The sequence below is a fragment of the Oncorhynchus nerka genome, linkage group LG14, assembly GCF_034236695.1.
Source record: "Oncorhynchus nerka isolate Pitt River linkage group LG14, Oner_Uvic_2.0, whole genome shotgun sequence".
NCBI classification, from domain to species: Eukaryota; Metazoa; Chordata; class Actinopteri; order Salmoniformes; family Salmonidae; genus Oncorhynchus; species Oncorhynchus nerka.
The window spans coordinates 73,849,972-73,922,060 of NC_088409.1; the positions used below are offsets into that span (position 1 = coordinate 73,849,972).

Below are 72,089 nucleotides of genomic sequence, written 5' to 3' on the forward strand. Positions count from 1 at the left end.
CATTGACTCTCCACTGCCCTGGATCAGATGCACCTGTTCCCTTTACACTCTCAGGGAGGGCTGGGAGCCAGACATGAGGTTGAGGTCTTTTGAGACGGTGAAGACGGACCGTCAGCTGCAGTCACACGCTGGCCCAGCTCTGTACCTCCCTCTGCTTCTCCAGCACCATGGAGTTCATGAGCAACCAGCCCTGTCTCAATGATCACTTCTGTCATCACCTGGGAACCCTCACAAAGCCCACTAGTGTGAGGATGTAGAGATTACAATTAACATACATAATATATACAGTATATATACAGTTAAAGTGTACTTAATGTGACAAAAAAACAAAAGTCCTTCTGAGGCAGCAGAAGTGTATTAAATATACTGATGTATATTATGATTGTATAATTACATATACATATATATATATATATATAAGATAGCCCTATTTGGTAAAAGACCAAGTCCATATTATGGCAAGAACAGCTCAAATAAGCAAAGAGAAATGATAGTTTAACTGACATGAAGGTCAGTCAAGAACTTGCAGTTGCAAAATCATCAAGCGCAATGATGAAACTGGCTCTCATGAGGACCGCCACAGGAAAGGAAGACCCAGAGTTACCTCTGCTGCAGAGGATAAGTTCATTAGAGGTAACTGCATCTCAGATTGCAGCCCAAATAAATGCTTCACAGAGTTCAAGTAACAGATTAACTTTTTAGAAGGCACACCTTTTAATTGGAATACATTCCAGGTGACTACCTCATGAAGGTGCTTGAGAGAATGCCAAGAGTGTGCAAAGCTGCCATCAAGGCAAAGGGTGGCTATTTGAAGAATCTCAAATATAAATATATATTTAGATTTGTTTAACACGTTTTGGTTACTACATGATTCCAAATATGTTATTTCATAGTTTTGATGTAGAAAATTGTAAAAAATAAAGAAAAACTATGGAATGAGTAGGTGTTCTAAAACCTTTGACCGGTAGTATATATATATATGATGTATTAGGCTACAGTCTCACTCTGTGGTTGGTTGTGTGTTACAGGAAGAGAACCATAATTATATGAGAGGTCCTCAGATACAGTAGGACATAAATTCAATTACACTCAATGAGAATGTTACCAACAGTTTGAAAATAATGAAAATCAGTCACAGGTTCCCAAACCAGCAATTTCCTGACCATGCATGTTAAAATAATAGTCCTGCTGTTTGTGTGTTGGTCCACCTGGTGGGGCTGCTGACGCAGTATGCTTAGTGCTTTCTGGCCAAAGTGATCTGGCACACCATGTACAAAGTCACATGTAGTGAGGGCCATTACTCAGGCAGTTATGTTTGAAGAGATGGGTACAGAGTAGACTGTACACCACCCCCACAAACAGACAGACCATGGAGCTACTAAAACGTTTCACATCTTCTGGACTAACTATCAATGATCAAAACACTAAATACTCATCATTGCACATTCTTTAATTGTGGTTAATAATGTTAGGATGTACATTCGTCATGGAAAATTCTGTCATAACAAATATAAATAATGGAGTGAGTAAACTTGTTGTAATTGAGGATTAAACACCAAAAATAAGTGTGTTTCGGCTGATGATAATAATCATAATATTTGGCTTGTATGATTATCATTAATATAACATAAATGTATTAAAGAGACATATGATCATCAACTTGTTCAGTAGATTTTTACAAGTGCTTCTTCATTCCTATATATTCCAATATAAAATGTATTTGATTCATCTAGATTACACATCACAGTATATAATATAAAAAGCAACAATGTTATTTGAACTGTGGCAGGCTGAAGACTTTCTCTCAGAGTCGATCTCATTTTAGCACAGTCTTTGCTGTGGTCAGCATTCTCAGTGGCAGCACATCCTCCACCCATTCGTTTGGAGAGGTCATCATTCGTTCCCATAGAGCTACCTCGTCAGCATTCGAGTCCATCCAATTCACCACCGCCCCATAACTTCTGCCTGTATGAAGAGATGGGGAGAATCTAGGCTTAGCCATTGTAATCAATTGAATAAAATGAACATTTTTCTATGGAGAAATCTAGAAAATGTAATAGAAAAGTCCATTAGTACCTGTGCCAGGCCCCAGTCTTAGACCCCCCAGGAAGTTACTAGCCAACTTGTCACGGTCCCACACGGTTAGCTCCACGCAAGCGTCTTTCAGGTCTTCCTGTCTGAAGCCGTCGTACACCATGGTGTGGTTAAACACCGGCTCCACCGTCCTCCTCAGCACCCGTGTCTTCTGACGACTCTTTCTGCTCGTATCTGGGAGCACGAAGCTACGGAGGAGGTAGTCTTACAATATTATTACATATACAACCTACAACTATCCTGAGCAAAGCAAATTTGAAAGGCTGGAAATCGAGGCTAAGAAGGGAATATGTCTTTATGATAGGCCTCCACATCTTCTGTTCTCCCCAGAAACTGTAGTTCTCCTTGATCATATTTAGCCATTCATACATTTAAAATGTTGATATTATTTATGGCATGTGTCGTACGCACCACTTGACATATGGGTCGATGGTGGCCCCTCTGATGAGGGGAAGGTTCTTGCAGTCTTTCACCCAAATGTGAACCTCACCTTTGTTAGAGGGGGGGTCCTTGCCTATGCCTAGGGATCAGAATCCAGCATGATTCAGTGAATGTGTACACTAGCTTTCTATTGCATAAAAGTCATATTTTAATGTAAGGTAACTAGTTAATGAAAGCAACACATTTACTTGATAAAATATACATTTTCTATATAATAAATTGCTTATAGAGACTGGTGACAGTTAAGACATGTGAGGCGTACAGACTCTTACTGTGGGAGACCTGAGGCAGGAAGCGTATGGCCAGTTTCATCTCCCCTCTGTCATCTGAGGGCTGCAGACTGGACATGGGCTGAGGAGACCAGGGGAAGAAAGTCAGCACAGAGAGTACCCCAATTTACGATATAGAACCACCACCTCACTGGACACACTCCAAACCATACTAACACCTCCACAACCTACTGTGTATAGCGGCATACACATGTCATGTCAAACAATACTAACACGCACAGCCATTGAAATAAATAACAAAAGCAGAGATATGGAGTTCAGTTTTATATTATTGTTTTAGTACAGTGCTGAATGACACCAGTACACAGACAAAGCAGGTGTGTTGTTGTCTTACCCTGGATTTCAGAGCTAAGTAGTTCATCTGGGTGTGATTAAAGTCCCATTTGGACAGGTCCACATCCACTTCGCCCAGAAAACTGTTCCTGCCAAAGGTGTCATGGTGCCAGACGGAGAGAACGAGGGTCTGAGTTCGGAGGTACTCCATACGAAGCCGATACTGATGAAGGAACAGGAGAGAGAGATTTTGCTAAAAGCACTTTATGTCAGACCTTATGTATGTGTAGATACATTACTCTATTTAACGTAAATCATATAGAGTTTTTAGAAAATCTCTTACTCTGAGGAGCTCGTTGAAAATGGGGTTGACAGTCTTCTTCTTCACAGACGTTTTCCTCTTCCCTAGATTGGCTTTGTCAGGCACCAGGTAACTTTTAACATACCTACGACAAGAAACACAAGAATCATACACACAAGTACCATGTATTTCAGCAGTCCAATCAAATATGGAGTAGTGAATAAGAAAGCAAGGCTATATATTCCCAACATTTAGGGACCATAAGGAATCCAATCAGGGGCCTAGTGTAATAGTGGTACTATACTCACGGGTCAGAGCGGCCCCTCTTGGGGTCGTCGGCCGCCAGATCTTGGCACTGAGCCACAAAGATGTGGAACTCCCTGAGCTTCTGGACATAATTGATGGAAAACTGGATGCTCCCCTGCACCTCCACACCTCCATAGTCGCCACTGTACATTGTCATCACACTGCCACTCAGCTAACACACACACGCGCACAGAGTTAAAAACGTTTAAACAGTTCACATAAAACCATAGCCATGCAGGCAGTTCTCATTAAAGTCAGGATGTGAAAAACTATCAAATTTATGGTTAACGGGACAATTAAGAGATTTAATAAGACTGTTAATATTGTATAATCATGATAGTTGCCAATAGAAAATGGTTAGGGAGAAAATGTGCATGCTTTGAATGTGAACAGTGGTTGCGTCTTAGCAGGGCATGCGTGAAGTGAACATACAGAGGACACAGATGCCATGCCAGAGGAGCTGCTGAGTTTAGTCATAGATCTGCCCGTGTTCTGCCTGCCACCATGGTAACTGTCCTCAGAGGCGGAGTCAGTGTCTCTGCCATCGCTCTAGAACACAGACAGCAGAGCTAGAATGCCCAGTGCACATACAGACATAGTGTTCTTTGACCTAAAGCGCTCACATGGAATAAAGCTGCAGTGACTTTACCTCATTTTGCAGGAACGAGGGAACAGACTTGCTCATCTTCTTCAAATGCTCAGTGTCAGAGTAGAGGGATGAGGAGGCAGAGGGGAGGGTAGATGCTGAGGGAGGACATAAAGAGAGGTATGAGAGGTTAATTGTTCGGCTTGGTAGTAAAACCATCAGAAACTTTTACAGATGCAAAATTGAGAGCATCCTGTCGGGCTGTATCACAGCCTGGAACGGCAACTGCACCGCCCACAACCGCAGGACTCTCCAGAGGGTGGTGTGGTCTGCCCAACGCATCACCGGGGGCAAGGCCAAAAAGATCATCAAGGACAACAACCACCTGAGCCACTGCCTGTTCACCCTGCTATCATCCAGGAGCCGAGGTCAGTACAGGTGCTGGGACCGAGAGACTGAAAAACAGCTTCTATCTCAAGGCCATCATACTGTTAAATAGCCATCACTAGGCGGCTTCCACCCGGTTACATAACCCTGCAGCTTAGAGGCTGCTGCCCTATATACAGTTGAAGTTAGAAGTTTACATACACTTAAGTTGGAGTCGTTAAATCTCCTTTTTCAACCACTCTACAAATTTCCTGTTAACAAACTACAGTTTTGGTAAGTTGGTTAGGACATCTACTTTGTGCATGAACCAAGTCATTTTTACAACAATTGTTTACAGACAGATTATTTAACTTATAATTCACTGTATCACAATTCCAGTGGGTCTGAAGTTTACATACACTAAGTTGACTGTGCCTTTAAACAGCTTGGAAAATTCCAGAAAATTATGTCATGGCTTTAGAAGCTTCTGATAGGCTAATTGACATCATTTGAGTCAATTGGAGGTGTATAGGTGGATGTATTTCAAGACCTACCTTCAAACTCAGTGCCTCTTTGCTTGACATCATAGGAAAATCAAAAGAAATCAGCCAAGACCTCAGAAAAACAATTGTAGACCTCCACAAGTCTGGTTCATCCTTGGGAGCAATTTCCAAACGCCTGAAGGTACCACGTTCATCTGTACAAACACCATGGGACCATGCAGCCATCTTACCACTCAGGAAGGAGACGCGTTCTGTCTCCTAGAGATGAACGTACTTTGGTGCGAAAAGTGCAAATCAATCCCAAAACAGCAAAGAACCTTGTGAAGATTCTGGAGGAAACGGGTACAAAAGTATCTATATCCACAGTAAAACGAGTCCTGAAAGGTCGCTCAGCAAAAAAGAAGCCACTGCTCCAAAACCACCATAAAAAAGTCAGACTTTGGTTTGCAACTGCACATGGGGACAAAGATCATACTTTTTGGAGAAACGTCCTCTGGTCTGATGAAACAAAAATAGAACTATTTGGCCATAATGACCATCGTTATGTTTGGAGGAAAAAGGGGGAGGCTTGCAAGCCGAAGAACACCATCCCAACCTTGAAGCACGGGGATGGCAGCATCATGTTGTGGGGGTGCTTTGCTGCAGGAAGGACTGGTGCACTTCACATAATAGGTAGCATCACGAGGATGGAAAATTATGTGGACATATTGAAGCAACATCTCAAGACATCAGTCGGGAAGTTAAAGCTTGGTCGCAAATGGGTCTTCCAAATGGACAATGACCCCAAGCATACTTCCAAAGTTGTGGCAAAATGGCTTAAGGACAACAAAGTCACGGTATTGGAGTGGCCATCACAAAGCCCTGACCTCATCCTAAAGAAAATATGTGGGCAGAGCTGAAAAAGCGTGTGCGAGCAAGGAGGCCTACAAACCTGACTCAGTTACACCAGCTCTATCAGGAGGAATGGGCCAAAATTCACCCAACTTATTGTGGGAAGCCTGTGGAAGGCTACCCCAAAACGTTTGACCCAAGTTAAACAATTTAAAGGCAATGCTACCAAATACTAATTGAGTGTATGTAAACTTCTGACCCACTGGGAATGTGATGAAATAAATAAAAGCTGAAATATATCACTCTCTACTATTATTCTGACATTTCACATTCTTAAAATAACGTGGTGATCCTAACTGACCTAAGACTTTTTACGAGGCTTAAATTCACAGGATTTTTCACAGGATTTGTGAAAAACTGAGTTTAAATGTATTTGGCTAAGGTGTATGTAAACTTCCGACTTCAACTGTACATATACTTGAAATCACTGGCTACTTTAATAATGGAACACTAGTCACTTTAATAATGTTTACATATTTTTGCTTTACTCATCTCATGTGTATATACTGTATTATATTCTACTGTATTTTAGTCTATGCCACTCCGACATCGCTCATCCTAATATTTATATATCCTTAATTCCATTATTTTACTTTTAGGTTTGTGTGTATTGTTGTGAAGTGTTAGATATTACTGCACTGTTGGAGCTAGAAATACAAGCATTTCACTACACCCGCAATAACATCTGCTAAACATGTGTATGTGACCAATACAATTTGATTTGATTAACCTTATCATAGATCACTTACTGTAGCTATTGAATTACCCAACAATGCTAGCATTCTACAACATCTAATAAAAAGCCTGTATTCTACATTATATTTGGTATAAACTGTCTAACCCAATATCGAACCAAAGGCAAATAACATTTCTAAGAAAGGTACAAAACAAATCTTAACCATCACTGCTTCGCCTGATGTCATCAAGAGGAGCCAGCCTTCTATCTTGTCCTGTAGGGAATGGTGGAAAACAAAGACAACATTACTTTTTCACCCCAACCTGCATTAATACTGGTACCTGACCCATCCTGACAGCACCCCTATAATGCTTGTATAGTGGTTGAGAAGACAAGGGACATTTCTCACGTGGTGGCATGGATGCTGTGATGTCCTCAAGACTTTTGGCCAGATTTCGTGGGCGGGCCTGAGCTCTCTTCAATGCCTTCTGTACATGGTCCTGATCCTCATCATAATTGTCACCTAAAATATCAGAAATGAGAGAAAGAGTTGCTCATACTGTACATGCAGATGCCTTCAATAAAGACCACACATGGACGTGTTCAAAAAAACATTACATGCGGCCTCTTTACACTGATCATTTACACTGAGGGTACAAAACATTAACCTTCCTAATATTGAGTTGCACCCCCTTTTGCCCTCAGTGCAGCCTCAATTTGTCTAGGCATGGACTCTACAAGTTGTCTAAAGAGTTCCACAGTGATGCTAACCCATGTTGACTCCAAAGCTACCCACAGTTGTGTCAAGTTGGCTGGATGTCCTTTGGGTGGTGGACCATTCTTGATACACATGGGAAACTGTTGATTGCGAAAAACCCAGCAGCATTGCAACCTGGCACCTACTACCATACCCTGTTCAAAGGAACTTAAAAATATTTTATCTTGTCGATTCACCCTCTGAATGGTACAAGTATACAATCCATGTCTCAATTGTCTCGAGTTTTAACAATTGCCTTCATCTACACTAATTGAAGTGGATTTAATAAGTGACATCAATAAGGGATCATAGCTTTCATCTGGATTCACCTGGTCAGTCTATGTCATGGAAAGAGCAGGTTTTCATAATGTTTTGTACACTCAGTGTATGTAGTCTGTTGTTTACAAGCTTCTCTAGAGTTTTTAAGATGGAAGAGAAAAATATATTTGAGGTTGTCAAAAATACTTTGTTTTACTGGCTAAATTGTAAATATCATCACTCATAAAAGTAAACTCAAGAATGTTCTAGATCTATCCTGAACTGTAATGCTTAACTCAAACAAAGCTAAACTTGGCTACTTGGCTGTTGGCTCTATTAGACAACCATGTGATGTCAATAAAGTTACAAAAGAGTATCGTTCAACCCACAAATTAAACACAGGCAGCTGATTCCCTGCACACACTCTATTTACACTGACACAGATAGCCAAGGACACTGCATCCTGGATGCTGCCTCATCTACAAAAACATCTACAAGTTGATGACTTCACATGGAACCCAGATAAACAAAAACATTTAGTATATTTTCATGAAATGACACAGGTTACATAAGGGTGTTACAGTATACAGTAGATCATCAAAACTCACGGTTTGAACTGATCCTGGAGTTAGACCAAGTTTCAGATGTGCTGCTCGATGCTCTCTCAGACGCACTGAATGATGACTCACGTCCTGTGTCAGTGCTGCCCTGGCTTGACCAGAGGGCCAGGGGGCGCTGGGTTATCTTGCTATTCCTCCTGCTGTAGCGCTCCTCTGAGCCCACTAGGGTGCTGGATCTGACAAGCCCACCACTCAGGTCAAGTTCAGCCCCAGGCGGGCCTTCTGCCTCCTTCTGCTCCTTCCCTGCCAGGGCAAGAGCAGTGTGGACGCTGGTCTTCTCTGTGATCCCCAGGTAATGGCGGTAGTCTCTGGGAACAAAGGCCCGAGCGCGAGGTGTCAGAGATTCAGACTCGTCTGATGATTTTGAGGACCGCCTTGAACCAAGAAGTGCTTGCTTGTCAGCACTCTGTCGTCTACCCTGTGTCCTTTTAGCTTGAAAAGGACTAATATCTAGTGTCTTTTTAGGGTACAACAGAGAAGTTTGATCCTGTTCCTCATTCATGTCTAATGTGAACATACTGGTGGCACGCCGAAGGGAACTTGCACGTCCACTTCCACTTGAGTTTCCAAAACTGTCTTTTCTAGCTTTGTGAGACCAAGATTCCTTTCCTGCGGTGCTTTGGGGCTTCAGGGCCTTTTCCTCTTTGCTGAAGTCCTCTTCTGAGCTCCTTGATACACCAGGGGCTCTTTGCAGCTCTGACTCTACGGTGATTTGAGGTGAGAAGTTGGCTTTAGTGTCAATCATAGCTCCTGATCCCACCGCAACTGATCTAGACTTTGACTGGTGCACTTTAGTGTCAATCATAGCTCCTGAACCCGCTCCAATCGATTTAGATCTCGACTGGTGCTCTCTGTCTTTGTTCCCCCTGACTAAATATGGAGGGCGAGATGGAGAAGAAGGTGAAGATGTTTTCTTAAGCCGGCTCTCATCCAAAGGTGGTCTTGCACTGACCTTTTGTGACCGGCCGGGGGAAGATTTGCTATAGAAATCAGGGTCAACACATTGCTTTAACTCAAGCATTGAGTTCTGGGCATCCATTGGCTCCTTCTTTTTGAGGCTTTTGGGTTCGTCAGAAGAGATCGGCCCTCTGCTATTCGAAGTGGCCTCACCCCAGAAGTTACGAAGATTCTTAAACTGCGAGCGGTTTGCTCCAAGACCTGGGGACGACTTCTCCAGCCTTTGATTCATTGTGAAGACTGTGAAATTCTGTCTTTTTCTGTCAGAGGAAAGGTTGGAATCGCCTTTGTGGTCACTGTCTGATTCGTTGCAGATTGACCTCAGGTCAAACTCAGACTTGGTAAACCTTTTATTCAGCTTTCCTGGGGCCGATGATGGAATTTGAGTCAAGCTGGAGTCCCCTGCTTCTTTTGATTTACCTGTATAAAATATAGGCCTGTTCTTCTCCTGCTCCCAGAAGCACTTGAGCTGCTTTATCTTGTCTGCCTTGCTATCCTGCCGAGGGGGAACCTGCTTCAGAGTGTGTGGGCTATTTCCTTTATCTGTAATGGTGTGGTCTTGTTTTTTACTGGACACACATGACTGCACAAAATCTCCTTTCATTTCGTTACCCTCCTTTGCTTCTTCATTGACATAGCTCTGCTGAGTTTTTGGGGAAAACTGTTCACCTTTTTTTCAACCTTGTGTCTAGACTGATGGAACTTCTTAGAGTCTGGGCTGGTTACAGGCTGGAAGTGTAGTTCAGGCAGTGGATTGGGACTGAACGGCATGTCAGGTTGGGGTTTTGGTATGGCAGGTGAGAGCTTCACAGGCTGGGGGTTAACTGTGGGCTGAAGGAGCAGTTCAGGCTGAGGACTAAGTGTGGATGGGGAGAATCTCTGAGGTTCTGGACTGAGTCTGGACTGGGACACCGTGTCAGGCTGAGGATGGAGTCTAGTTAGGAAGACTATTTCTGCCTCTGAGCTTCTTCTGCCTACTGTCATTGGGGATCTTCTGAGATCTTCTTCTGTTAATGTCAAATCGTCCTCTTCACTTTGAGCCCCATGAGTGTAGCTAACATCCAAGGTTGGCAGTGTACATATCTCTATAGAGGGAGCAATAACAACACTCTGTTTGGGTGTGTATACCTCCTGTTTGTAAGGGCTAACACTCGGCTGAACACTTCTCACATCTTGACTAGCAGAGTTTTGTTGAGTATCTAGGCTTAACCGTTCACCCTCTTTTCTATCCCCGAGGTTCTTCCTGGACGACCCCTCCACACTGTATGACTCTGGGCCAGGAACAGTTCTATGAGACTTATCTGCTGGTTCTCTCTCTTTCTCCATTTGTTGCTGTCCTTTGTCAGTGATTGATCTGCTGATGAGTATCTTGGGCCCGGTGTTGCCCTTCTCCCAGAAGGACTTCAGGTGGGAGATTTTGGGTGGTTGGTTCTCATCTTGGACCTCCTCCTTCTCTTTGACTTCCTGTGTTGTGACCTGTGGTCCAGTAGCTTTGGCTGGTGGGCCACTGACCTTCTTCACATCCTCTTGCCTATATATCACATTGTCTTCTCTATCTAACATCACTTGCTTGAACTCCTTCCTATATGCTGCTCTCAGCCTCTCAGCCTCAGACATGCGTCTCTTGGGCTGGTATGATCTTTCTGTATTCAGAGGTGACTGGTCAGGAGGTTGATTCACAGAGGATTCAGACTGAGATCCATCCTCTACATCTGGTGTTAAACACACTGACACTCCTTCTCCAATACTTTGTATATGCAGGCTGGGGTCAACATGTAGAAGTTTTCTCTTCATCTCTGGAGCTTTCCCCTCCGTCTGCTGAGACCTGCTCTCAAAGGTAGGCCGATCATCTGTATCTGTTTTCGCAGGGCCAATCACATCTTCCTCCATGTCTGGTTGATCACTTTCAGTCTCCAGCCAGTCATTGCTGTCGGTGCTGCGGCTGAACCACTCTAAGACTTTAGATATGGAGTCGCCCTCTTCCCCTGTGGATTGGGGACTACGGGGGGCTAATTTAGAGGCAGGTTTGTGCCCTAATAGTTTTTTACGAACATGCTTATCAGGCTTATCCCCAGGGTTTTTGAGTTCATGATGCATCCATTGTTCTGAAAAAAGAAAGTTAATGAAAGTGTTATGATGAATGACAAAATAAGCTGAAAAACTCTAGGTTAGACATTTCAACAGTGGCCTAGTAATATCCTTCATCATTAGTGAGAATTCCATTGATTGATCACGTTCCTGTATAAACAGTACCCTTAAGCCAAGCACTTGAGTGACTTTGAATACATTTTCTCACTGGTTTTAGATTGTTGTGTGGGCTCCATGAATTCTCACTTTCTGTCTTAGGACTTACCTACAGTGCTTGGAGGCAGACTATCGTCCTCCTGTCTGATTGCAGTGCCCATATTGCAGGTTCTTATCATCTCCTTGTCCTGCATCTCAATGAGTTGAAAGGCTGCATGCTGAGCAGGCTGGTGGTGAGTAGGGGCTGTTAGTTCTGAACTCGGAGAGAGTGGTATGGACAGAGGTTCTGAAAATGGACCATCAGACCTCTCTCTGCTCTGAGGAGGACCCATACAGACGAACTCTCTCTGGATGAGACCATCGCTACTCTTCTGACCACCTGTGTAGGATTTATCTGTGTGTCTGTAATTATCAGAGTGTGTGGCTGGTCTAAGCTCCAACAGTCTGAGAGGCTTTGGCTCACTCAGGGGCCTCAATGGAACTTTGGAACTCTCAGTTTCCCTAAGAAGAGAGGGGGTCCTCACTGAGTTATCTGAGGGCTCCTCTGCTCTCTTCTCTCTCTCATGGGCCTCTTTCTCTCTCTCCAGCTCAGTATTGGTGGAGACTAGGGTTAAATCCTTCAGTGGCTTATGGGAGAGGTGACTCAAAATGTTCAGTTGCTGACTAGAGGGAGAAACTGGAGTTGCAATGTTCTGTAACTCACAGATGGAAGATGGAGTACTTTTCTCTAACTGAACATCCAATGCCCCCTGGCTGGACTGGTTGGAGCCCCAGCTAGAGACATGTTGGAGACTTCCCTGAGGGGCAGGGGCGGTAACCTTTGACCCAGCTACATGACCTTGCTGCCCAGGAACGGAGACATCACTGCCTGTAAGAGAGCTCTGAGAGCGCCGGGAGAGGAAGGTTCTCTTCTTGGGCACAGGCCTAAATCCTAGAGAGGACCCTTCGGAGGTGGCAGACCCTGCTGAGTTGTGACTGGTGGAGTCTGCTGTCATGTGAATCTTCAGGGGAGATAAGGGCTCTGTGTGCGTGAGAGGAGATGATGGAGGAGATGATGATTATTTACTGTGATAAGTTCTTGCCTTGTCACAGGCCTGGTTGACATCAGTATCAACTTACTACAGATGTAGGATCCTAATTTGACCTATATTGCCACAGCTAAAATAATCCCGCATCAAAAGGATTTGAATGTTTAGTCCATAATGTTGCTTGATTGTGAATATGCTATTAGCTAGACAAAAGGTGGCTCCATGAAAAGTGCAATACTGTTAATATAACAGTGTGTTTTTTCAGAATTTATGTAAATCACAGAGCTCATCTGAAGTCCAGGAACATTCTGAGCAACAAAAGGATGACCAAATGAAGATCCTACATTTGTAAATCCCTATTGTGAATCAGCCAAAATAGGTTCTCATAGCATCCTGAAAGATCAGGTTACTCAATTCGACTCAACCTCCTTTTCTTCTATTTACCTGTATGTTTGCATAATGCTTGATTGTGTAAAAAGGTGTATGCACTGCACTCTAACCCGTTTCAGATGCTTTCTCAGCCTCTTGATTTCCATTGGATAACTGTTTTTCTGTCTTTTCTACTTCCAGAATAAGGGATGCTCGATTAAAAGGATTGTGCCTTGGCTGGAATGAGAAGAGAAGAACATGATTAGGAAATGCAATTGGTTTATGAATCTATATTTCATAATACTGTCATACTGTGATATGGTGATTGTTCTGATTTACTTCTGATTTTCCAAGATGAAAATGCTTTGTTTGTTTATTCTGTTCATGCTTCACATATATTCTCTGCAAATGAAATCTCACATACCCTTCCCGGGGAGCGCACCACTGAATTTAGTCTCTCTTTTTCTGCATCTGATGCACTGGGGCTTTCGCTGAAAAAAAAAGACAGAATGACCACTATCAAAATAGAATATGAATTGGGGTTGTATACTATAAATGAGTTGCCCTCAGAGCACCAGGATAGACCACAGATTCCAGTACAGTGTATTTGCATTTCCTCATGAAATTCCTGAGCACCTCTGTGACTGGCTGTTCAGTGAACACGCCTCCTGCATAACTGATGCCTGTTCACATGTGATTAATTGTGACATCAAAGGGAGGCAGGGCTGTGGAAGAGCCGACTCACCTAGAGAGCTGGATGATGCCCACTGGGAGTTAGGGAGGTAAACACAGCCCATTTTACCTCATGCATAGCATGCCAAACACACCAAGCTTCACTACAAGACTTCACTTTGTAGTGACTTTAGGAAGTGGTGTAAGATATCAGAATTAAACATTTTCGGGAAACAATTTCCAAAATCTTCCAAACCCCCTCCCTACGCAAACTCTTGGCAGCCCCCCTCCCGAATTTGAACCGATTCAAATACAAGTGACTGTGCAGAGAATCATACTGCCATGTTATCTGTACAATAACAGCCAAACGTAAAATTAAAGGCCTATCAAATTGAATTACCGACTTCTTAAAAGAATCCCTTTTTATAGCATTCCCATAGTGACTGACTCCTAGCCTCGTGAGACCACATCCTGTAAGTATAACAGAGCAGACAGATTCCATGCAAACAGTGAGCACCACCTATGTTGACTCCAATTGAGTCACGAGACACACCTAAGACGCACACACACCACAGGACTCAGGAGCTGTTCAAACACCCGAGTATCTCACTCACTCTGTGCAGGCAAGCACTATGATTGATCAATCATGATGAACTGCTATACTGACTTAGCCTTAAGGCATGGTTATGAGACTAGGTAGAGTAATGGGTTACAGTAGAGAGAGGAATGGATTAGGGATGGATGAGGAAAGAGGGGTGGGAGGAGGGGTGCATTGGATCACCTGTTCTCTTGGGGCCGTGTTGGTGCCACCAGGAGCCTGGCAGGTTTTGGAGGGGGGGTGATGTCTGAGACTTTACCGCTGACTGCTCTGGGTCTGGACAGAGACCCATCTGAAAGAAAGAAAGAAAAAGACAGACAGGCAGACAGACAGGCAATAAGTGCTTACAGTACCCTCACTATAAACTCAAAAACCCATGTCTGCTGATGATCTGTACATACCAACCCAATATCATAAACTTTACTTATACCACAGCATTGTTGAATAGTTGTTCCTGATTGGTTAGAAGGACGTTCTAGAATGGACATTAAAACCAGATAATGGGACAGTTGGAAAGATATCGGGACACCTTGCAATCATGACGCAATAAGCGTTTAGTACTAAATACAGTACCTTTGTGGCCTGACTTTGAACTCAAAACAGTGTGGTTTGGTAGCACTCTTCAGTACACATTCTACTCTGATGTATGTGTGTACTGCACACATGCTTAACTTTGTGTGAGAATGACTTACTGAATGCAGCACTCAATTAGTGTTTGAACAGTGCTTTTGACCCACCTAAAGAACCTGCTTTCCTCTGCTTCATGGAGGCCAGGATGATTTCGGAGCCATGGATCTTATCCCTGTGTCTCAGAGACTTGGCCTCGTAAAACCACTCTCCTGTCAGATACTTGAGCCTGCTCTCCACTGGGGCGCTGGTTTTCTGCAGCTGCCTGACGGGAAAAACACACACAGGTGCATTACAGTATACAGGATACGGTACAGTTACCCATTAAACACATTACATAAGCAGAGGTCATAGCTAGAACACAGTTCAGTCAAGGATGTGATTCTGAATAATTACCTTTAGGTAATGCCATTCAATTAAATGGATTGAATAAATGTATCACTAGTCACTTTAAATAACGCCACCTTAATAATGTTTACATATCCTACATTACTCATCTCATATGTACAGTTGAAGTCGGAAGTTTACATACACTTAGGTTGGAGTCATTAAAACTCATTTTTCAACCACTCCACACATTTCTTGTTAATAAACTATAGTTTTGGCAAGTCGGGTAGGACATCTACTTTGTGCATGACACAAAGTAATTTTTGATTACAGATAGAATATTTCACTTATAATTCACTGTATCACAATTCCAGTGGGTCAGAAGTTTACATACACTAAGTTGACTGTGCCTTTAAACAGCTTGGAAAATTCCAGAAAATTATGTCATAGCTTTAGAAGCTTTTGATAGGCTGATGGACATCATTTGGAGGTGTATATTTGGATGTATTTCAAGGCCTACCTTCAAACTCAGTGCCTCTTTGCTTGACATCATGGGAAAATCAAAAGAAATCAGCCAAGACCTGAGAAAAACAATTGTAGACCTCCACACGTCTGGTTCATCATTGGGAGCAATTTCCAAACGCCTGAAGGTACCACGTTCATCTGTACAAACAATAGTACGCAAGTATAAACACCATCGGAACAAGCTGCCGTCATACCGCTCAGGAAGGAGACGCGTTCTGTCTCCTAGAGATGAATGTACTTTGGTGCGAAAAGTGCAAATCAATCCCAGAACAACAGGACCATGTGAAGATGCTGGAGGAAACAGGTACAAAAGTATCTATAGCCAGAGTAAAACGAGTCCTATATCGACATAACCTGAAAGGCCGCTCAGCAAGGAAGAAGCCACTGCTCCAAAACCACCATTAAAAAAGTCAGACTACGGTTTGCAACTGCACATAGGGACAAAGATCGTACTTTTTGGAGAAATGTCCTCTGGTCTGATGAAACAAAAATAGAACTGTTTGAACATAATGACCATTGTTATGTTTGGAGGAAAAAGGGGAGGCTTGCAAGCCAAAGAACACGATCCCAAACATGAAACACAGGGGGGGGGGGGGGGGGCCGCATCATGTTGTGGGGGTGCTTTGCTGCAGGAAGGACTGGTGCACTTCACAAAATAGATGGCATCATGAGGTAGGAAAATGATGAGGATATATTGAAGCAACATCTCAAGACATCAGTCAGGAAGTTAAAACTTGTTTGTAAATGGGTCTTCCAAATGGACCATGACCCCAAGCATACTTTCAAAGTTGTGGCAAAATGGCTTAAGGACAACAAAGTCAAGGTATTGGAGTGGCCATCACAAAGCCCTCACCTCAATCCTATAGAAAATGTGTGGGCAGAACTGAAAAAGTGTGTGCGAGCAAGGAGGCCTACAAACGTGACTCAGTTACACCCAATCTGTCAGGAGGAATGGGCCAAAATTCACCCAACTTATTGTGGGAAGCTTGTGGAAGGCTACCCAAAACGTTTGACCCAAGTTAAACAATTTAAAGGCAATGCTACCAAATACTAACTGAGTGTATGGAAACTTCTGACCCACCGGGTATGTGATGAAAAAAATAAAAGATGAATAACTCATTCTCTCTGCTATTATTCTGACATTTCACATTCTTAAAATAATGTGGTGATCCCAACTGACCTAAGACAGGGATTTCTTACTAGGATTAAATGTCAGGAATTGTGAAAAACTGAGTTTAAATGTATTTGGCTAAGGTGTATGTAAACTTGCGACTTCAACTCTATAAACTGTATTCTATACCATCTAATGCATCTTGCCTAGGCCGCATGGCCATCGCTCATCCATATATTTATATGTACATACTCTTATTCATCCCTTTACATTTGTGTGTATAAGGTAGCCGTCGTGAATTTGTTAGATTACTTGTTAGATATTAATGAATGGTCAGAACTAGAAGCATAAGCATTTCGATACATTCGATTAACATCTGCTAACCATTTGATTTGGTTGAGAGACACACTATAGGCTAAACGTTGACGGGGAAAGGTACATTTACCACCACATGAGTTAACAATCTAAACCTATAGACATGGGAACACAATACAGAGCTTGTGCCAAATAGTTTCACATTCTTTGGGAGGAGAAAACACTTATTTCATTCAATCAGTGTTAAATGAGGGAAGGCTCAGCAATGATTTCCCTTAGAATTCCTTGTTGGTGATTAAGTAATATGTTTTCTTTGTAACAACATTGTTGAGCTGGATATGCACTGAGAGTACATACAATAATTGCCTGTGAACAAGTGAGTTTGACCAAGACAGTGACACCATTACTAGTTTCTATTCATGGTTGTTCTGTGTAACTACTCTCATATTATGAGGGAAAAATAATTCCTTGGGCAAACAAAAGGGCCATACCACCACAGGCAACCACCTGAAGCTGCAGCATATATGTTTGAACACAACTCCTCACTAATGCCACATCATAAACTCAGCAAAAAAAGAAACACCCTCTCACTGTCAACTGCGTTTATTTTCAGCAAACTTAATTAACATGTGTAAATATTTGTATGAACATAAGATTCAACAACTGAGATATAAACTGAACAAGTTCCACAGACATGTGAGAAACAGAAATGGAATAATTTGTCCCTGAACAAAGGTGGGGTCAAAATCAAAAGTAACAGTCAGTATCTGGTGTGGCCACCAGCTGCATTAAGTACTGCAGTGCATCTCCTTCTCATGGACTCCACCAGATTTGCCAGTTCTTGCAGTGAGATGTTACCCCACTCTTCCACCAAGGCACCTGCAAGTTCCTGGACATTTCTGGGGGGAATGGCCCTAGCTCTCACCCTCCGATCCAACAGGTCCCAGACATGCTTAATTGGATTGAGATCCGGGCTCTTTGCTGGCCATGGCAGAAAACTGACATTCCCGTCTTGCAGGAAACCACGCACAGAAGGAGCAGTATGGCTGGTGGCATTGTCATGCTGGAGGGTCATGTCAGGATGAGCCTGCAGGAAGAGTACCACATGTGCCTGCAATGACAACAAGCTCAGTCCAATGATGCTGTGACACACCGCCCCAGACCATGACGGACGCTCCACCTCCAAAATCGATCCCTCTCCAGAGTACAGGCCTCGTGTAACGCTCATTCCTTTGACGATAAACGCGAATCCAACCATCACCCCTGGTGAGAAAAAAACGTGACTCGTCAGTGAAGAAACCTCCCAACGAGCTTCAATGCCATACAGCACTCCTTCCGTGGCCTCCAACTGCTCTTAAAACGCTAGTAAAACTAAATGCATGCTCTTCAACCGATTGCTGCCCGCACCTGCCTGCCCGCCTAGCATCACTACTCTGGACGGTTCGGACTTAGAATATGTGGACAACTATAAATACCTAGGTGTCTGGCTAGACTGTAAACTCTCCTTACAGACTCATATTAAGCATCTCTAATCCAAAATTAAATCTAGAATTGGCTTCCTATTTCGCAACAAAGCCTCCTTCACTCATGCTGCCAAACATACCCTCGTAAAACTGACTCTCCTACTGATCCTTGACTTCGGCGATGTCACTTACAAAATAGCCTCCAACACTCTACTCAGAAAATTGGATGCAGTCTATCACAGTCCCATCCGTTTTGTCACCAAAGCCCCATATGCTACCCACCATTGCGACCTGTATCCTCTCGTTGGCTGGTCCTTGCTACATATTCGTCGCCAAACCCACTGGCTCTAGGTCATCTATAAGTCTTTGCTAGGTAAAGCTCCACCTTATCTCAGCTCACTGGTCACCATAGCAACACCCACCCGTAGCACGCGCTCCAGCAGGTATATTTCACAGCAGGTCTATTTCACTATATTTCACATCCCCAAAGCCAACACCTTCTTTGGCCGCCTTTCCTTTCCTCTGCTGCTAGTGACTGGAACGAATTGCAAAAATCACTGAAGTTGGAGACTTATATCTCCCTCACTAAATTCAAGCATCGGCTGTCAGAGCAGCTTACCGATCACTGCAGCTGTACACAGCCCATCGGTAAATAGCCCATCCAACCAACTACTTACCTCATCCCCATTTTATTTTTTTTCTGCTCTTTTGCACACCTGTATTTAGTGTTAATTGCTAAATTGTAATTACTTCGCCACTATGGCCTATTTATTTCCTTACCTCCTTACAAATGGTTCATTGAAAAAGCATGGGAAACAGTGTTTAAACCCTTTACAATGAAGATCTGTGAAATTATTTGGATATTTACAAATTATCTTTGAAAGACAGGGTCCTGAAAAGGGGATGTTTCTTTTTTTGCTGAGTTTATATAATACACTTTATTCGATTACGGAAGTGATATCAGGTTTATAATCAAATCATATTTAATTGCATTTGTTTACTTTTTAAATATGCAAACTAGAGAAAAGGCTAAACTGGAATTTGATGATGAACCTGACTTCTTTGAAAAGCTACAGTGTCTTTGCTGTTTGCCAACTTTCTTGTGAAATATAATTCTGTTACAATAAGAGAAACAGTGCACATGATTGGGAATCTCAAAGGTTTTGCCACTAGCAGGGTTAGGAATCATCTTACCTTTTGCATTTGACATTTTAGTCATTTAGCAGACGTTATCCAGAGTGACTTATAGTAAGTGCATTCATTTTAAGATAGCGAGGTGGGACAACCACATATCACAGTCATAGTACAGTAAGTACATTTTTCCTCTATCAAGAAGCTATCAGCAAAGTCAGAGGGGGGTAAAGTGCAAGTGTTAGTTCACGAAAAGCCATTTTCAAATGTTTTATTTTTTTATTTGGGGCGGGGGGGTGTTGCGGTGAGAAGTGTGGGTGCTGTGGGATTATTTCAGATACTCTTTGAAGACGTAGGGTTTCATATGTTTTTGGAAGATGGACACGGACCCTGCTGCCCTCAGCTTCAGGGGGAAGCTGGTTCCACCATTGGAGTGCCAGGACAGAGAAAGGCTTGGACTGGGCTGAGCGGGAGCCACCCTCCCGTAGGGGTGGAAGGGCCAAGAGACCAGAGGTGGCAGAACATAGTACTCAGGTTGGGGTGTAGGGTTTGCGCATAGCCTGAAGGTGGGGAGGGGCAGTTCCTCTAGCTGCTCCGTAGGCAAGTACCATGATCTTGTAGTGGATGGAAGCTTTGACTGGAAGCCAGTGTAGTGTGGGGAGGAGCAGGGTGACATGGGAGAACTTCGGAAGGTTGAACACCAGGTGGGCTGCAGCGTTCTGGATAAATTGCAGGGATTTGATGGCACAAGCGGGGAGCCCAGTCAACCTCGAGTTGCAGTAGGCCAGACGGGAGATGACAAGTTTCTGGATTAGGACCTACACCACTTCCTTTGTGAGGAAAGGTTGTACTCTATGAATGTTGTAGAGCATGAACCTGCAGAGCGAATCACTGCTTTGATATTTGCAGTGAATGACAGGGTGTTGTCCAGGATCACGCCAAGGTTCTTTGCATTCTGGGAGGGGGACCCCGTTGGAGTTGTCAACCGTGATGGAGAGGGAGGAAAAGCAACTCCGTCTTGTCGAGGTTGAGCTTGAGGTGGTAGGCCGACATTCAAGCTGAAATATCTGCCAGGCACGCAGATGCGTGTCGCCACCTGGGTGTCAGAAGGGAGGAAGGAGAAAAATAGTTGAGTGTCATCCTCATAGCAATGATAGGAGAGACCATGTGAGGATATGACGTAGCTGAGTGACTTGGTGTATAGAGAAAAGAGGAGAGGGCCTAGAACCGAGCTCTGGTGGACACCAGTAGGGAGAGTACGTGGTGCAGACACAGATCCTCTCCAAGTCACCAGGTAGGATGCCGCCTGCCAGGTAGGATGCAATCCAAGAGTGTGCATAGCCTGAGACGCTCAGCTCTGAGAGGGTGGAAAGGAGGATCTGATGGTTCACGGTGTCAAAGGCAGCGGATAGATTTAGGGGGATAAGAACAGAGAGAGTCAGCTTCGGCGATGCGGAGAGCCTCTGTGACATATAGAAGAGCAGTCTCGGTTGAGTTACCTGTCTTGAAGACTGACTGGTTCTAGTCAAGAAGGTCGTTATGAGAGAGATAGCGAGAGAGTTGGTTTGAGATAGCACGCTCAAGTGTTTTGGAAAGAAAAGAAAGAAGAGATACCAGTTGTAGTTTTTGACATCAGAGGAGTTGAGTGTTGGTTTCTTGAGGAGGGGAACCACTTGGGACATTTTGAAGTCAGAGAGGACATAGCCAGTGGTCAACGATGAGTTGATGAGGGAAGTGAAAAGTTCTCCAGAGATGGTCTGGAAAAGGGAGGAAGGGATGGAGTCGAGCGGGCAGGTTGTTGGGTGCCGACCTCACTAGTCGCTGGATTTCATCTTCTGTGTGAGTGGGACCAGTGGACTCTATAGGTTGAGTGAATAAGGAGCGGATATCGTCAACCTTCTTTTCAAAATGATTGACAAAGTCGTCCACAAAAAGGGAGGAGGGAGGAGGGAGGGGGTGGAGGATTAAGGAGGGAGAAGGTGGAAAAGAGAATGTAAACAACCCTGGTCATGTGAAAGGGGGTAGCACAGTATTACACATGATTGGCGCTAATCCTTTTACGCTAAGGCAATGGCTGTACACAGACAAGTCAACCATACAGAGTCAGTCTACAGTCTTCTACTGTTAGAAATAGACTTGTCTGGCCAACTCCATTACAGAATGAATAGGCCTTTGTTTCTCAACTTTTGTCTCACTGTGGAACTGCTTTGACAAGAAGGCTTAAGACTGAAGCTAATTTAAGATACCCAGTTGTCCTTAGATTGCCCGTCTGAATGTGTAATGACATGACAAGAAATTCTAAGTATGTCTGAGTATACATCAACACAACGTTGTTTATATAGTGGATGTGCCTCAGGATTCCATGGTTAAATGCAGTGAGGTGTATCTCTGTGTTCTACCTCTGAGGGTATCTATTTCGGACCATCGAGCCTGCATTTTTCTCTCCCACGTGGTTCTGTAACGTTGAATTGGAGTGATAATCAAATTGCTTATCTCACATTGAAGCCTCTCTGTGGTGTAGGCTGTGTCTGTATCCGGCTGAGTTATTATTATATTACAGGCAGACAAACATCCCCTCACCAGCCTGTTTACCACTCCCACACAGGTTGGGGAGGTTGACATAGACCCACTGTCTTCATAGAATGAAAGGGAATGAATAGGCACTAAAAAATAAAACAATATTGAAAACATAACATTATTGCATTATTGCAAATATTGCACATTTACTTGCAATACACAAAGCATGTATTTGATTACATAACTATAATTTCAGCTAGAGGTTGGAGATGCTAAGTGGGGCAACACTAATGCTGTAAAAATAAGATGTGAAAACTAGGAAATACTCTAATCTCAGTCATGGTTCAGAGCTGTGAGAATATGGCTATCACAAACTCACTTGATCCTCTCCTCCTCTGCTTTCTTCAGCTCTTCGTCTCTCTTCAGCACAGTCATGATCATCGACTGTTCCTCCTCCGTCAGATGGCTCAAGTCTATCATGGTGACTCAGGTTCTCCCTCTCCCCAAGGCTGGTATGGATAGGGCCTGGAGTTGGGCCTTGTGGCCTGTTGAGGCAGTCAGTGATGGGATGTGATGGGCAGCGTCTGTCTCTAAGCTCAGAGCTCCAGAGGCATTGCTCAGGTATCTAGCATCTGCAGAGTTGATATGAATATTCAAGGTAAGGTGATAAACCTCTTCATGTCAAGATCAGGCTCTGCATGGAGAATGTTGTGAAGACTGTAAATGAACAGTCAATCATGCTGGATCAAACACTAATTCAGTCAATCATGCTGGATCAAACACTAATTCAGTCAATCATGCTGGATCAAACACTAATTCAGTCAATCATGCTGGATCAAACACTAATTCAGTCAATCATGCTGGATCAAACACTAATTCAGTCAATCATGCTGGATCAAACACTAATTCAATAAATAATGCTGGATCAAACAGCAATTCAGTAAATCATGCTGGATCAAACAGTAATTCATTTAAGTTAATGTGATTTTCCTCTGCGGTCACATGGACTAAGTGTACTCTGTATTATTTTCTCTCAACTACAAACACCTCTGATGATGTGCAGTGGGTGGAGAATTGGACTAAAGTGGTTCAATTAATGTGCTTTAGTTTTTTCTGAACACTGGAGAGATCAATGCCTTGTTAAATAAATCACATACAGTGAGTGAAATAAGGTGACTAATCATGATTTACAGTCATTGAGAAACAAAAGACTATGTTGAGTTGGCAGTCAGTTGAAATCAGAATGACCGTAATTTTGCCATACCTATGCTGGGTATAATTAATCCCTAAATAGGTAAGGATTTATTCCTGTGTAAACGATCGGACATATTGGCTGCCTTCACACACAGCCCAATTCTGATCTTTTTTCCACTAATTGGTCTTTTGACCAATCACATCAGATCTTTTCACATAAGATCTTTTTCAGAGCTGATCTGATTAGTCAAAAGAACAATTACCAAAAAGATCAGAATTGGGCTGCCTGTCTAAATGCCATGTTGAAACCCATCATTCAAATGTTTTTTTCCCTTCTCAATGAAATTCTGCTGACTTCCCTTAGTTTGAATTTAGATGGGTTGCCTGCTTTACTTAAATCAATCACATCTCTATAAATACATTTTATAGTTTGTGCTACCCAGTAGGCTACATTCAAAGACACAATTTGAGTATTGTTATCGCCAACTCAATGATAAAGTAAAATAAAATTGATGTTGACACTAGAATTCATTGTCAATTGAATATTCAGTCATGTTCCTTGATCCATAAAGCCAACTTTTGCATGTTAAATACTACACAACTCGAGTTGACCAGAGATCTCGTTGACTTCAGGTCAACTCTGATAGAAGTTATGAATACTTTGTCCTTCATTACCAACAGCAAATACAACACCAGAAACCTTGTGAAGACTTGTTAGTGAAAATGGCTTATAAATGTTGGGCAAACAGCTAAAAAGCATACAGCTAAAAAGTTGTCAGATAAAAAGTTACATGAATATGGAAGCCACATAATGAATGCTACCTCTGTCCTGTCTCAGTGATTTGGACATTGATGTTAGGTATTCACATTATAGTTCAATGTAAGACATTTCGTAATGTCATATTGTGCGTGTGAACTGTCTATAAATCAGAGGTAGGCTTTTTAAAAATAGATATATGTAGTAGCCAAGTAGCAGACAACAGTGTTAACTTATAAAAGGAAATGTTTTGTGCAATGTGATGTTTTTGCCTACTTAATCTGTCTCATAACTAAGTTAGTGTAATTGGATAATTAAATTGCATCGACTCATGTCTTCTCAGAAAGAGACGCCCTAAAGCTCTTTAAAATAAATTTACATTTGTTGTATATAGGACAACAATGAGATCAGCCTTATAAAGAAAAACATTTTATCATTATTATTTATATATATTTTTAATGTACACCTGCACATGCCCACGACATGAAAAACACCACCAAAAAGTAGCCTAAATAAAGAATAATAAAAGAATACACAGCAAAGGTCTCTGAAGTCTAAATTCATTGTATAATATTTTCTGTCTAGCCTTAGGACGTTTGAGGCAGCTTGTAATCATATCCGTTCACAAGTGTTGCCTTCTGAACTGTGAGGATTGACAGCGAATAAAAAGCCTGTGTTATGTCAAGAACAAATGTCATTGTGGCTTCACAACGCTCTCATGTTTTCCTCATAAAACGTTAAAATCTGAAAGAACAGTAGGTTGATATCTTATGTTGTAACTTTTTGCAGACAAATACAGACCAACCAAAAAATAGTAAGTAAAAAGTTTTACCTTGTTTTGGAAGCTACCTCTGTAGAGAAATTCGGAAATCCACTGGAGGGAGGTGGGTCTCACTCAGACTCAGGGGAGGTATGCGCTTCACTCAAACGGGTTAAGTGCCCATAATGACTGCTGGTCACTGTTCAATGTCAACGGCCAACTTTGATAGCAGCCTATAATGTAGCAACTTCAAGTGTATGATGAGCTAAAATCATTGAAAAGCCAGCTGTCCCAACAAAACGAGTGTTATCGTTTTTTCACACGTGTATCTAGGCTAACGTTAATGTAATCGTACTACAATCTTATTACAATGCCACAATGGGAATAAATCAAATTGTGTAAAATGTACACGAGGAACACTAACAAGGTGCTAATTTATTAGCCGTGCCATCTGGCATATTCCCTGCCAACTGTGGCATTCTTAACTTCAAGATCCAACCCACAAAGTCATGATGATTGTTGCAATAATAGCGGTGAGTATGTTTGTCAAGGAGGAGTGTAGACCTGAGGCTTGTTGGGAAGACAGTTGTTTGAACAGGTTGGCGTGTACAAATGCAAACGTGAATGTTGATAAAACAACACTGTAAATAGTCTCCAAGTGATTGCATACATGCTGTTGGAGTAAAGTAGATTTCATCCAAATACAATATACAGATATACAGTAAGCTACATTACTGTATAATAACCACAGGTTTGTAGTATAGAAATTGGACACAGGGTGGCAGTCTTGTTCAGATAAAGTATACAATACGTTTTGTGGAGAGGCTCCATGAAATCTCCTACAAAGAAAGCTGAGGACATCAAATATTAAAATACAGGAGGAGAAAGGAAAAAAAGTCATCCAAAAGCTAAAAGAATCCACATATATACTAACCATAGTGCCAAAGATGCCATCACGGTTGCAATATTCACCAACACATTTGAAAAATAAATGTTTAAGAACATCACTTTGTGGAAGCTGCTCTTTATTTGAAAAAGAAAGAAAAAAACTCAGTCAATGTCTGCTACACATTCTAATTACATAAACAAAAATATAATCTGCGCAGGACAAATGCAGAAAATATCCTGAATCAAACTTAGGTAGAGTCAGATTTTGATTGAATTGCTTTCATATTTCATACATCTTTCACTTCCCTCTCCGTTGAACAGTCAGTTTTATATACACAGAGCACCGATCAACAGTGCCCCTCTCTCACCCTGTTCCACTGGATCTTTATACAACTAATTTACATCAAAACTGTAACCCTTGTTTAGTATCTGCAACACCCAGACACACTCTCCTCTTGTCTGGCTTCCAGGGAGTCAGAGCTGAGGAGCTGTTGCGGGTAGCGTGTAAAGATGCGTGCAATATAAAAGCAATTCTTTCACATTCAGAGTAAAGGCAGCCATTTAAACGGTCAGTGAGTCGATGGCATGCCAAGCTTAAAGCAAAATGGATCCCACCCCAGTGTGATGCTTCAGAAACGTGGATGAAGTGTTTTTCAACTAGACAGAAAAGTTGTTCCATTGCAAAAAACTCTAGGCACAGAATTGACTATATAGATTACTGACTCATACTAGAACCCCCTACTCTGCTTGCACAGGGGAGATCGTGAGATTTGAGCTAGTAAGAATTGTTCTTAACACAAAACTTGGAGAACATTTAGTGCTCTATCATTGCATTTATATGTGTATTTTATATACTATCTATTTTCTTTTCTCTACCTCTCCAATGAAACAATCCAACATTCATGTTTAATGCTGAAGCACTCCCACAGGTGTTCAATGTACTATAGATTTTTTCCCCCAGTCTTAAAACCAAATAATAAATAAATAAAACACACAAGGAATGTCTACTGTAAACACAGTAAAAAAGACAAACTAAAACAGGTGTAAACGTCATTAGCATCACTACTCAGTGACAGTTAAATAACTAGGAAATGGATGACTGATGATCAGAACAAGAGAGGGAAGGATTCCTCTTTCTTCATGTCCCCCCTCCCCCCCGATTAGAACACCAAGCTGTTACATCCAACCACAGTAGTATTTCCAAATACATTAGATATCAAAGTCTCTCAGCAGCCATAGCTATCTTTACAGATTATAAAATGGTGGTGGAATTCCTATAGGTTTTTTAAATTATTTTTTTTACAGCAGCATCACTTGAGGTCTTGGACAAATGACAGAATAATGGGTGGAGAATTCTCTTCTTCCCAGCGTCATTTGAACATGGTTTCCATGGTTTTCCTCCAGTCATTGCACTGTTCGTTGTGTTCTTGACATGTCTGTATTTGGGGGGAGGGGGTGAACATTTCTGTGAAGAGTTAGACTGGCAACGAGGACAAAGCTTTGCTGCTAAGTGCTTCATCTTCTGAGAGACACTTCGTATTACATGAACTGCATCTGTGGGTGGAAATCATCATACAAGGATTGATTAGACCAGAGTTTTACCAGCTCACTCATGGTGGTGCTTAAATAGTAAACTGAATAAATGCAATGAAAAGGCATCACAATGCCTCAGAGCAAAAGCAACTGTCACAATGGCAACATATTGGCTGAAAACTACAATACTATATTTGAAGTCATTGCATGGGGGAAAACGCATATCAGCAAAGACATAACGGCTACCGTATGTATCTGTGGAAAGTGTAAAACAAAGTAAAAAATGCTGAAATGCATCTGCTGATTGTTTAAGCGAGCAAGACACAAACCAATTAATCAGGCCCATATACAGTGCCTTGCGAAAGTATTCGGCCCCCTTGAACTTTGCGACCTTTTGCCACATTTAGGCTTCAAACATAAAGATATAAAACTGTATTTTTTTGTGAAGAATCAACAACAAGTGAGACACAATCATGAAGTGGACGACATTTATTGGATATTTCAAACTTTTTTAACAAATCAAAAACTGAAAAATTGGGCGTGCAAAATTATTCAGCCCCCTTAAGTTAATACTTTGTAGCGCCACCTTTTGCTGCGATTACAGCTGTATGTCGCTTGGGGTATGTCTATCAGTTTTGCACATCGAGAGACTGAAATGTTTTCCCATTCCTCCTTGCAAAACAGCTCGAGCTCAGTGAGGTTGGATGGAGAGCATTTGTGAACAGCAGTTTTCAGTTCTTTCCACAGATTCTCGATTGGATTCAGGTCTGGACTTTGACTTGGCCATTCTAACACCTGGATATGTTTATTTTTGAACCATTCCATTGTAGATTTTGCTTTATGTTTTGGATCATTGTCTTGTTGGAAGACAAATCTCCGTCCCAGTCTCAGGTCTTTTGCAGACTCCATCAGGTTTTCTTCCAGAATGGTCCTGTATTTGGCTCCATCCATCTTCCCATCAATTTGAACCATCTTCCCTGTCCCTGCTGAAGAAAAGCAGGCCCAAACCATGATGCTGCCACCACCATGTTTGACAGTGGGGATAGTGTGTTCAGGGTGATGAGCTGTGTTGCTTGTACGCCAAACATAACATTTTGCATTGTTGCCAAAAAGTTCAATTTTGGTTTCATCTGACCAGAGCACCTTCTTCCACATGTTTGGTGTGTCTCCCAGGTGGCTTGTGGCAAACTTTAAACAACACTTTTTATGGATATCTTTAAGAAATGGCTTTCTTCTTGCCACTCTTCCATAAAGGCCAGATTTGTGCAATATACGACTGATTGTTGTCCTATGGACAGAGTCTCCCACCTCAGCTGTAGATCTCTGCAGTTCATCCAGAGTGATCATGGGCCTCTTGGCTGCATCTCTGATCAGTCTTCTCCTTGTATGAGCTGAAAGTTTAGAGGAACGGCCAGGTCTTGGTAGATTTGCAGTGGTCTGATACTCCTTCCATTTCAATATTATCGCTTGCACAGTGCTCCTTGGGATGTTTAAAGCTTGGGAAATCTTTTTGTATCCAAATCGCTTTAAACTTCTTCACAACAGTATCTCAGACCTGCCTGGTGTGTTCCTTGTTCTTCATGATGCTCTCTGCGCTTTTAACGGACCTCTGAGACTATCACAGTGCAGGTGCATTTATACGGAGACTTGATTACACACAGGTGGATTGTATTTATCATCATTAGTCATTTAGGTCAACATTGGATCATTCAGAGATCCTCACTGAACTTCTGGAGAGAGTTTGCTGCACTGAAAGTAAAGGGGCTGAATCATTTTGCACGCCCAATTTTTCAGTTTTTGATTTGTTAAAAAAGTTTGAAATATCCAATAAATGTCGTTCCACTTCATGATTGTGTCCCACTTGTTGTTGATTCTTCACAAAAAAATACAGTTTTATATCTTTATGTTTGAAGCCTGAAATGTGGCAAAAGGTCGCAAAGTTCAAGGGGGCCGAATACTTTCGCAAGGCACTGTAAAATGCAAGAGATATAGCCAGAGGAAATAAACAGCAGTGGTTGATCAGATGGAAGAAGCAGTGAAATGAAGGAAGAGTAAGCATGAGTGTAAAGCTGCGCTGTGCATGCATGTACATCCGCAAGCACAGAGCATGCTGTACCTAAGAGACGCTCTACAAGAAATCCTTGAGAGAGAGCTGTGCAAATGGGTCCTGTCCAGGGGCTCTGAGAGGACTCTGGCTGGAAGGACTAGAGGCTGCAGAGGGCTATTACAGGGAGAGGGAGAAACACATGGAGAGGAGAGGTCAGAGAGAGCAAGAGTGTGAGTGAGAGGGAGGGATCAGATCGGGTGAAAGACAGGATACACCAAGGGGGGTAAAATTAAGGACTCTTGAGGAAAGGGATGACATACAGATTTTGTCCCTCTCCTCCTGAGAGGTAAGAGTAAACTAGAACACTGTTGTTAACACAGGGGGTAGTACACACACAGCTAATGTAACTAAGCACAGCACTGAATACACCTGGACACTGAACTCAAGTGCATGGTACACACACACACACACACCTGAGTATTATACAAACACACACCTGGGCGCTAGATACAGAGCTGAAGGGGTTGGGCGGCCTCATGACGGCCTGGTTGTACATCATGTTGGGTTGGTTCATCATACCCATAGAGCCAAGCTGTTGGGGCGGCTAAAGACAATAGCATAGAGAAACATCAAGCATAAGAGACATGCTACAGTAGATTGCATAACACAGAAGCATGTATAGCACTTATTACCGTTATTCTTATTGGCTATTACCTCTCAGTGCTATCTCTGCTGTATGGATATTACCTCTCAGTGCTAACTCTGCTGTATGGCTATTACCCGTCAGTGCTATCTCTGCTGTATGGCTATTACCCGTCAGTGCTATCTCTGCTGTATGGCTATTACCCGTCAGTGCTATCTCTGCTGTATGGCTATTACCGGTCAGTGCTATCTCTGCTGTATGGCTATTACCCGTCAGTGCTATCTCTGCTGTATGGTTATTACCCGTCAGTGCTCTCTCTGCTGTATGGCTATTACCGGTCAGTGCTCTCTCTGCTGTATGGCTATTACCCGTCAGTGCTCTCTCTGCTGTATGGCTATTACCCGTCAGTGCTATCTCTGCTGTATGGCTATTACCCGTCAGTGCTCTCTCTGCTGTATGGCTATTACCCGTCAGTGCTCTCTCTGCTGTATGGCTATTACCTCTCAGTGCTCTCTCTGCTGTATGGCTATTACCTCTCAGTGCTCTCTCTGCTGTATGGCTATTACCTCTCAGTGCTCTCTCTGCTGTATGGCTATTACCTCTCAGTGCTCTCTCTGCTGTATGGCTATTACCCGTCAGTGCTATCTCTGCTGTATGACTATTACCGGTCAGTGCTCTCTCTGCTGTATGGCTATTACCCGTCAGTGCTCTCTCTGCTGTATGGCTATTACCTCTCAGTGCTCGCTCTGCTGTATGGCTATTACCCGTCAGTGCTCTCTCTGCTGTATGGATATTACCTCTCAGTGCTCTCTCTGCTGTATGGCTATTACCCGTCAGTGCTATTTCTGCTGTATGGCTATTACCCGTCAGTGCCATTTCTGCTGTATGGCTATTACCCGTCAGTGCTCTCTCTGCTGTATGGCTATTACCCGTCAGTGCTCTCTCTGCTGTATGGCTATTACCCGTCAGTGCTCTCTCTGCTGTATGACTATTACCGGTCAGTGCTCTCTCTGCTGTATGGCTATTACCCGTCAGTGCTCTCTCTGCTGTATGGCTATTACCTCTCAGTGCTCTCTCTGCTGTATGGCTATTACCCGTCAGTGCTCTCTCTGCTGTATGGCTATTACCTGTCAGTGCTCTCACAAACAGGTCACTGACCATCTCGAATCCCACCGTACCTTCTCCGCTGTGCAATCTGGTTTCCGAGCCGGTCACGGGTGCACCTCAGCCACGCTCAAGGTACTAAACGATATCATAACCGCCATCGATAAAAGACAGTACTGTGCAGCCGTCTTCATCGACCTGTATGGCAAGGCTTTCGACTCTGTCAATCACCATATTCTTATCGGCAGACTCAATAGCCTCAGGTTTCTGGGATGACTGCCTTGCCTGGTTCACCAATTACTTTGCAGACAGAGTTCAGTGTGTCAAATCGGAGGGCATGCTGTCCGGTCCTCTGGCAGTCTCTATGGGGGTGCCACAGGGTTCAATTCTCGGGCCGACTCTTTTCTCTGTATATATCAATGATGTTGCTCTTGCTGCGGGCGATTCCCTGATCCACCTCTCGCAGACTACACCATTCTATATACTTCGGCCCGTCATTGGACACTGTGCTATCTAACCTCCAAACGAGCTTCAATGCCATACAGCACTCCTTCCGTGGCCTCCAACTGCTCTCAAAGGGGAGAAACCAAATGCATGCTTTTCAACCGATCGCTGCCTGCACCCGCATGCCCGACTAGCATCACCACCCTGGATGGTTCCGACCTTGAATATGTGGACATCTATAAGTACCTAGGTGTCTGGCTAGACTGCAAACTCTCCTTCCAGACTCACATCAAACATCTCCAATCGAAAATCAAATCAAGAGTCGGCTTTCTATTCCGATAACAAAGCCTCCTTCACCCACGCCAAGCTTACCCTAGTAAAACTGACTATCCTACCGATCCTCGGTTTCTGATGTCATCTACAAAATGGCTTCCAACACTCTACTCAGCAAACTGGATGCAGTCTATCACAGTGCCATCCGTTTTGTCACCAAAGCACCTTATACCACCCACCACTGCGACTTGTATGCTCTAGTCGGCTGGCCCTCGCTACATATTCGTTGCCAGACCCACTGGCTCCAGGTCATCTACAAGTCCATGCAAGGTAAAGCTCCGCCTTATCTCAGTTCACTGGTCATGATGGCAACACCCATCCGTAGCACGCGCTCCAGCAGGTGTATCTCACTGATCATCCCTAAAGCCAACACCTCATTTGCCGCCTTTCGTTCCAGTACTCTGCTGCCTGTGACTGGAACGAACTGCAAAAATCGCTGAAGTTGGAGACTTTTATCTCCCTCACCAACTTCAAACATCAGCTATCCGACATCTATAAGCAGATAACTCTCGCTGCAGCTGTACATAGTCTATTGGTAAATAGCCCACCCATTTTCACCTACCTCATTCCCATACTGTTTTTATACTGTTTTTTTTATTTTTATTTTTTTTTTTTAATTTACTTTTCTGCTCTTTTGCACACCAATATCTCTACCTGTACATGACCATCTGATCATTTATCACTCCAGTGTTAATCTGCAAAATTGTATTATTTGCCTACCTCCTCATGCCTTTTGCACACATTGTATATAGACTGCCCATTTTTTTTCCTACTGTGTTATTGACTTGTTAATTGTTTACTCCATGTGTAACTCTGTGTTGTCTGTTCACACTGCTATGCTTTATCTTGGCCAGGTCGCAGTTGCAAATGAGAACTTGTTCTCAACTAGCCTACCTGGTTAAATAAAGGTGAAATAAATTTTTTTTTAAAAATTACCCGTCAGTGCTCTCTCTGCTGTATGGCTATTACCCGTCAGTGCTCTCTCTGCTGTATGGCTATTACTGGTCAGTGCTCTCTCTGCTGTATGGCTATTACTGGTCAGTGATCTCTCTGCTGTATGGCTATTACTGGTCAGTGCTCTCTCTGCTGTATGACTATTACTGGTCAGTGCTCTCTCTGCTGTATGGCTATTACCCGTCAGTGCTCTCTCTGCTGTATGGCTATTACCCGTCAGTGCTCTCTCTGCTGTATGACTATTACTGGTCAGTGCTCTCTCTGCTGTATGGATCTGCTCTCTCTGCTGTATGGCTATGCTCTCTCTGCTGTATGACTATTACTGGTCAGTGCTCTCTCTGTATGGCTATTTACCCGTCAGTGCTCTAATCTGCTGTATGGCTTTACCCCTCAGTGCTCTCTCTGCTGTATGGCTATTACCCCAGTGCTCTCTCTGCTGTATGGACTATTACCCGTCAGTGCTCTCTCTGCTGTATGGCTATTACCCTCAGTGCTCTGCTGTATGGCTATTACCCGTCAGTGCTTGTTCTCTGCTAGCCTACCTGGCTAAACCCGTCAGTGCTCTAACTGCTGTATGGCTATTACCCGTCAGTGCTCTCTCTGCTGTATGGCTATTACCCGGTCAGTGCTCTCTCTGCTGTATGGCTATTACCCGTCAGTGCTCTCTCTGCTGTATGGCTATTACCCGTCAGTGCTCTCTCTGCTGTATGGCTATTACCCGTCAGTGCTCTCTCTGCTGTATGACTATTACTGGTCAGTGCTCTCTCTGCTGTATGGCTATTACCCGTCAGTGCTCTCTCTGCTGTATGGCTATTACCCTCAGTGCTCTCTCTGCTGTATGGCTATTACCCGTCAGTGCTCTCTCTGCTGTATGGCTATTACCCGTCAGTGCTCTCTCTGCTGTATGGCTATTACCCGTCAGTGCTCTCTCTGCTGTATGGCTATTACCCGTCAGTGCTCTCTCTGCTGTATGGCTATTACCTCTCAGTGCTATTTCTGCTGTATGGCTATTACCCGTCAGTGCTCTCTCTGCTGTATGGCTATTACCCGTCAGTGCTCTCTCTGCTGTATGGCTATTACCCGTCAGTGCTCTCTCTGCTGTATGGCTATTACCCGTCAGTGCTCTCTCTGCTGTATGGCTATTACCCGTCAGTGCTCTCTCTGCTGTATGGCTATTACCCGTCAGTGCTCTCTCTGCTGTATGGCTATTACCCGTCAGTGCTCTCTCTGCTGTATGGCTATTACCCGTCAGTGCTCTCTCTGCTGTATGGCTATTACCCGTCAGTGCTCTCTCTGCTGTATGGCTATTACCCGTCAGTGCTCTCTCTGCTGTATGGCTATTACCCGTCAGTGCTCTCTCTGCTGTATGGCTATATCAGTGCTAGCTAATGCATGGCTACGTCCCTCAGTGCTAGCTAATGCATGGCTACGTCCCTCAGTGCTAGCTAATGCATGGCTATGACCCTTAGGGGTAATGGATCCAGACATCCAGCTGACAGATACTGACCATGCCATATCCCCCCATCATGCCTGTGGGTGTTGTTGCAGGGTAGGCCATGACTGGGGGGGTCTGTGGAGATACAAACACACGAATGATGACGCAACATCTTCTCCTACAGAGAATACAGCAGACCAATGTCAAGTCAAGAACTTCTTAACATTGTTTGTCTGTAACCAACACTAGAGTGATACATTAGCTAAACACTCATCACAGGCAGATAAGAGCACCAGTACTTAAGAGGCCAGTGTAGTGTGTATTACCATGGAGACGGGGTTCCAGGTGGTGTTTGGGGCTGCTTTGGGCTGCCAGTTGCTACCGCCAGTCAGCCTCTTCTCCCCAGGCTGGCTCCAGTGGATGTCACTGTAGATTAAGACAGCTAATATTAGCACTGGCTCCTAACTGCTGCTGGCTATACAGAACAGTTCTTCATCTAGCACTGACCACAGCACGTTGAAGAGACTGAACAGCATGAACAGCTCACTTACTTTTTCGTTGTGCCATTTCCAATCCCGAGATCTGTAAGAGGATAGTAATATAAATGTGAGATATACACATCCAGAAACAGTTAATTATTCTGCTATAGCTGTGTGACATAGTGCGGTCTAACCTAGGAGTATATCAAATCAAATATAAATAGACACCATGATTCACTCAGGCAAAGATGGGTGTTGATCTCTCTTAAATTCATAGTTTTCTGTTCTGGGAGTTTAACCTGAATGAAATATCCTAGCATAACGTTGTGACACCTACTTCCCACCAGGTTGGCCAGAGAGGAATCCAGGTCATCTCCCACCAGTTTGTCTGACAGCTGATTGATTGAGCACAGGGCCTGATTGGAGCCAACCATGGTGGGTTTCAGGATGTCTAAGGAGGACAGAGAGGTGTACATTGGTTGGATGTGAAACACCATGTGTATTAAACAGTATAATAGTCAACACCTCACCATCAGATTCCATGTTGTTAGCACCGGAAGCTTTGGCTCCAAAGACTGACTCAAAGTCCACTTGGAGTGCTCCTGGGGGAGGGGCCTGTGTTGCTGTGGAGTATCCTGTAAAGAGGTCAGAGGGGAGACGCTCAGAACACAGCAGGTGCAATGATGGAGAAGTATTATACCATTGGTGTCAGTCACAGCTGCTAAATAGTTCCAGAAAGTCACCTGACAGAAAATGGTGGTCTCCTTCTAAATGGCTAGTAGAGCTACTCTACCTCTGAATAGACCTGCTACAGTAGAGCTACAGCTTCTCTAGTACTCTACCTCTGAATAGACCTGCTACAGTAGAGCTACAGCTTCTCTAGTACTCTACCTCTGAATAGACCTGCTACAGTAGAGCTACAGCTTCTCTAGTACTCTACCTCTGAATAGACCTGCTACAGTAGAGCTACAGCTTCTCTAGTACTCTACCTCTGAATAGACCTGCTACAGTAGAGCTACAGCTTCTCTAGTACTCTACCTCTGAATTGACCTGCTACTGCAGAGGGCTCAGTGAGGTAGGGGGCCTGGTGTGGAAGGTGCTGGGCCATGGCCACTGGACCACCACAGAAGGAGTCTGACAAAGCCAAAGAATGAGCAGGAAGAAGAAGAGAGCAAAGGAAGGCATTTCAAGGCACGGAAAGAAAGGCAAGCAAAGCAAAGTGACAGTACAGACAAAAAGGAGACAGTTCTACTTGTTAGTGTCCCTAATTCTAACAAAATCAGAACAGGAACTGCAGAGTACAAGGATATAAAAAGATATCCTATTGACGCTAAAGTCATCTAAATCACCAGACTACCCTAACCATAGGGTTATTATGGGGCCACTAAACACATTACATGGGTTGAGGGGTCTATGTTTGCCTATGGGCTCAGGAAACATATGCTGGGATGGTGAGCCATCGTAGTACCTGAGATGGAGTGTTCTATCCGCACTGTGCGTTTGTAATTGGTTGAAACGGACGAGTTTGTGTCAGTAAAGGGATTATAACGATCTAGAGAATCAAAAATAATATTAGTAAGTGAAACAGATTTAAACTTATACTGCTAAGAGGATACTACAAGAGAAAATAATCAAATTGTTGGTTTGTAATATCAGAATCTAGAAGCAATAGCCTATTTGAATACATTATGAAACAATATATATCAGTAGCAGGAAAACCATAATTTGAACATAACCACTTAGTCAGAATAATCTTGGACATGGGTTTACTAGACACTAAAATGTGTGATAAAGCCTCATATTAGACTGAACTGGCATGGGAGCCTATCAAAAGAACATAACCAGTAACTCCACAGTCACAGTGTTAGCTTGTGTTTCAAACCTTAGCTTCCATTATAGGACTGTGCTACAATAAAAATATGGCAAGTAGAGGCTTTGCATTTCGAGGTACAAAACAAATACTTAACTTTAGACAGCCATGAGATAATTTACAGTGCATTCAGAAAGTATTCAGACCCCCTTTTCCACATTTTTCCACATTTTGTCATGTTATATCCTTATTCTAAAATGGATTAAATACAAATTTTCCCCATCAATCTATACACAATACCACATGACAACATGAAAACAGGTTTTTGAAATTTCAGCAAATGTATTAAAAATAAAAAACAGAAATACCTTATATACAAAAGTATTCAGACTCTTGCTATGACACTCGAAATTATGCTCAGGTGCATCCTGTTTCCATTGATCATCCTTGAGATGTTTCTGCAACTTGGAGTCCACCTGTGGTAACTTCAATTGATTGGACATTATTTGGAATGGCACATACCTGTCTATATAAGGTCACAGTGCATGTCAGAGCAAAAACCAAGCTATGAGGACAAAGGAATTGTCCATAGAGCTCCGAGACGGGATTGTGTTGAGGCACAGATCTGGGGAAGGGTTCCAAAACATTTCTGCAGCATTGAAGGTCCCCAAGAACACAGTGGCCTCCATCATTCTTAAATGGAAGAAGTTTGGAACCACCAAGACTCTTCCCAGAGCTGGCTGCCTGGCCAACTGAGCATTCAGGGGAGGGCCTTGGTCAGGGAGGTGACCAAGAACCTGATGGTCAATCTGACAGCGCTCAAGAGTTCTTCTGTGGAGATGGGAGAACCTTCCAGAAGTTCAACCATCTCTACAACACTCCACCAATCAGACTTTTATGGTAGAGTGGCCAGAGAAGCCACTCCTCAGTAAAAGGCACACGACAGCCTGCTTGGAGTTTGGCAAAAGGCTCCCAAAGGACCAAGATTGAACTCTTTGGCCTGAATGCCAAGCTTCACATCTGGAGGAAACCTGGCACCATCCCTATGGTGAAGCATGGTGGTGGCAGCATCATGCTGTGGGGATGTTTATCAGTGGCAGGGACTGGGAGACTAGTCAGGATTGAGGGAAAGATGAACGGAGTAAAGTACAGAGAGATCCTTGATAAAAACCTTTTCCAGAGCTCTCAGGACCAAGATTCAACTTCCAACAGGACGACCCTAAGCACACAGACAAGACAACACAGGAGTGGCTTCGGCACAAGTCTCTAAATGTCCTTGAGTGGCCCAGCCAGAGCCCGGACCCGATCAAACATCTCTGGAGAGACCTGAAAAAACGCTCCCCATCCAACCAGACAGAGCTTGAGAGGATCTGCAGAGAAGAATGGGAGAAACTCCCCAAATACAGGTGTGCAAAGCTTGTAGTGTCATACCCAAGAAGACTCGAGGCTGTAATTGCTGCCAAATGTGCTTCAACAAAGTACTAAGTAAAGGGTTCTGAATACTTATGTAAAATGTGAGTTTTATAAAAATGATTATACATTTGCAATCTAAAAACCTGTTTTTGCTTTCTCATTATGGGGTATTGTGTGCAGATTTGTGGGGGACGACGACAATTTAATCCATTTTAGAATAAGGATGCAATGTAACAAAATGTGGAAAAAGTCAAGGGGTCTGAATACTTTCCCAATGCACTGTACATGTAGACGGAAGTAACAGTTATGAGATACTTCCTTCAAATTCCCACAGAGACACAGGAAGGATATTTCAGGAGGAACAAAGAGCATCTTTACCACTAAACATTTCATGACCAGACGTCCTAGAGGAATAGCTAACACCGTCGGAGGACACGACAGGTAAGTGAGCGGCTGCATCGACAACGACTTTTGACAGGAAAGGGTTAAGGTTTGGCATGGAGTCATCTCCAGCTTCAGCAGAGGTGAAAGGATCTAGGCAGGCAGAGGAGAAAGAAAGATGAGATACAAACGAGAAGAACAGGAGGACATCAGAGTCAGACAACAGGAAGAGAGGGAGAGCACGCAGAACAAAACATGGTAGAAGATAGCAGACAATAGAGTGGTCCTGTGGTGGTGGCTGTTTCTCCCACCTGCCCATGTGGTGGCCACAGGAAGCCCTGTAGAACTGGCCTGCATTGAAGGGTTAAACGTCTGCTGAATGTCAAACAGGTCACTCTCCATCTTCAGAGCACTGAGGAGAGAAGACAGCAGTGATGGGATACCTGAATCCACACTGGGACATGTAGCTAAACATCAGCATTACCAGATACACACAGAAGTATTGAGATAGAGGTTTCCCCTAAACACAGATCTAAAATCAGAGCACTCTAAATCCTAACCTTAACCACTAGGGTAATATCTGACCCTGTAACAGTGGTTAGTAGCAATTTATACATAATCCACGCTGACCTCTGGTCAACCACATAAGTGGGTAAGCTTCACAGGTCGTAGGTGAACATTTACCCATTGGAGCAGCTGGGTGTGGAGAAAAGGTCGATGGCTGGGGCTGTGCTGATAGTGACCCCGGTGGTGGAGACAGGAGATGTGTCTGTGGTGGCAAAGGAAGGCCTCTTCGAGAGCTCCTTCAGCCTCTGTTCCTGGGTGGAAAGAGTCCAAGTCAAATACAGTAGGCGATGATTGTAGTTATGCATGTGGGCCATACTGGATCCACCAAACAAGGATTTGAATTGTTCAAATCATTGCCTGCATACTGCAACATATCACTGTCCTTCACATGTAGATGGGACAGGCATCATGAAACCATGTCCATTCTAATCATATTGATGTTGTGATCCATGCGTCATGGTGGCTGTACCTTCAGTGCTTTGAGACGAGCCTGTTCCTCCTCCAGAGCAGCCTGCTTCTCCCGCTCATCTACTTTAGTAAAAGACATCCCTGTACTGGCCAGCGAGGACACTGCATTGGATAGAGTACTGGCCCTGAAACAACAGTAAACACCTTTAGGCAGAATACTACAGCAACCCTGGCTGAAAACATCAATAACCATTACCATCAACAATAATTAAAGCAATCTTGGCTTAACAGCTTGTGCACAAAGCAAATCAGTTACTGTAGTGGCAGCAGCTTCTAGGCTACCTGCAGGGGGAATAGTGGACTCAGTGCCAAAGACACTCCAATGTGAGACATAGGATACGTCCCAAATGCCACTCTGTTTCCTATGCACTACTTTTGACCAATGTCCCTATGTAGGGAATAGGGTGCCATTTTGGACGTAGCCCATCCTGTACATACCTGCTGGCAGCGGTGGAGTCTTTGACTTTCTTCCCCTCTAGTGAGGCCAGGTGCTGCTCCAGAGCTTCCAGAAGGCTACTGGGAGCCTGTTGTAATGGAGAACAGCAGTTAGTAAAGGCCAAGGTTGGAAACATGCAGCTACACTGTACTATATGAACACAACCATCTAAGGCAGTGGTGGGCAACCTAGTTCATCTAATGTACTGTACATACACTAGCTATATGACTAGAGTTTTTCCTAACAACTTTTTGGAAAACGTTCAGCTGGTCATGTTACGTGGTGAGAACAACTCTGGTCCCTAACTATACTGACCCATATACCACTATACTGGATTCTAGCACTTTTTACATTTTATTTAACCTTTATTTAACTAGGCAAGTCAGTTAAGAACAAATTCTTATTTATAATGACGGCCTACCAAAAGGCCTCCTGCGGGGACGGGGCCTGGGATTAAAAATAAATACAATATAAATATAGGACAAAATACTTTACTGGGAAGTGTTTAGCTCCTCACTAAGGGACAAACACTAACCCGAGACACTACAGAAATACATTGATGGACAAGCAGAAACAAAGGACTGTGGGTAGCCCACCACCAGTCAATGGTTGTACGCGTTTCAGCTAAAAGCCCCATTGGATGAGTGATATTGAAATGTATGTGGATGACACACACCACACCACAGCACTTTCAACATCATACAGTATGTGGTGTTGAATTTGCAATGCCTAAGCACACCTGGGCAGCCATGTGGGATGGGATATGTACATTTCATATGACAAAGAGACCTTTGTGTACAATTTGCTTCGCTCCTATAAAACCCAATGTCAATCAGACACAGAGTTAGAGTAGAGGCATGCAAAGACAACACCAAAGCAAGTCACAGACACAGAAGAAGAGTGAGATGAGAATACTTACACAAACTGTGAACTAAAGGTGGAAAGATAAGGGGAAATACAGAATATAAAGGTGGTGACGGTCAGAGATAGATAACTATAATGTACTTGAAGGGTATAACACTGTTACAGGTGCCTCATAAAAAAAATTATTAGGGGACATAACACACAATTAGTGCACTTGTACTTTCAAGGAAAAGTATGATCCTTGGTCGAGGAGGGATTTTCCTTGGAAATACTGTAATATAACCAGTGTCACTGCAAAGACTGACTATAGCACAACAGGGGTGGGGGGGGCATCTATTAAATTTGCTGTACAGTGTGAAATCAGAAGTACTGTAAGATACACAGTCAGTTTGGACTCTTAACACCTTTATTTACTGTAGATAGAGCCTAATCAAGAAGAAGAAAAATGAGAAGAAAAATAAGGCAACAATTGGCAACATGCACTGGAGGACTTCATGCACTGAGCAGTGCCTTATCTCTGGAAGACATTTGTGCAGGGTGGAGTAAATATAGTGCGTTGGGGCAACAGAGCTGATTAAATAAGAGGAGTTAATACAGAAACACATACAAAGAGAATAAAGAATGAAAGAAGAAAATAGGAAGTGACAGTGAGAAATAAGGGAGAGAAAGTGAGAGCGAGAGAGAGAGAGATGAGACAGAGTAGTAATCCAACTGTAGAGACAAATGGATAGAGTAAGTTTGGTGTGTAGGCTTTTTGTTCAGAGTGTGTCTAATAAGTTTTACCAGTAAATCCCTCGTATTGCAAGGCTCATTTAGGGAGTTGAGTGTAAGGCCTTACCTGGGAAAGGTCTGGAATGTCTCCTCGATCAATCCCCACCTGCTGTCAAACGAGAATATGTGCAAACTTATAGTGCTGCCTCTAAATTAAAAAATATATATTTTCTACCACTACTTAATTTCTGCCACCACAATTTTCTCACAAAAATGTAAATATATCTGAGGATGTTCCCTTCAATTAATGTATTGAATGAATGAATAGCATCAAACTCAAAGCAGGTGAAGAAGAAATCACCTCTGCCACTTTAAGGAACTCTGAGATTCGGGTCATTCGGGTCAGGAACTTCTTGTAGATATCCAGGCCCTCTTTACACTGGGTTTTCTTCATGTCAAAGTACTTCTCTGTGGTAAAATTAAAATAAAAAAATCAGCAGGCATTAACTCTGAAAGTCTGTAGACACACTAGGGATAAACTCTGTAGAGAATCTAGTCTCCATTCGTAAAATGTAGTACTGTACATATCAAAAGATCTACAGTACAAGGATCTACAAAGCATCTCCAGACTAAACATTTTGAAAGGGTATTGACTAGAAACTAGTGAAGAAAATACAGTTGGAGTTGAGGTTTTACCCAACAGGTTGATGATGCCTTCGTTATATGCAGCAAAAAGCCTAATGGAATCTTTGAAGAGGAGCATGAACCCTGCATTGATCACTCCGTTTGTGAGCTCATTGGCATTAACCTGAAGGAGACACATCATTCAGTTTCACATAAGCCATAAGTTGCCCTTTTAACACACAATAATGACTTTGGCTTCGCTGACAAACAATTAAAGAGCAGGTCAGTGTGGAGGAATGTGTCCATCTCTGGTTTCAGCACTGTCCATTCAGTAATCAGTATGCCTAAATCTGTTAGCCCCAGGAACCTTCTCATATTACAGTACATATTACAGGACCTGAGCAGCACAGTTCTGGTGAGGTTGACCTCAGACTCACATTGAAGTCGAGGAGGGCGTCCATCTGGTTTTGTATGATAGGGATGGTCTTCAGTAGCTTCTCTGTATTCATGGTCCTCATCACCCCATCCACCCTGTTGAGATGTGTGTGTGTAGTGTTAGATAGGTGTTAGAAGCACAAAGGACAGAGAGGGAGGGAATCAGTGAAATAGCCGCAGCCAGGCAATTTCTACTGCATGTTAACAAATCGTTCCCAGAGTTATAGAAATACCCCTGTGATTACTTCATGGGATATAAAAAGCATTGAACAATTTTGAAAGAAATGACATTCTGTCATTAAAACTGACAGAAATCTTGTTCTCTTCTAAACTAAATATTTGAGCTGTCATAAATATTTTAATTATTTTTACACCTGCGGGCGACTCTGCAAGGAGAAAGTGTTTATTGTAAGAAATTATTTGAGCCTTTATAACTTCATAGACATACATTCACGTAAGGAGAGGGTCAGTCAAAAACAAACATACCACTTTCTTTTGTTGATATGTTGGGAATTTCTTACCCTCGCTTTACTTTAGTGAAGTCAAATGCAACCTGTCTGTATGACACAGCCTTCTCATTCAGATATCGACTGTACCTCCGGATAAATGTGGACATATCGTAGCCTGGGAGAGAGAGACCTGAGAAGTGATATAAATCTTACATTTGTCATGAAAACCTACATGAGAATCATGCTATAGTCGTTCATAAGTTATATTGTTTCAGCTTATAAGTATTTGTCACTAACAGTTAAGGATGAGCTTGAAAACAGCAGTTGAGAGCCAAGTACTCATACTTTACCTTGTAAACCACTTTTGTCCAAAAAATTACTGAGGTTGAATAATGTGTTCCTTGAAGCCAAGTACTGGACAAAACGCTGTATCAAAGAAAAAGAGGGGTATCAACACGTGTTCTTAATTTCCAATGATCTACAGAAATAGAATAGGACCGGCACAACAGAGTAATTTCCAGATTTTTATAAAAATATTGATTATGATATAAACCTAGAAATTCCATGGTTAGCAATTGATTGTCTTAATGTCTGAACTGAAAACTTAGCATTGCTATTATAGAAATAATATATATTACAGACAATAATGTAATGAGTGGTGAATGTAGCCATAGACAAGACTGTAGAGTGGTGATTGTAAGCTCAGCTCACCTCATTACCGTAGACCATGAGGTGGTGTGTGGCGATGAGCGACTTGAAGACCACCACCCAGCTTGTGCTGGTGGTCCTTTCAAACAGTGAGTCAGCCAGCTGGGGAATGTTCACGTTCATCTCATTGGTGCAATGGATCAGGTCTAAGGACGAGACAGACAGACATGTTAGCGATCGCTCGATGTCTACGAAAACCATGGATAATTGATTGTCAGGTAGTAACAGTAGTGGCCAGTAGAGGTTAAAACAACTTTGGCATTTCCCCTATGGGGAGTTGAATTTGGGGTTCAAGTCAGTTAATAGTCTATGAAAGACATTGTTTTTAAATCTGTGCAAACAGACACGGGCACTTTCCCTTTAACTGCAATCTCATTCAATTAGCTTTAATTCAAGGTCTTGCTAATTGCTTAACTATACTCAAGACACTTAATTACTATGCTACGGTACTACAGGCTGCCTCTCTCTTTAATTTTTTTGCCATGGCAATTCCTCAAGAGGGTCTACTGAAGTTCAATAGATGGTGACATATTCATCAGGCTTTCATCTTTAAATCGAACAATATATTTTTGGTCAAATATCTTAAGTACTAGAAGCTCCTTCCGCCACCAGTTCTCTCCACTCGTCTATAGCCTCATTTGGCCTAAAGCTCTACTCTAATAAGCCCCATGAACCAGTTCAAGTCAGCTACTAGGCTAAGTTCCTTTTAAGCTTATTTTCTCTTCACAATATAACATTTTTTAAGAAGAAAATGGATTCTAAACCATTTGTGTAAGTTTGCTATTTGATATGTCCACTATTTGGGCACACAGACACGACAATCTTATCAGCTCTTAACCAACCATGCTATTTTTTATTTATTTTTTCACATTGTTCGTAACTTATTTTGTACATAATGTTCCTGCTACCGTCTCTTATGACCGAAAAGAGCTTCTGGACATCAGAACTGCGATTACTTAGATTAGACAAAGAGTTTTTCTTCAATGAGTCGGACGGGATGGATATACTACAGACACCCGACCAGGCCCAGATCCCTGTCACTGGCTGGATAAGGAAACTGAGATTTTGTGGAAAAAGATCAGGGTGCCTTGTGAGGATCAGGCGATGAGAGGCTAATCTGCCTTTGCCTTTCGTCCTGCCAGCTAACGTTCAATCGCTAGAAAATAAATGGGACAAACTGAAAGGACGTATATCCTACCAACGGGACATTAAAAACGGTAATATCTTATGTTTCACTGAGTCGTGGCTGAACGACGACATTAAGAACATGCAGCTGGCGGGTTATACACTCCATCGGCAGGATAGAACAGCAGCCTCTGGTAAGACACGGGGCGGGGGCCTATGCATATGTGTAAACAACAGCTGGTGCACAATATCTAAGTCTCAAGGTTTTGCTCGCCTGAGGTAGAGTATCTCATGATACGCTGTAGACCACACTATCTACCTAGAGTTTCCATCTGTATTTTTCGTAGCTGTCTACATACCACCACAGACCGATGCTGGCACTAAAACCGCACTCAGTGAGCTGTATACTGCCATAAGCAAACAGGAAAACACTCATCCAGAGGCAGCGCTCCTAGTAGCCGGGGACTTTAATGCAGGGAAACTTAAATCAGTTTTACCTCATTTCTGTCAGCATGTTTGCAAACAGAGGAAAAAAATTCTAGACCACCTTTGCTCCACACACAGAGATGTGTACAAAGCTCTCCCTCGCCCTCCATTTGGGGAATCTGACCATAATGCTATCCTACTGATTCCTGCTTACAAGCTAAAATTAAAGCAGGAAGCACCAGTGACTTGGTCTATACAAAAGTGGTCTGATGAAGCAGATGCTAAACTACAGGACTGTTTTGCTAGCAGACTGGAATATGTTCCGGGATTCTTCCAATGGCATTGAGGAGTACACCACATAAGACAATGGCTTTATCAATAAGTGCATCGAGGACGTCGTCCCCACAGTGACTGTACGTTCATACTAGAGGTCGACCGATTAATCGAGATTCAATCTTGCAACCTTACAGTTAACTAGTCCAACGCTCTAACCACCTGATTACATTGCACTCCACGAGGAGACTTCCTGTTAAGCGAATGCAGTAAGAAGTCAAGTTAAGTTGTTAGCTAGCATTAAACTTATCTTATAAAAAACAATCAATCATAATCACTAGTTAACTACACATGGTTGATGATATTACTAGCGTGTCCTGCATTGCATATAATCCATGCGGTGCGTATTCGCGGAAAAAGAATGGTCTTGCTCCAATGTGTACCTAACCATAAACATCAATGCCTTTCTTAAAATCAATACACAGAAGTATATATTTTTAAACCTGCATATTTTGCTAAAAGAAATCCAGGTTAGCAGGCAATATTAACCAGGTGAAATTGTGTCACTTCTCTTGCGTTCATTCAACAGTTTGGGCCTCCTAATTTGCCAGAATTTTACATAATTATGACATTACATTGAAGGTTGTGCAATGTAACAGGAATATTTAGACTTATGGATGCCACCCGTTAGATAAAATACGTAATGGTTCCGTATTTCACTGAAAGAATAAACGTCTTGTTATCGAGATGATAGTTTCCGGATTCGACCATATTAATGACCTAAGGCTCGTATTTCTGTGTGTTATGTTATAATTAAGTCTATGATTTCATAGAGCAGTCTGACTGAGCGATGGTAGGCACCAGCAGGCTCGTAAGCATTCATTCAAACAGCACTTTCGTGCGTTTTGTCAGCAGCTCGTCGCTGTGCTTCAAGCATTGAGCTGTTTATGACTTCAAGCCTATCAACTCCCGAGATTAGGCTGGTGTAACCGATGTGAAAAGGCTAGCTAGTTAGCGTGGTGCGCGCTAATAGCGTTTCAAACGTCACTCGCCCTGAGACTTGGAGTGGTTGTTCCCCTTACTCTGCATGGGTAACGCTGCTTCGAGGGTAGCTGTTGTCGATGTGTTCCTGGTTCGAGCCCAGGTAGGGGCGAGGAAAGGGACAGAAGCTATACTGTTACACTGGCAATTCTAAAGTGCCTATAAGAACATCCAATAGTCAAAGGTATATGAAATACAAATCGTATAGAGAGAAATTGTCCTATAATTTCTACAACCTAAAACTTCTTACCTGGGATTATTGAAGACTCCTGGTAAAAGGACCCACCAGCTTTCATATGTTGTCATGTTCTGCGCAAGGAACTTAAACGTTAGCTTTTTTACATGGCACATATTGCACTTTTACTTTCTTCTCCGACACTTTGTTTTTGCATTATTTAAACCAAATTGAACATGTTTCATTTTATTTGAGGCTAAATTGATTTTATTGATGTATTATATTAAGTTAAAATAAGTGTTAATTCAGTATTGTTGTAATTGTCATTATTACAAATACATTTTAAAAAACTAAATAAAAATTGGCCGATTAATCGGTATCGGGTTTTTGGTCGTTCAATAATCGGTATCGGCGTTGAAAAATCATACTCGGTCGACCTCTAATATACAGTAGCCCCGCTATTGTTATTTACAGCTGCTCTTTATTTATTTGTTACTTTTATCTCTGACTTTTTTTTTGGGGGGGGGGGGTATTTTCTAAAAACTGCATTGTTGGTTAAGGGCTCGTAAGTAATAATTTCACTGTAAGGTCTACACTTGTGACAAATAACATAAATGATAACATAAATCTATCAACCAGCTCATTATTAGAATCAGGTGCACTAAATGAGGGTTGGAGTGAAAACCTACAGGACAGTAGTTCTCCAGGAACAGGGTTGGAGCCCTGATGTAGAGAATGGGGGATGCCAGTCAAACCTGTGCTTACCCATTCTCATTCAGAGTCAGACTGAGTGATGAACAGATCGTCAGTCTAACAACCAGGCCTGGCTTTCTGGCCTATATTCTCATGTTTTCAGGAGTCTAAGTAGGACAGTATAACCTTCCAGGGCAGCAGTTAGCATGGCTAGCTGATTATTCAGTGAAGACTGGGAGGGGCAACTTTCCCTCATACTGTTAGGTCAAGACTCCTGTACCGCAGGAGAGTACTGTAGGCCTAAACTCAACTAATAGGTGTGAAACAACAGGCTGGCTGAATCAATTCACAACTTTAGCATAGATAGTCCATAGGAATAAAAAGTGATTAAAAGTGGACACTTTCAGATTAAGTGACCAGTGATCACCTTGGTTTCACAGTTTTCCAGTCGTTCCAAAGGCCAATGTCTCCCAAAATAATTTAGGAAAATAAATAAAGTATGTAGCTAGCCTACTACATGCTTCAGTAGGGATCTGAACCAGTAACCTCCACATCATTGTACCTGTGCGTCATGCAATATGCTCCCATAATCACGATGAAAATGACATTTGAACGGTAACCTATTATGCATAACCTGCTTGCAGAACTATAACATGCTTGAAATTGAAACACATATACTGAATAAAAATATAAAACAACATGTAAAGTGGAATACCTAGGATAGGATAAAGTAATCCTTCTCACCCCCCTTAAAAGATTTAGATGCACTATTGTAAAGTGGCTGTTCCACTGGATGTCTTAAGGTGAACGCACCAATTTGTAAGTCGCTCTGGATAAGAGCGTCTGCTAAATGACTTAAATGTAAATGTAAATGTAAAGTATTTAAATGTCACTGTTACTTTTGCATCTTTGTGACGAATAGCGTTTCTAAAGATGGTCACACAGATTAAAAAAGGTTTGACGCTGCCATCAAGGATGGCATTTTTTTAAACATACAGTGCCTTCGGAAAATATTCAGACCCCATTACTTTTTCCACATTCTGTTACCTTACAGCCTTATTCTAAAATGAATTACATTGTCATTATGGGGTATTGTGTGTAGATTGAGGGGGGGGCGAAGCTAAAAAATTATAATCTTACAAATAAAAACTGAAATATTACATTTACATAAGTATTCAGACCCTTTACTCAGTACTTTGTTGAAGGACCTTTGGCAGCAATTACAGCATCGAGTCTTCTTGGGTATGACACTACAAGCTTGGCACATCTGTATTTGGGGAGTTTCTCCCATTCTTCTCTGCATATCCTCAAGCTCGGTCAGGTTGGATGGGGAGCGTTGCTGCACAGCTATTTTCAGGTCTCTCCAGAGATATTCGATCGGGTTCAAGTCCGGGCTCTGGCTGGACCACTTACGGACATTCAGAGACTTGTACCGAAGCCACTCCTGTGTTGTCCTGTTGTAAGTTGAACCTTTGCCCCGGTCAGAAGTCCTGAGCAGGTTTTCATCAAGGATCTCTCTGTACTTTGCTCCGTTCATCTTTGCCCTGATCCTGACTAGTTTCCCAGTCCCTACCGCTGAAAAACATCCCAACAGCATGATGCTGCCACCACCAGGCTTCACCGGAGGGATGGTGCCAGGTTTCCTCCAGACGTGAAGCTTGGCATTCAGGCCAGAGATTTCAATCTTGGTTTCTCATGGTCTGAGTCTTTTCGGTGCCTTTTGGCAAACTTCAAGCGGGCTGTCATGTGCCTTTTGATGAGGCGTGGTTTCCGTCTGGCCACTCTACCATAAAGGCCTGATTGATGGAGTGCTGCAGAGAAGGTTGTCCTTCTGGAATGTTCTCCCATCTCCATAAAGGAACCTTAGAGCTCCGTCAGTGACCATCGGATTCAAATAAAAAAATCAAAACAAAATCAAATTTATTTGTCACATAACAGAGGACACCAGAAAAAATCCTACAATGTGATTTTCTGGATTTTTTTTCTCATTTTGTCTGTCATAGTTGAAGTGTACCTATGATGAAAATTACAGGCCTCTCATCTTTTTAAGTGGGAGAACTTGCACAATTGGTGGCTGACTAAATATTTTTTTGCTTCACTGTACACAAGTGTAGCGAGTGTAGCGAAATGCTTGTGCTTCTAGTTCCGACAATGCAGTAATAACCAACGAGTAATCTAACCTAACAATGCCAAAACTACTACCTTATACACACAAGTGTAGAGGGATAAAGAATATGTACACAAAGATATATGAATGAGTTTCTTGGTCACCTTCCTGACCAAGGCCCTTCCAATTACTCAAGTTGGCTGGGCAGCCAACTCTAGGAAGAGTCTTGATGGTTCCAAACTTCTTCCATTTAAGAATGATGGAGGCAACTGTGTTCTTGGGGACCTTCAATGCTGCAGAAATGTTTTGGTACCCTTCTCCAGATCTGTGCCTCGACACAATCCTGTCTCGGAGCTCTACGGACAATTCCTTTGTCCTCATGGCTTGGTTTTTGCTCTGACATGCACGGTCAACTGTGGGACCATATATTGACAGGTGTGTGCCTTTGCAAATCATGTCCAATCAATTGAATGTACCACTGGCGGACTCCAATCAAGTTGTAGAAACATCAAGGATGAGCAATGGAAACAGGATGCACCTGAGCTCATAAGCAAAAGGTCTGATGAGGTATGTTTTTAATACATTTGCTAAATATGCACAATTTTTTTTTTACGCTTTGTCATTATGGGGTATTGTGTATAGATTGCTGAAGATTTTTTATTTAATCCATTTTAGAATAAGGCTAACGTAGAGAAATGTGGAAAAGTCAAGGGGTCTGAATACTTTCCGAAGGTACTGTGTAACACACACACACACACACACGTATGTATGTATATATACACACACACACGATATAGAATCATATTATGTTTCATAGTTTTGATGTCTTCACTATTCTACAATGTAGAACATAGTCAAAATAAAGAAACCCTTGAATGAGTAGGTGTGTCCAAACTTTTGACTGGTACTAATATATATATATATATATATATATATTATCAGTCAAAATTTTGGACACATCTACTCATTCAAGGGTTTCTTTATTTTTACTATGTGCTACATTGTAGAATAGTGAAGACATCAAAACTATGAAATAACATATGGAATCATATACACTGCTCAAAAAAAATAAAGGGAACACTAAAATAACACATCCTAGATGGGGCAGCAGGGTAGCCTAGTGGTTAGAGCGTTGGACTAGTAACCAGAAGGTTGCAAGTTCAAACCCCCGAGCTGACAAGGTACAAATCTGTTGTTCTGCCCCTGAACAGGCAGTTAACCCACTTCTTAGGCCATCATTGAAAATAAGAATTTGTTCTTAACTGACTTGCCTAGTTAAATAAAGGCAAAAAAGATCTGAATGAACTATTTTTATTAAATACTTTTTTCTTTACATAGTTGTATGTGCTGACAACAAAATCACACAAAAATGATCAATGGAAATCAAATGTATCAACCCATGAAGGTCTGGATTTGGAGTCACACTCAAAATTAAAGTGGAAAACCACATTACAGGCTGATCCAACTTTGATGTAATGTCCTTAAAACAAGTCAAAATGAGGCTCAGTAGTGTGTGTGGCCTCCATGTGCCTGTATGACCTCCCTACAACGCCTGGGCATGCTCCTGATGAGGTGGCGGATGGTCTCCTGAGGGATCTCCTCCCAGACCTGGACTAAAGCATCCGCCAACTCCTGGACAGTCTGTGGTGCAACGTGGCGGCGTTAGTGGATGGAGCGAGACATGATGTCCCAGATGTGCTCAATTGGATTCAGGTCTGGTGAACGGGCGGGCCAGTCCATAGCATTGTCTTGCATTAGGAGGAACCCAGGGCCAACCGCACCAGCATATGGTCTCACAAGGGGTCTGAGGATCTCATCTCGGTACGTAATGGCAGTCAGGCTACCTCTGACGAGCACATGGAGGGCTGTGCGGCCCCCCAAAGAAATACCACCCCACACCATGACTGACCCACCTCCAAACCAGTCATGCTGAAGGATGTTGCAGGCAGCAGAACGTTCTCCACCGCGTCTCCATACTGTCACATGTGTTCAGTGTGAACCTGCTTTCATCTGTGAAGAGCACAGGGCACCAGTAGCGAATTTGCAAATCTTGGTGTTCTCTGGGAAATGCCAAACGTCCTGCACGGTGTTGGGCTGTAAGCACAAACCCCACCTGTGGACGTCAGGCCCTCATAGAGTCTGTTTCTGACCGTTTGAGCAGACACATGCACATTTGTGGCCTGCTGGAGGTCATTTTGCAGGGCTCTGGCAGTGCTCCTCCTTGCACAAAGGCGGAGGTAGCGGTCCTGCTGCTGGGTTGTTGCCCTCCTACGGCCTCCTCCACGTCTCCTGATGTAATGGCCTGTCTCCTGGTAGCGCCTCCATGCTCTGGACACTACGCTGACAGACACAGCAAACCTTCTTGCCACACCTCACATTGATGTGTCATCCTGGATGAGCTGCACTACCTGAGCCACTTGTGTGGGTTGTAGACTCCGTCTCATATTACCACTAGAGTGAAAGCACCACCAGCATTCAAAAGTGACCAAAACATCAGCCAGGAAGCATAGGAACTGAGAAGTGGTCTGTAGTCACCACCTGCAGAACCACTCATTTATTGGGGGTGTCTTGCTAATTGCCTATAATTTCCACCTGTTGTCTATTCCATTTGCACAACAGCATGTGACATTTATTGTCAATCAGTGTTGGACAGTTTGATTTCACAGAAGTGTGATTGACTTGGAGTTACATTGTGTTGTTTAAGTGTTCCCTTTATTTTTTTGAGCAGTGTAGTAACCTCCCCCCAAAAAAGTTTAACAAATCAAAATCTATTTATATTTGAGATTCTTCAAAGTAGCCACCCTTTACACACTCTTGGCATTCTCTCAAACCGCTTCAGAAGGTAGTAAGGCCTTGTAAGGCCTTGTTAAAAGTTAATTTGTGGAATTTCTTAATGTGTTTGAGCCAATCAGTTGTGACAAGGTAAAGGTGGTATACAGAAGACAACCCTATTTGGTAAAAGACCAAGCCCATATTATGGTAGAAACAGCTTGAATAAGCAAATAAAAATTACAGTCCATCATTACTAAGACATGAAGGTCAGTCAATCCAGGAAATGTTCTCTGCTGCAGAAGATACGTTTATTAGAGTTACCTGCATCTCCTATTACAGGCCAAATAAATGTTTCAGAGTTCAAGTAACAGACACATCTCAACATCAACTGTTGATATGAGACTGCATGAATCAGGCATTCATGGTTGAATAGCTGCAAAGAAACCACTACTAAAGGACACCAATAAGAAGAGACTTGCTTGGGCCAAGAAACACAAGCAATGGACATGAGACCGGTGGAAATCTGTCATTTGGTCTGATTTGGTCTGATGAGATTTTTGGTTCCAACCGCCGTGTCTTTGTGAGACGCAGAGTAGGTGAACGGATAATCTCAGCATGTATGGTTCCCACCGTGAAGCATGGAGGAGGAGGTGTGATGGTGCTTTGCAGGTGACACGGTCTGATTTTTTTAGAATTTAAAAAGGCACAACCAGCTTGGCTAGCACAGCATTCTGCAATATGATATGTTGCTCAGTTGTGCACCAGGGCCTCCCACTCCTCTTTCTATTCTGGTTAGAGTCAGTTTGCGCTGTTCTGTGAAGGGAGTAGTACACAGTGTTGTATGAGATCTTCAGTTTGTCATTTTCTCACATGGAATAGTCTTCATTTCTCAGAACAAGAACAGACTGACGAGTTTCAGAAGGAAGTTATTTGTTTCTGGCCATTTGGAGCCTAAATCAAACCCACAAATGCTGATGCTCTAGATACTCAACGAGTCTAAAGGCCTGTTTTATTGTTTCTTTAAATCAGCACAACAGTTTTCAGATGTGCTAACATAATTGCAAAAGGGTTTTCTAATAGTAGTTAGTTGCTGATAATGGGCCTCTATACACCTACGTAGATATATATTTTTAAATCTGCCGTTTTCAGCTACAATAGTAATTTACAACATTAACACATAAATATATATATAGCAGTCTGATGGATGCCTCGTCTGATTAAGCAGGCTGTAATTTACAATTAATTGGTATATACAGCCTGAAACTAATGCCTGTGAAAATGTTCCTTACAAGCCAGAATGTTGAATACAATTACACTCACCAGTTGTCTGTGTGGTTTGTCCTTCAGCTGCTCAAAATTTGAGAAAGTATATACCAATTAATTGTGTATTACAATCTGATTAAATCAGACTACTGGAGTCCAGAGGACAATCCTTGTGCCTGGCCCCGACTGCCATAAAGAGCTCTCTGTACCAAATAACTATTACTCCACTGGCAAGTAACCAGGCAGCTCTGCTACACAGACAGCCAAACCATTCAGACCTCAAGTGCAAGCACAGCTTTGGCTAGGACTACAGTTGGCTTCTTGACTTCTGATTTTCTGATTGAGCAAATATTGCAAAGGGATAGGCCTACCAACCAATATTGAGAAAACAATTCTAAAACTATGAGTGTACAACACTTGATTATAAAAAAATCCATTTTTTTTTTTTTAAACACCCACAATCATGAATTGATTATTGATCATACCAGTCCATTTAAATTTCAATTATGCATAACACCCCATTGAAATGAAAGGGCATCCTGACACATTCTATTTCCCTTTCCTGTGAGGAATTGCTACACTTTTGTAACTAGAGACCAGGTGAGTGAGACAGACCATACAATAGTTGGCAGTGACATACACCCCTTGACTTTTCCTACATTGTGTTAAATGGATTTAAAATTGATTAAATTGAGATTGTGTCACTGGCCTACACACAATATCCCATAATGTAATTATGTTCTTAGAAATGTTTACAAATTAATAAAAAAGTGAAAAGGTGAAATGTCTTGAGTCAATAAGTATTCAACCCCTTTATGGCAAGCCTAAAGTTCAAGAGTAAAAAAAAAAAAGGTCACATAATAAGTTGCATGGACTCACTGTGTGCAATAAGTGTTTAACATGATTTTTGCATGACTACCTCCTCTCTGTACCCAACACATACAGATAATTAAGGTCCCTCAGTCGATTCATCCACAAAGACCAGGGAGGTTTTCCAATGCCTCGCAAAGGGCACCTATTGGTAGATGGGTAATAAAAAAATACATTGAATATCCATTTGAACATGAAGTTATTAAATGACACTTTGCGTGGTGTATCAATACACCCAGTCACTACAAAAATACTGGCGTCCTTCCTAACTCAGTTGCCGGAGTGTAAGGAAACCACCATGAGGCCAATTGTGATTTTAAAATAGTTAGAGTTTAATGCACGGTTTCCTCTAACTTGAACTTGATTGATGAATTATAGTCACTGATTAGTAAGGAATTCCCCTCACCTGGTTGTCTGTTGTAATTTAAAGGAAAAAACAAAAACCAGCAGACACTTGGCCCTCCATGGAATGAGTGACACCCCTGTGCTAAAGTAAAACTACCAAACAATGTGGCAAAGAAATTTACTTTACAAGCATTTCGCTACACCCCCAATAAAATCTGCTAAACACACATATGTGACAAATAAGATGTTATTTGATATGTCCTGAATACAAAGGTTATGTTTGGGGCAAATCCAACAACATCAGAGTACCAATGTATATATTCAAGTATAGTGGTGGCTGCACAATGTTATGGGTATGCTATTCATTGGCAAGGACTGGGGAGTTTATTTAAAGCACAGGCAAAATCCTATAGGAAAACCTGGTTCAGTCTGGTTTCCAACAGACACGAAGGGTGAAACAACCTTTCAGCAGGAAAATATCCTAAAACACAAGGCCAAATATACACTGGTGTTGCTTACCAAGATGACATTGAATGTTCCTGATTGGCCTAGTTACAGTTTTGACTTACATCTGCTTGAAAATCTACAGCAAGAAATTAAAATGTCTGTCTAGCAATGATGAACAACCAACTTGACAGAGCTTGATTTTTAAAAATTTAAATAATGTACAATCTAGGTGTCTCAAAGCTCTTAGAGACTTACCCAGAAAGACTCACAGCTGTAATCGCAGCCAAAGGTGATTCTAACATGTATTGACTCTGTGTGTGAATACTCTGTGTGTGAATACTTAAGTAAATGAGATATCTGTATATATTCAATTAATTTGATTTTTTTTAAAATCATTATTGGGTATTATGTGTAGATGGGAGAGAAAAATATATATTTAATCCAGTTTGAATTCAGGCTGTCACACAACAAAATGTGGAATAAATCAAGAAGTGTCAATACTTTCAAAAATGCACTGTACATGTGCGGTCCCCAGCAGTGACACACACCTAGTAGTGATGATAATGTAGGCTACACTTTACATATGAGACAAAGTATTCTACTCTGAAAAATGAACAAGGTAGTTTCCACAACTGAGCTGTTCAAATGTGGTTGCTAAACCCTCTTCTTATGGTAAATAGATAAAATAGGTCTACTGAATTTACTCCCTGGAACATATATTTTGGGGGTCATTTTTGTATAGCCAAAACGTTAAATGTACTGTATCATGGAGAACTAGTCAATAAATTGTAAGATAAGATACACTATGACTGATAAATACATGGTAACTGTTTAGGTCAGGGAGCGCAGCCTAAAGCTATGCAGAATGAATGAAACCACTTAACAGGCGGCTAGAAAGCTAGCTAATGTGACAGTGATGATGAGTAGGCCTACACTGAAATTATCAAAAATTCTGATATTACTGTTAACGTCCAGTTAAATAATGTTACGAGCGGTCTCATTGTATGCTCTCGTTTTGCTAAAATGTATGCTTGATACATTTTGACAGGAGTTAACATAGCAATAACATTAGCCTATCCACTAAGGCTTCAGGCCTTATCAGCATCGCCATAACTCACGAGATGCAGACCTCCGACTGGTTTTAATGAATGACACATCAGAAACTCTCGATAATTTCGATACTTACAATCCAAATGTTTCTTTTTCGGACCCATTATTTCATGTGTGGTGGCCTTGCATACGGTTTTCGACACAGCAGATCCAGTTACACTGTGCTGGGCTGCAGTTATCCTGTCAGTAATGCTCTGACCCGACATCTTCGTTTATTGATGCAACAAAGATTTGAAAAATCACAATGTCTATAAAGTTCCAAATTAATTGAATTATAAAATCTCCACGGTCGACACCTCCAGTCCACCACCTATTTATAAATAAAGAACAGGGAAAAACTTAAAGAAAAAGCCAGGGCGACGAGGCAGAAGAAAAATTATACTACAAAATTCTAACGTATCCAAAACTTGATTATTTCAATCCAGTGTTGATCCGAAAAACGCCTTTGATCAAATGTATTTCATAAATAAAGATGCGGTGGTACATTTGGTAGGCTGACTCATTCTCTGCCTATTTCTCATCCCGATCTCTCGCTCACTGGATCTCTCTGTGTGTCTTCCTATCGCCACTCCTACTGGGTTTAAAGGACTAGACGCATTCAGGGAAATGGCGGGCCTGCTCTGTTCTCAGAAATGTTAGAATGTATGACGTTTACACGGAGCATGCCGACCTGGAATCAGATTTTTTACATCATAATCCATCAAATGCTATTCTGTGCAGGTGTCCACACTGATTGTGGTTTTGGTGGGAATGTAATTATGCCAGACCAAAGCAGTTAGACCTTAATCAATTTTCAGTAATAATATAATATTTTTCAAATCAAGGTAAATTGCTAAACAGGCATATGCCCACAGTTACTTATTTTTTTGCAACACATTTGTCCAAGTCCTACTCCCTGCAAGCTGCTATTGACTCGTTTGTGTTGATTAGGCCTAGGCTACACAGGCTCTGTAAGTGCATTCACACAGGCAGCCAAGATTCTGATCTTTTTCCACTAACTGGTCTTTTGACCAATCACATCAGATCTTTATCAGAGCTGATATGATTGGTCAAAAGACCAATTAGTGAAAAAATATCAGAATTGAGCTGTCTGTGTGAACCCAGCGGATGGAATCATCTTGGACGTTATTTAACTGTGGTTCAATTCAGTGCTACCACTTCCAAATACCACCAGGGGGAAGTATAGTGCCACAAAACTCTCAACTAACATGATCACATCCTTCATCCCCATCCCACCCTGAACAATGAACATCCATTCATCTGTTCATCATAGGCTGTAAAGAAAAAGGTTTGTACAGTTACTGTGAAAAAGCAGAATCACTCTAGGTATTAAGTTTACGTCTATAGAAATAGTTTAGAGCCCCTTCGATAACTAAATGACTACTAAAGTTGTTGGATAACCTCAAGTTAGATTCATTTGAACTGTTTGTAATTATTTTTCAATTACAAAGTATCCCCAGAGCCATATATTTTATTCTAATATGGCTCTGGCTCTAAGTAGGCCTATACATCACAACACTGGAAGGAAAAAGTTCAGTTGTGTCAAGTGCCTTGACCCATGAGGCAGGCTGTATCACAACTGGCCATGATTGGGAGTCCCATAGGGCGGTGCACAATTGGCCCAGCATCATCCGGGTTTAGCCGGTGTAGACCGTCATCATAAATAAGAATTTGTTCTTAACTGACTTGCCTAGTTAAATAAAGGTTAAAACATTTTTTTTTATAAAAATGGGACATAGGCTGTAATGTACAGAACCTTAAAAGGAAAGGAAAGGGCTAGTGTTGAACAACAAATATTTTATTTCTTAATTTTGTGTTGACAGTCCAATAGCCTATGTAAATTCTTAATTTATTATAATTACATCAGATTATTGCAGGTGCATCCATCATGACTTCACTATCTCCTCTATTCTCATTGCGCTGGATATAAAGCCCATTATTAATTTCCCTTATCCTGCTTGCCTTTCTTTTCTATTTTCAATGAAGATGGATGACTGATATTTGACTACTTATAGTATTTATGACTATTTGAGTATTTATGACACTCTCGTTATTCTCTATGTACATTTACATTACATTTAAGTCATTTAGCAGACGCTCTTATCCAGAGCGACTTACAAATTGGTGCATTCACCTTATGACATCCAGTGGAGCAGCCACTTTACAATAGTGCATCTAAATCTTTTAAGGGGGTGAGAAGGATTACTTTATCCTATCCTAGGTATTCCTTAAAGAGGTGGGGTTTCAGGTGTCTCCTGAAGGTGGTGATTGACTCCGCTGTCCTGGCGTCGTGAGGGAGTTTGTTCCACCATTGGGGGGCCAGAGCAGCGAACAGTTTTGACTGGGCTGAGCGGGAACTGTACTTCCTCAGTGGTAGGGAGGCGAGCAGGCCAGAGGTGGATGAACGCAGTGCCCTTGTTTGGGTGTAGGGCCTGATCAGAGCCTGGAGGTACTGAGGTGCCGTTCCCCTCACAGCTCCGTAGGCAAGCACCATGGTCTTGTAGCGGATGCAAGCTTCAACTGGAAGCCAGTGGAGAGAGCGGAGGAGCGGGGTGACGTGAGAGAACTTGGGAAGGTTGAACACCAGACGGGCTGCGGCGTTCTGGATGAGTTGTAGGGGTTTAATGGCACAGGCCGGGAGCCCAGCCAACAGCGAGTTGCAGTAATCCAGACGGGAGATGACAAGTGCCTGGATTAGGACCTGCACCGCTTCCTGTGTGAGGCAGGGTCGTACTCTGCGGATGTTGTAGAGCATGAACCTACAGGAACGGGCCACCGCCTTGATGTTAGTTGAGAACGACAGGGTGTTGTCCAGGATCACGCCAAGGTTCTTAGCGCTCTGGGAGGAGGACACAGTGGAGTTGTCAACCGTGATGGCGAGATCATGGAACGGGCAGTCCTTCCCCGGGAGGAAGAGCAGCTCCGTCTTGCCGAGGTTCAGCTTGAGGTGGTGATCCGTCATCCACACTGATATGTCTGCCAGACATGCAGAGATGCGATTCGCCACCTGGTCATCAGAAGGGGGAAAGGAGAAGATTAATTGTGTGTCGTCTGCATAGCAATGATAGGAGAGACCATGTGAGGTTATGACAGAGCCAAGTGACTTGGTGTATATGTAAAGGGTTGCGTTACATACATAAACAATACAGTTGAAGCCGAAAGTTTACATACACTTAGGTTGGAGTCATTAAAACTCATTTTTCAACCACTTCACAAATTTCTTGCTAACAAACTATAGTTTTGGCAAGTCGGTTAGGACATCTACTTTGTGCATGACACAAGTCATTTTTCCAACAATTGTTTACAGACATATTATCTCACTTATAACTCACTGTATCACAATTCCAGTGGGTCAGAAGTTTACATACACTAAGTTGACTGTGCCTTTAAAAAGCTTGGAAAATTCCAGAAAATTATGTCATGGCTTTCTGATAGGCTAATTTACATAATTTGAGTCAATTGGAGGTGTACCTGTGGATGTATTTCAAGCCCTACTTTCAAACTCAGTGCCTCTTTGCTTGACATCATGAGAAAATCAAAAGAAATCAGCCAAGATCTCATAAAAAAATTGTAGACCTCCACAAGTCTGGTTCATCCTTGGGAGCAATTTCCAAACGCCTGAAGGTACCTCTTTCATATGTACAAACAATAGTACGCAAGTATAAACACCATTGGACCACGCAGCCATCATACCGCTCAGGAAGGAGATGCGTTCTGTCTCCTAGAGATGAATGTACTTTGGTGCGAAAAGTGCAAATCAATCCTAGAACAACAGCAAAGGAGATGCTGCAGGAAACAGGTACAAAAGTATCTATATCCACAGTAAAACGAGTCCTATATTGACATAACCTGAAAGGCTGCTCAGCAAGGAAGAAGCCACTGCTCCAAAACCGCCATAAAAAAAAGTCAGACTACGGTTTGCAACTGCACATGGGGACAAAGATCGTACTTTTGGCAAAATGTTCTTTGATCTGATGAAACCAAAATGGAACTGTTTGGCTATAATGACCATCGTTATGTTTGGAGGAAAAAGGGGGAGGCTTGAAAGCCGAAGAACACCATCCCAACCGTGAAGCACGTGGGTGGCAGCATCATGTTGTGGGGGTGCTTTACTGCAGGAGTGGCTGGTGCACTTCACAAAATAGATGGCATCATGAGGTAGGAAAATTCTGTGGATATATTGAAGCAACATCTCAAGACATCAGTCAGGAAGTTAAAGCTTGGTCGCAAATGGTTCTTCCAAATGGACCATGACCCCAAGCATACTTCCAAAGTTGTGGCAAAATGGCTTAAGGGCAACAAAGTCAAGGTATTGTCGCTCTGGATAAGAGCGTCTGCTAAATGACTTAAATGTAATGTAATGTATTGGCGTGGCCATCACAAAGCCCTCACCCTATAGAAAATGTGTGGGCAGAACTGAAAAAGCGTGTGCGAGCAAGGAGGCCTACAAACCTGACTCAGTTATACCGGCTCTGTCAGGAGGAATGGGCCAAAATTCATCCAACTTATTGTGGGAAGCTTGTGGAAGGCTACCCAAAACGTTTGACCCAAGTTAAACAATTTAAAGGCAATGCTCCCAAATACTAATTGAGTGTATGTAAACTTATGACCCACTGGGAATGTGATGAAAGAAATAAAAGCTTAAATAAATCATTCTCTCACCTATTATTCTGACATTTCACATTCCTACAATAAAGTGGTGATCCTAACTGACCTAAAACAGGCCATTTTTACTACGATTAAATGGCAGGAATTGTGAAAAACTGAGTTTAAATGTATTTGGCTAAGGTGTATGTAAACTTCCGACGTCATCCTGTGGTTTTCCTCTCCCACATGGGAATATTAGCAGCATGGTTCTCGCCCAACATAAGACCCTTGCACATTTCCATTCATGGTCAAAGTTCAAGAGTGACCCAAAGCTCTGCTCACATTACCATAACATATTGCACTCATGTAAGCATACACTACATAAGGCTTTTATCCTAGTAGTTTAGTGTAATTTATATCCTAAAACTCAAGGCCCAGCGGAATTTGGTCCCCCCCTGAGTGTTTTCTTTAGTATTTTTTATCAATGGGCAACTCTTGCTGTGTCTACTACATAAGTAAGTAAGCATTTCACGATAAGGTCTACACTTGTTGTATTCGGCACATGTGACAAAGTTTGATTTGATTTTGATATATCAATTTATTTGTGTATATTGAATAAGAGAAACTCATGGGACAGGCTCATATAAAGGGGTTTTAAATCCACTTTAAACCCAGTCTCATGGTAGGAAAATGTTATGGCTTTTTAGAAACATTGCTCACTGAAGATCAAATGGCAGAACAGTCTTTGATGAGGACTAGGTTTCCATGTCCATGTTAAAGCTGGAGAGTCAAATTACACTGAAACTCACCAGTTTTGCGATGAACTCAGATTGTAGGATTTGCGTGTCTGTTTGGCCAGGCTGTTTTTAGAAGGTGATCTGATAGAGACTGTAATATCTGGCAGAACTCACAACTCACCTAAGTGACCTTGGAGATTTCAGAACACTATAGAGGATGAACCTCCGGGACATAGGGTAGACTATGGTACAGTGTAAAAGCATGTCAGAATCTCACTAGGCAAACGTTTCATTCCAGCATACAAATAAATGATGATACTTGTATTATGGAATGTACAGTATAAGCTGTAATAACCATAACATTGAAAATAAGATTTCTAAATAACGAAGAACATCTCACCCACACACACACCTTAAAAGGTGGTCTTAACAATATATGCTTCTTATTAAAAGTAATGACTTAAGTGGAACACATGGCCAAGTAGGGCATGTGTTAGATGGTAATTGTTTCACTATGTGTATAGATGTAGGATCTTAATACACTACAAGTTTCATTTCCTGAAGAATTCTCAGCAACAAAAGTGATCAAATTCTACATCTGTATACAGATATAGGAGCTTAATTTGATCTGTATATAGATGTAGGATCTTATTTTGATCACTCTTTTGTTGCCAAGAATGTTCATGCACGGCAGGAAATGAAAACTTCTAGTGTATTCAAGGTTTAGAAATGCTTCTAAAGTTTGACATTTCCACTTTAAAATTTCAGACTTGATTTGCCCTAAAGGAAAATGTATCAGCCCCTACAAACAATGCCCATAATTTTTAATACACATAATAATTCACAATTCCTGTTGCTGAAAGACTATTTTCCTGTAGCAAACTGGCTCAAATTAAGATCCTACATCTGTACATTTTTTGTGTACATGGCCATCTGATCCTATTTGTTCTCAATGGCAGTTGAGCAGTTGTGTTCTTGTGTGTGCTTCATATTTGATTACAGCCCAGCCTCATCATGCTAATGAATAGCAGGGTCCCCTTTCCCATTGTGTGCTGAAGGCTTTGTGACCAGCTGTGGCCTAGCTTCAATCTTGCACCAAGTGTGACACATGAGGGAGGCTGCTATCAATACACTAATGCTCTATTGGGGTGCATACAGTATTATGGGGTGTTAACAAACAAACAACAATACATGTGACAAACACACACACAAGGACAATACACACATACAGATCTTAATTTGGTCACCCTGTTGCAGGAGAACTTTCCCGCAATGCAGGACATTTAAAACTTTTAGTGTATTAAAAAGGCTTCTGGAGTTTGTGATTTCCACTTTGACATTTGTTTCAGACTTAATTTTCCCTCATGAAGTGTGTATTGATCTAAGAAGGAAATACACCAGACATATTTCATGAGTAGGCTACAACATGACACACTGCTCTTCATACGTGAATCAATGCAAACACCAATGTTATCTTGCAAGCTACCTTAACATACTATGCTCTTTATACACTGTAGAAGTGGCTCTCCTAGCGGCCGGGGACTTTAAAGCAAGAAAACTTTAATCTGTTTTACGTAATTTCTACCAGCATGTCACGTGCAACGAGAGACCACCTTTACTCCACACATAGAGATGGATACAAAGCTCTCCCTCAACCTCCATTTGGCAAATCTGACCATAATTCTAACCTCCTGATTCCTGCTTACAAGCAAAAACTCAAGCAGGAAGTACCAGTGACTCATTCGATACGGAACTGGTCCGATGACATGGATGCTAAGCTACAGGACTGTTTTGCTAGCACAGAGCCGTGATTCATCCAATGGCATTGAGGAGTATACCACATTAGTCACAGGCTTCATCAATAGGTGCATCTACGACGTCGTCCCCACAGTGTCCGTACGTACATATCCCAACCAGAAGCCACGGATTACAGGCAACATCCGCACTGAGCTAAAGGCTAGAGCTGACACTTTCGAGGAGAGGGACACTAATCCGGACGCTTATAAGAAATCTCGCTATGCCCTCTGACGAACCATCAAACACGCAAGTGTCAGTACAGGACTAAGATTGAATCCTAGTACACCAGCTCTGATGCTCGTCGGATGTGGCAGGGAACACACCAAGACAGTCATGAAGAGGAAAATAGAGCCATCAAAAATAGAGCCATCACCGTTTGGTATGGTAACTGCTAAAATCCGACCACAATGCGCTACAGAAAGTAGTGCAACGGCCCAGTACATCACTGGGGCAAAGATCCTGCAACCCAGGACATCTATACCAGGCGGTGTCAGAGAAAGGCCCTAAAAATGATCAAAGACTCCATTCACCCTAGTCATAGACTGTTCTCTCTGCTATCGCACGGCAAGTGGTACCAGAGCTCTAAGTCTAGGTCCAAAAGGTTCCTTAACAGCATCTACCCCCAAGCCATTAGACTGCTAAACAGTTAACAACTTCTGAGGGCTAGGCCCCTTTTTTTTCTCAATTTTCCAAAGTAAACTGCCTGTTGCTCAGGCCCTGAAGCCAGGATATGCATATAATTGTACCATTGGAAAGAAAACACTTTGAAGAAATGTTAAAATAATGTAGGAGAATATAACACAATAGATATGTTAGGAGAAAATCCAAAGAAAATCCAACCGGAAATGTTGCTTTTTTGAGAGACCATCCTCTTAGAATGGCAAGTATAAGGTCATATTGAAAATTAGCTCCCTGGATGCAATTCCTATGGCTTCCACAGGATGTCAGCAGTCTATATTCAAGGTTTCAGGCTCGTAACTTAAAAACAAATAAGAAACTTCAGTTTTAGTACAGGGACACTGTCTTGGAAATGCATGTTTGCGTGCACCATGAAGACAGGACGCACCTGCTAAAATCAGTTTCTTATTGAACATAGAAATGTATTTTAACTTCTTGAAACAAAGTTTAGGGGTAGATTTTCAGATTCCTTTCTCTGCATGTTGAATGAGTGGATTACACAAATCGATGGTGCCAACTAAACTGACTTTTTAGGATATAAAGAAGGATTTTATCTAACAAAACGACACTACATGTTATAGCTGGGACCCTTTGGATGACAAATCAGAGGAAGATATTCAAAAAGTAAGTGAATATTTAATCGCTATTTGTGAATTTATGAAACCTGTGCCGGTGGAAAAATATTTTGATGTGGGACGCCGTCCTCAAACAATCAATCCGGGACGCCTAGCCCTAACCAACAATGCAGTTCAACAAAAAATACAGATAGGAATAAGAGATAAAAATAACAAGTCATTAAAGAGCAGCAGTGGAATAACAATAATGAGACAATATTCAGGGGGGTACCGATACAGAGTCAATTTGCTGGGGCACCGGTTATTTGAGGAAGTATGTACATATAGATAGAGTTAATAAAGTGACAACAGAGAGTAGCAGTGACAACAGAGAGTAGCAGTGGTGTAAAGATGGGGTGAGAGGGGGTGAGGGAGGGCACTGCAAATAGTCTGGGTAGCCATTTGACTAAATGTTCAGGAGTCTTATGGCTTGGGGGTAGAAGCTGTTTAGAAGCCTCTTGGACCTAGACTTGGTGCTCTGGTACCGCTTTCTGTGCGGTAGCAGAGAGAACAGTCTATGACTAGGGTGGCTGGAGTCTTTGACCATTTTTAGGGCCTTCTTCTGACACCGCCTGGTACAGAGGTCCTGGATGGCAGGATCTTGGCCCCAGTGATGTACTGGGCCATTGCACTATCCTCTGTAGTGCTTTGTGGTCAGAGGCCGAGCAGTTGCCATACCAGACAGTAATGCAACCAGTCAGGATGCTCTCGATGGTGCAGCTGTAGGACCTTTTGAGAATCTGAGGACCCATGCCAAATCTTTTCAGTCTCCTGAGAGGGAATAGGTTTTTTCATTCCCTCTTCACGACTGTCTTGGTGTGCTTCAACCATGTTAGTTTGTTGGTGATGTGGACACAAAGGAACTTGAAGCTCTCAACCTGCTCCACTGCAGCCCCATCGATGAGAATGGGGGCATGATTGGTCCTCTTTTTCCTGTAGTCCACAATCATCTCCTTTGTCTTGATCACGTTGAGGGAGAGGTTGTTGTCCTGGCACCACACGGCCAGGTCTCTGACCTCCTCCCTATATGCTGTCTCGTCGTTGTCGGTGATCAGGCCTACCACTGTTGTGTCATCAGCAAATGTAATGATGGTGTTGGAGTCGTGCTTGGCCGTGCAGTCATGAGTGAACAGGGAGTACATGAGGGGACTGAGCACGTACCCCTGAGTGACCCCTGTGTTGAGGATCAGCCGTGGTGGATGTGTTGTTACCTACCCTTACCACCTGGGGGCGGCCCGTCAGGAAGTCCAGGCTCCAGTTGCAGAGGGAGGTGTTTAGTCCCAGGGACCTTAGCTTGTTGATGAGCTTTGAGGGCACTATGGTGGTGAACACTGAGCTGTAGTCAATGAATAGCATTCTCACATAGGTGTTCCTTTTGTCCAGTTGGGAAAGAGCAGTGTGGAGTGCAATGGAGATTGAATCATCTGTGGATCTATTTGGGCGGTATGCAAATTGGAGTGGGTCTAGGGTTTCTGGGATGATGGTGTTGATGTGAGCCATGACCAGCCTTTCAAAGCACTTCATAGTTACAGACGTGAGTGCTACGGGTTGGTAGTTGATTAGACAGGTTACCTTAGTGTTCTTGACCACAGGAACTATGGTGGTCTGCTTAAACATCATTTAGTGTCCTGTGCACTCGGAATCTTGTTACATTTTATTTTATTATTTGAGTGGCAGGCATCACAAGCAAAGTCGATACGTTGGCTTTTTTTCATTTGGGCAAAAGTCTGTCCTCTCGCCTCTTTGCCCTTTCCACCGTGACCCGGAAACAGATAAGTCGTCAAGTAGTTGAGGAGAGTGTAAGTTTGTTCGTAAAGAAGCAAGCCAGCAGTGGGATGCAGGGTGGTATGTTGCTGGATATCTGGGTCATATCCTGAGTCGTTATATTTAGGCTTATGTGCGGCTACTCAGCCATGGAAACCCATTTCATGAAGCTCCCGACGAAGCTCCCGACATGTGCTCATGTTGCTTACAGAGGCAGTTTCGAACTCAGTAGTAAGTGTTGCAACTAAGGATAGACAAGTTTTACACCCTACACGCTTCAGGTCCCATTCTGTGAGCTTGTGCGGCCTACCACTTCACGGCTGAGCCGTTGTTGCTCCTAGGCATTTCCACTTCACAATAACAGCACTTACAGTTGACCGAGGCAGCTCTAGCATGGCACAGATTCTGCAAACTGACTTGTTGGAAATGTGGCATCCTATTCAGTAAGGCTATTCTACTGCCAATGTTTGTCTATGGAGATTGCATGGCTGTGTGCTCGATTTTTTTTACACCTGTCAGTAATGGTCTGGCTGAAATAGCCAAATGCACTAATTTCAATCGGTGTCCACATACTTTTGTATATATAGTGTATCTGCCACACCCTCTCTGAAGCAGTTGTTGTTTTCTCAAAGGACAAAAGCATGTAAACATTTAAAAAACTATTCGCTACTTAACCTTTTACTTATAAAACATCTTGCACAATTAGCAACATTTGTTTTACCACTTTACACATTTATTTTGGGATTCCACCCCTGTAAACGTCATTTGCTTGATGATGCACAAGTGGAGAGAAGAGTCTCACTTCATACAAGTACATTTTCATCTACTTTCCTTCTCCTTGCTGCCTCTCTTCGATTACCTTTGACCTTTTTCAAACGGAGGTGGGGCAGGACGTAGGAGAGAGGACACAGGAGTTGAGCAAATCCAATTAAGAAATAGCCATTTCATAACTTCACTTCACCTGTGAGAGATGAGGAAATTCTGAAATATTCAGAAGAGAGTGGAAGTTGATAAAAGTGCTTCAGTAGGTTATAAAGGAAAACTTTGGTCATCAGTATATATGCAATCTTTGCTTAATTGCTTTAGTTTTACAGATTAAATGCTGAAGGATATTTCAAATGGGTTCAGGGGCCAATCACAATGGGAAAACAAAAAACATGATTGGTAAATAAGTTTAAAAAATATGACCAATAACATAATGTTTTGTTTTGTATTCTCATTGTGATTGGTCCATTAACAGAGGACACTTTTAAATATACTGTATAAAAGCCTCCTTAATTTTCTTATTGATTCTGTTTGCTCCACAATTTATGCACCTTGGTTGGATCTTGGAGCGAGGTAGCGGCAGTCTGCAATTCACTTCCCTTTGCACCTGAGAACCATTAACACACCGCCAAGCCTTGTCTGATGATGCTTTGCTGTACCAAGAGTAGTATTTGTGACCGTCATGGATCCACCCCACGTTTACCATTTAGAAAACATCTAATCTCTAGAACAAACCGTTCAAAATGTATAACTCATATTACCTGAGATATATTTTTTAATTGTTGTCATTATACATTCATATACCATATTGCATACCGTTTTAAACTATTTATGGGTCGCTAAGTGTTTGTTTGAAAACAAAACCACCTTGTCCAGTCATGTTACCTTGCTGGCTAATAACCCGGCAACTTAACCTGTATGGTTTAAGATGGCACTGGAAGAAAGGAAAGAGGCTCCTGGAAAGGAGATGGGCTTATGTAGTCCATATCTAATCAATCACTTTTCTGGTGCTCCTAAATACTGTTTGGTGTGCTCCTAACTTTTTTAAGTTTGGAGCACCAGTGCTACCAATGACTAAAGTAAATTTAGAGCTTTGCAGCTTAAAGTTTTATAAATCAAAAGTAATATAAGTTCATGTAAACCTTCAAAACAAAACTTCCAAGTCTAAGTAGGTCCAAATTACACCATAAACTCTTCAGTTTAAATCACAGAATTAACTTTACCCTAAGTGATACCCTGTGCATCACAATGACCTACACACAGCCCTGCATCAGACCATGCAGACCAGACGTGAGTTGACTTTTATGTCCATGTGAATGCAGGCCACGGCCCGCTCTCCTCAGCACCTGGTGACAGCTTAATTCCCAGGCCTGGCCCCCTGCTGAGGTGGCCGTTTGTGTGGGATGACAGACGGAGATCAGACCAAGGGGAGATGAGTGGGAACCCTGCAAGTCCGCTCAGGTTTCGAGCACCGTGAAAAGATTTGTCCAGGCCATTCACCTCTGATGGAGTTTCCCATGTTCTGCTGGGAAGCACTTTTTATTGAAGTGTTTCCATAATGAGTTCCCATTTCTCTCTATCTCTGTGTGGGCACACACATATGCGCTCACGCACGCACGTTGGCACACATATTTTGTGGTGAGAGCTGGCCTGTCCATTCGTTTTTCTGCTGCAGCCGATACCACATGGAGCACCGGTGAGCTACCAACTACACAGACCAGGGTAAGATAGGCTCGGGCCCCGGGCAAAGGGATCAGAAAAAGAAGGGAACCGGATTAAAAGGGGTTGGGGTGTCTTGGAAAGAGGAGATTTGTTAGAGTATTTAGGGGATTAGAGTAAAGGGGCTGGGATATTGAGTTTTGGAAAGAGGGGCAGTAAGGGGACCAGGGCAAGATGGTTTATGGTAAGAGGAGGTCTAAATGAGAGGTGTTGGAGGACTTTAGGGGATTTGAAAAGGCTTTTAAATAATTTGAGTACAGCACAGTTACAGACATTCATGCAACACCCTAGATATTTTGAAGGTTATACGTTGTTAACATTCTGAAGGATGGAAATGTGTGAACCTCGCTCTCTAGGTGTTAAGATGGAGCGGATATGTTTGATCCTCCTGCTGATGGGTAGGACCACTTCAGTCTTGGCACAGTTTAATGGATACAACTGTGATGCCAACTACCACAGTAGGTTTCCCGGTGAGCATGACAGTCATTTAATCTCCATGTAAATTCTCTCAAATCATTTTAACTTATTCTTAGTTCTGAGAATTGTTGTTAGAATTGCAGTTTACCCTTTTATCTCGTTGTCTATTTTTCTCTTTGTCTCTCTCTCTCTCTCTCATTCTCTCTCTCTCTCTCTCTCTCTCTCTCTCTCTCTCTCTCACTCTCACTCTCTTTAGCGGAGCGTGACATCAGCGTGTACTGCGGGGTTCAGACCATGACCCTGAAGATTAACTTCTGCCCGGTGCTGTTCTCCGGCTACACCGTTGCAGACCTTGCGCTCAATGGTCGCCATGGCGATACCCACTGCCGGGGCTTCATTAATAACAACACGTTCCCCACGGCAGTACTGTTCAGCATCAGCCTCAGCACACTGGAGGCCTGCGGCAATAGCCTGGTGGTAAGGAATACACACACAGATGGACGAACACACACACACCTACTGTTATGTTTTATACTTACACAGGTTTGTATTAGTATGACCACCAGAATCGAATGTGTTATATATTTTGGGAGCACGTCTTGCTTGAGGCTGAGGTAGGCGTTGTACTAGATTGTGTATTTAGAGACAATGTCCCTGTCCTCAGGTGACAACGGCCTACGGGGCTAATGCCTACGGGAACATGTCGCTGGTGCAGATTGGTAATATCTCAGGGTACATCGACACTCCAGACCCGCCATCCATCATCAGCTATCTGCCCGGCCTGCTGTACAAATTCAGCTGCAGCTACCCCCTGGAATACCTGGTCAACAACTCACAGCTGGCATCGTAGGTGCCTGCAATAAACACCTGAAGGGCTTATTTTGAATACAATTGAAGTATTGAATAAGTAGAGATATTTCCGTATTTTTGACAGATGAATTTGACATTTGAAAGATAAATTTGACATTTGAAGGCAGTCAGCAATTTCATATTGACCTCGAATAGTTTGTGTCTTTTGTTCCTTTTTTAAATTGATGTAGTTCTGTCCTTGAGCTGTTCTTGTCTATTAATGTTCTGCATTATGGCATGTTTCTTGTTTTGCGTGGACCCCAGGAAGAGTAGCTGCTGCTTTCACAACAACTAATGGGGATCCTAATAAAATACAAACAAACTGTACTAAACTGTACTAACTCATTTGAACCTTTTCTAGGTCATCTGCTGCAATATCAGTGAAGGACAGCAATGGTACCTTTGTGAGCACATTGAGTATGATCCTTTACAATGTGAGTAAACAACATCAGTTTTTTTTAGTGCACACAAGGACTTCATAACAGGGCCCTCATAGTGGGAATTCAATGTCAAATAATAACTAGAACATGCTGAAAATACTAAACAAATGATGAGACAGTTTTATTAGGTAGGAATAGACATACAGTAGCATAAAAATAGGCAACTTTTTGATTCACGGCCAAACTCCTTTTTGTGCAGGACTCAACCTACAACCAACAACTCTCTATCCCAATGGCCGGACTGGCTTTGAAAACCCGAGTGTTTTCTGCAGTGAAAGCCACAAACCTGGACAAACGGTAAGAGATAAGGAGATCTTCGGATATGAAAAAGTAATATTTTTGGTTCTAGTTTCTACTATTCACAATATAGATGGGGATATGATCTGAGATTTCCAACATGATGTGAACAGACGCCTATGATTATGACATTATAAGTGCTGTTAAATTTTTTTTGAATCGCTGTAACCTTCTCCCACATAACCTGGATGGCATAGAATTGATATAGTAGTCAAGTACAACTGCACTATGCTATACACAGTATGTCATCCACATACGCTATCATTTAAGACCTATCCTCTATTCCCCATACCAGTTCTATCCTCTTTGGTTCATTGCCATTCAGCTGTCCTCTATGACTGTGTGAAGGCGCCAGTGGTAGTGCTAAGAATGTCTGATCTATCCTGTTGTGTTGTGTGGTTAGATCTCTATCCTGTATCAGCCCTGTACTGTTTTGTCTCTCTCTAGATGGAATATATTGATGGACTACTGTTACACCACTCCCTCAGGGAATCCCAATGATGAACTGCGCTACGACCTTTTCTTTGGGTAATCACGCTTTTTCTCAAACGATGCCAAGATAAATGACAAAAGTGTCCCATTACCCATTCACCCTCAACCACTTATCATAGAGCCCCTTACAATGGGTTCTCATGGTGAATGATAGGACATTTTTCTCATTGAGCAGTTAAAACAGGTCTAGACGTTTCAGTGCATTTTTGTGTGTGTTCGTGCTTGTGTGCATGCTTGTGCACATGCAATGCTTTTTCCAAACAGCTGCCATAAAGACCCACAGACAACTGTTTTTGAGAATGGGAAGAGTCAGATGGGTCGTTTTGCCTTCGAAGTGTTCCGTTTTGTCAAACACAGACACCAGAAGATGTCCACTGTGTTTCTGCACTGTGTCACCAAGCTGTGTCGGGTAGATGACTGTGTCCTGCTCATGCCGGTAAGAACATTTGACATCTTACCAAATGGTGTGTTCAACATCAGTACAGTCAGTAGGGGGAACTTCAGTGCTCTGCAAATATCAGAAAACATGTACCATATTTCTTGACTTCTGATCAATATGAAGCTTCACATAGTCCATTAATACCTAAGCACTATTCACTATTC

At 42.4% G+C, this 72,089-nt stretch overlaps 3 protein-coding genes across 16 annotated transcripts in view; 1 reads left to right on the top strand and 2 right to left on the bottom strand.

Annotated features, from left to right (window-relative positions):
* Nucleotides 1-1,429: 1,429 nt before the first annotated feature.
* LOC115141863 (uncharacterized) lies at nucleotides 1,430-25,627 on the bottom strand. The gene is given in 20 exon segments (XM_029681160.2): nucleotides 1,430-1,965; nucleotides 2,077-2,282; nucleotides 2,506-2,614; nucleotides 2,808-2,886; nucleotides 3,160-3,321; nucleotides 3,442-3,544; nucleotides 3,708-3,877; nucleotides 4,138-4,254; nucleotides 4,355-4,449; nucleotides 6,951-7,001; nucleotides 7,137-7,250; nucleotides 8,351-9,929; nucleotides 9,932-11,424; nucleotides 11,673-12,584; nucleotides 13,092-13,197; nucleotides 13,385-13,451; nucleotides 14,414-14,522; nucleotides 14,968-15,122; nucleotides 22,626-22,878; nucleotides 25,030-25,627. Coding segments are annotated over 19 exon segments (5,877 nt in total). The 5' UTR covers nucleotides 22,727-22,878; nucleotides 25,030-25,627; the 3' UTR covers nucleotides 1,430-1,816.
* A 338-nt stretch (nucleotides 25,628-25,965) lies between these two features.
* On the bottom strand, nucleotides 25,966-57,016 carry LOC115141864 (phosphatidylinositol-binding clathrin assembly protein-like). 13 transcript variants are annotated; one of them, XM_029681166.2, is made up of 23 exons: nucleotides 56,407-57,012; nucleotides 43,687-43,829; nucleotides 43,326-43,401; nucleotides 43,048-43,150; nucleotides 42,529-42,622; nucleotides 42,164-42,275; nucleotides 41,829-41,935; nucleotides 41,595-41,636; nucleotides 39,895-39,980; nucleotides 39,458-39,581; nucleotides 39,106-39,239; nucleotides 38,733-38,833; nucleotides 38,419-38,574; nucleotides 36,286-36,369; nucleotides 35,856-35,951; nucleotides 35,348-35,452; nucleotides 35,155-35,268; nucleotides 34,890-34,920; nucleotides 34,665-34,764; nucleotides 34,411-34,473; nucleotides 29,922-30,029; nucleotides 29,495-29,599; nucleotides 25,966-27,399 (listed from the first exon to the last, which is right to left on the bottom strand). In XM_029681166.2, exons 1-22 carry the CDS (start codon nucleotides 56,534-56,536, stop codon nucleotides 29,507-29,509), a joined length of 2,202 nt encoding a protein of 733 aa, XP_029537026.1. In that variant the 5' UTR covers nucleotides 56,537-57,012; the 3' UTR covers nucleotides 25,966-27,399; nucleotides 29,495-29,506. The 13 variants fall into 13 exon arrangements, with proteins under 13 accessions (XP_029537026.1, XP_029537024.1, XP_029537027.1 ...); XM_029681164.2 differs by having other exon boundaries at nucleotides 43,048-43,165; XM_029681167.2 differs by having other exon boundaries at nucleotides 39,106-39,233; nucleotides 56,407-57,011.
* Nucleotides 57,017-68,886: 11,870 nt separating this feature from the next.
* Nucleotides 68,887-72,089, top strand: part of LOC115142185 (zona pellucida-like domain-containing protein 1) — a 4,963-nt gene continuing 1,760 nt past the window's right edge. The window contains exons 1-8 of one of the 2 annotated variants that reach the window (XM_029681644.2): nucleotides 68,887-68,968; nucleotides 69,348-69,461; nucleotides 69,665-69,885; nucleotides 70,073-70,254; nucleotides 70,619-70,691; nucleotides 70,897-70,994; nucleotides 71,442-71,522; nucleotides 71,751-71,922. In XM_029681644.2, the coding sequence (XP_029537504.1) occupies nucleotides 69,356-69,461; nucleotides 69,665-69,885; nucleotides 70,073-70,254; nucleotides 70,619-70,691; nucleotides 70,897-70,994; nucleotides 71,442-71,522; nucleotides 71,751-71,922 (933 nt within the window). In that variant the 5' untranslated portion in view covers nucleotides 68,887-68,968; nucleotides 69,348-69,355. Of the gene's footprint in view, nucleotides 68,995-69,347; nucleotides 69,462-69,664; nucleotides 69,886-70,072; nucleotides 70,255-70,618; nucleotides 70,692-70,896; nucleotides 70,995-71,441; nucleotides 71,523-71,750; nucleotides 71,923-72,089 lie in introns of both variants that reach the window. The other variant, XM_029681645.2, reaches the window with a different exon arrangement.

Bases quoted from the DNA above. Each gene is read 5' to 3' on its own strand.
- LOC115141864 (XM_029681164.2), bottom strand. From the start codon at position 56,536: ATGTCGGGTCAGAGCATTACTGACAGGATAACTGCAGCCCAGCACAGT. The intron at 42,623-43,047 runs GTAAGAAATTCC...ACATCTCAACAG, and splicing joins TTCACTAAAGTAAAGCGAGG to GGTGGATGGGGTGATGAGGA. The intron at 38,575-38,732 runs GTGGGAGAAACA...CTGCCTGCCTAG, and splicing joins TGTGGCCACCACATGGGCAG to ATCCTTTCACCTCTGCTGAA.